Source organism: Phoenix dactylifera, chromosome 7 (genome assembly GCF_051530095.1).
Source record: "Phoenix dactylifera cultivar Ajwa chromosome 7, Ajwa_hap1_PhDact_Kaust_v1.1, whole genome shotgun sequence".
Lineage (NCBI taxonomy): Eukaryota > Viridiplantae > Streptophyta > Magnoliopsida > Arecales > Arecaceae > Phoenix > Phoenix dactylifera.
Genome location: NC_143196.1, coordinates 831,457 through 902,864, shown reverse-complemented (window position 1 = coordinate 902,864; position 71,408 = coordinate 831,457). Strand labels below are relative to the sequence as shown.

Below are 71,408 nucleotides of genomic sequence, written 5' to 3'. Positions count from 1 at the left end.
TAGTATCCCAAAATTTTTTAAATTGCATAATTAATGGCCTTCATGATCCCCTTTTTCATCTTACGTTATTGGCCTTGTCTTAGTCGTCTCCTTGAATTGATGTAGTTGATGTGGGGAACATGATACAGAGTGGAAATCAGCTTAATCAGGGTCACAGAAAGTAAGATGGATTAATTGGAAAGCTGCCAGCCCTGCAATCTCAAAGATTTTCGGCAAATAGAAAATTCACTTAAGGTGACTTCTGGTATCCTGAAAATCTTGAAATTGCATTATTGGGTGCCTCTTGCATCTTGAAATAAGTTGTAAGCTGATCAGACTCAGCTTGTTATATGAATGGTGCAGTCAAGCTCGAGCCAATCTTCATAACAGTTATTGAAGTTTGGCTTATTTGTTTACTAATGACCTTGAATAGGATTGTCATTGATCTGATCCCTAGCTTCTATTAACTTTTGCAAGCTTAAAACATTGAATGATGTTTTTGCTTGGCTTCTCCCCCCCCAAAAAAAAATCAAACGAGCTCGTCATTCAGCTGAACATAATATATTCGTGAACAGCTCGTTTCCTTTGCAGCTTAAGCTTAAAACATTGAATGATGTTTTTTGCTTGGCTTTTCCCCCTAAAGAAAACGAGCTCAGTCGAGCTCGTCATTCAGCTGAACACAATCTATACATGAACAGCTTGTTTCTTTGCAGTTCCATGTATAGCGCCTCAGGATTTGTGTTCTACCTATTTCTCACCTTCCCTCACCTTTTTTTTCCGTCACTTTGCACAAGCAACAGGCAGAATAATATATCATAACTGCTCATCTAATTTCTTTATGAATTAATTAAAAAAAAAAAAAAACCTGAGATCTTTGGTTCAGTATTAGCACCCAACACATTTATTCTATTTTTTTTTGTGCTGATAATTTAGAGCATAAGACTCTGCTTTCTTCCAATCCACCTGAAAATTCACTAGATGGTTTCTATAAGTTATTCTAATGGCATCGACTTGTGGCTTTCCTTGAAAACTCTACTTTACAGGACACACTTTCCAATCACAGTTGTTAATGAATGAGGATAGGAATTGAACTCAGGTCTCTTGTATCAACATAGGTTTTACCAGCAAATCCAGTTTGCACCTTCACTTTCCAAACTAGTCTTTTACTCTGTGGTTTTCTTTTTTCCCAAACTAGGCTGTTTAAGAACCTTCCTTTTGTTATCGACCGTGATATTCATTGCTGGTTTTAACCTCTTCTTTTGTTTTTTGGTTAATTGCAGTGTTATTGCTATGTATGTGATGAAGCTGCTCCCTGCAAGTTTTGGAAGGGGCCAAATGTACACTACCATGCATCTGATCGAGGTAAGTCATGGAAAGAAATGAGGAAATTTAACCGACCAATTAAGCCACGCAAGGTCAAAACTCATTTCTAGTTTTCAAGTTTGTAATCAACTTCATTAAGTTGCAGCACAGGAGAAAGGGACATTTTCTTTTTAAATTATGCGGCCATACTTTTGGTTTCAAAGAAATTAATTATACTAAAATATAAAATTATGCATGTCTAACTTTGTTGCAAACATTATAGGATTTTGAAATTAACTAAAATATAAAATATCTTAACTGAAAAAGATACAGCATTGTTTGTAATGATTTTGAAATTAAATAGGAAAGGATGGACAATATCATCCTGTTTTGCAGTCTGGAAAAAGAGAAAGTTAACACCAAATATAAGTCTAACAAGAAGTACCAGAAAAGAAAAAGGGAAAGTAATCAACCACACGCTTGTGTTGTAACAAGGAAATATGAATTAACATCAACCTACGAATTTTCTTTCTAAAAAAAAATCAATCTACAAGGTCAAATAATAACCAAGAAGAAATATATTTCCCTTTACTTAATGTTGGAAAATAAACAAGAACTAGTCGTTTTGCAGTGAAATATATAATAACCAGGAACTAATCTTTTTCCTATTTTTCAGAGAAATAGTATCGAAGAAGATGGTAAGTAAAATAACCTACAGAGTCAAATAATAACCACGAGCCAACATTTACTCTTCTACGCAAAGAAATAACAACCCAACTATAACCAATTTCTTTCCCTCATTGCAATAAAATAATTAGCAAGAACAGTGAAAATAATAATAAAAACTAATCCTCCTTTCCTTCTTTGCATTGAATAACCAAGATTGAAGTTGCGTATATTCGTGTTTGCAGTGAGATAATAACCAAGAACCAAGCGTAAGAAAGAAAAAGTATAACTGACCTTTCTCCCCAAGATGACGTGCTCTCTGGTCTCGACGAGAGCCCTCTCGGCGGCTGCCGAGTCGACGAACCCGACGAAGGCAAAGCCCCTGCTGCGACCGGTGATCTTGTTCTCGACGACATTGGCCCACGCCACCTCGCCGTACTTGGAGAAGTACTCCACCAGCCGGTGCTCCGTCGTTTCCCCCGAAATCCCCCCCACAAAGAGCTTCGCTTCGTTCCAAGAGGATGAGGAAGAAGCAGCAGAAGAAGGAGAATAAGACGTCGACGACTCCATCACACCTCCTACCAGAGAGAAGAACTCAACAACGAACAAAGAGCCAGAGAGATGGATGAAAGAATCGATACGACCTTCCGCTTCTATATATAGAGCGGAAGCGGGCCGGGGGAGTTGGTTTTAGTTTCGGACTTGGAATAGGAGTGAAGTTCAAAATACCAAAAAAAGAAAATTAGGATCAGTTGGCCAGCTCGCATGCGCCAAAGCAATCTTAGTGCAACGGCCGAGGGAGTTGGTTTTGGTTTCGGTCTTGGAATACGAGTAGAGTTCTAAGTACCAAAAAAAAAAAAATTAGGATCAGTTGGCCAGTGCAATCTTAGTGCAACGGTTTGGATTCGGATTATCTGATGTGGAGCTGTGGACAGCCAGGGCTCATGGACAAGCTTAAGGACTGCAAGCCTCCATACCCCATTGCACCGACAAGACTAGACCGTACGCCCCCTTCCTCACCCAATCCATCGTTGCAAGTACCATACTGCCCGGCTACCCAGTTTCTCAAGCTTGGAATTCCATCATCGGCCATTGGTTCTTCCTCCAATGAACCCTGAAAAATCTCATGGCCTGTTAGCCCAGAGCACAAGCCTTCTTGCAGCGGCTGGAAGTATGGATGCTGCTGCTGGTGCCGGTGCACTTGGAGGAGGTCTAGAGGATGGCTTCTATTGCCCTCAGGCTGCGAGTTTTGGTGGTAGTATATGCTGTCCAAGCTTAAGGCCATTGCTCCCCTTTCGTTGTTCCCATACTGATGATGGGACCCCATGTTTGGACCACCACCTAAGAAATCTTCCAGTTTTGGGGATGGAGATGGCACCATTCCTTCACCACATTCAACAGGAAGGGAAAAAAAAGAAGGTTGTCAGAATGTTTTTAGAAACAGCAGCTTGTCTGGAAGCTGCAAGAATCTAAAGAAAGAAAATTAAGCAGCAGTCGGGACATACCTTGCTGCTGTGATCTGCTGAGTGCTTCCATGATGCAAAGAGACCCATCAGACTTCGGCGGAGACAGCTCCATAGCAGACAACTCCATAGCAGAGACCCGAGCTGTTAAGCTGAGGTGGAGACAGAAAGAAGCTGCATGGGACTGCAGAGGAGACAGCAGCATGGGTGGGCTGCGCTTGTTAATGATGACTCTGATTATTTGGTTGGTGATGCGGCTCTGAGGACATCTCCATGTTCATTTGAGGGGAGAGAGAGAAGCCCAACCAGCTGTTGCTGCTGTTGCTGTTGTTCATTGACTTCGTCTTCCTCTTTCAGCCTGCTCTCCACTAGGCCTGATGCAAATTAAGAAGCTGAAAGATTTGGAGAACTAAGCCCTCTCGGCTTCTCTCAGAGAAACACCTTTGGAGGACATCTTTGTTCCTAGCGCAACCCTCCTGCATTCCGTAGGGATTTGTGTTCCGAGAAAGACAAAATAGCCCATTGTTCTGGCGTTTCCTTCCCTCCCCACTCCCTACTTTTTTAAAGGCGCTTAAACCCTTGCACCCCAAGTCAAGGTAGCAATGCGGCCACAAAGGGTTCTTGACCTGCCCACTGCCCGGAAGAACTTGGAAGGCCGGGCTATTCATGGGGAGGTGGCACTGGGGACAGTGCTGGGCCCTTTCCTTCTCTACTACCTTACGCTATCTATCAAGCTGGATGCCGGTCAGAGTGGCCAAAACAAGGCTGCTATTTTCACGGTCTCATGGCCGAGATAGATTGATCGACAGGCAGAACAACTGTCCAACCAGTCACTTCACAACAATACTATATAGATTGCAGTGCAGCGCAAGGATCCTAATTAAATCTATTGTGGCCATCCAAATCATTTTCCAATTAAAAAAAAGAATATCAAAATCATAAAAGTAGATGTTGTTTCCGGGGTAGGGGAATTAATTTGAGTTGATAACGATATATCGTCACAGAACCATGGACGAGAGATGGTCCCTGTGGGAATAGGGATGGAGAAGCCTGTTTCACTAAAACTTAGCATGTCCATACGAACTTGCCATGCTTTTTAAGGGTATTGGCTGGAGTCAACAGCTGCTTCCAGACAAAAAGTGGAATTGCGGGTCTCCATGGTAAGCTTGGAGGAATGATGAAGGGAGGGCCCAAAAACATGAAAAACGCCTCCCTCTCGTCCTACCATGCCCTGCTGCATGAGATGTAAAGGTACTGTTTGCTGAAGGAAATCCTGAGTGGAATCCATCAAAGCTAACTATTCTGAGGATCGTCCAATCTTTTTTATTAAAATCCAACAAAATACATTAGAAATATTGAGCCATAATTAGACTATGCTGAGTATGTCTGAGATCCTTCTCATGCTGTATTATGGTAGGGTTACTTTAAAGTCTCTTCAAATTTTCTATGTATAGACTATTACCAATTTGCTTAACTTCTCATTTGGGGACTTTGGATGCCTAGGTGTCAACTAAGTGGTGTTCATAGGCTATTTTAGGTAGATATCTTGTTCTGCATTGTCACGTCCTAGATCCAGAATACAACATGGTCGTGTTATTGAGAGGTATAGCCCACGATAATACGAAGCCAACATTACATTTAGCTTTCAAATTCATCACAAATAAAATAGAATAACTAAAAGTCTAATTTCAATATCCATTAAATAAAACCAATATTAGTTCAGAGCGTCTGCATTCAAACATAAAAATCAAACCCATAATTCTTACTATTCAGAAAATCACTAACTACAAATTTATAATTTAATTAAAGAACTAAAGTTCTACTCTGCTATATCGATCGCCAATCTTGCTAGCGTGAACTCCAAACTTGTGTCATTTTGTGTTCCTATCAACCCTATTCATCAAGAGAGAGAATAGAAAAATAGAGGTATATGAGCGACACAATTTAATAAGTAAATCTTTCGCTAATTTACCGAATCAAGCATATGTTTTTTTATATAAATGCATTATTTAAGAAAAATAATAGATATTACAAAATAAGCATTTCATAATACGATATATTAAAACTAGGTCATTAAGCAAATCATCCATCTTTTATAAACATAGTACCAAGTTTTTTATTGCAAATGAATTCGTAAATCATTTTTCATGTCATGTAATTCTATCATGGATCAAAATATTGCTCATAGATATTCGTGCTATAGTCACTATAACCCATGAGAGAGCCATCTTCGTAATCAACAAGATATTATAATTCATACTTGTTACCAGCTTTAACTTGTTGGCAGAATGCAGTTAGTTAGATGCTAGCTCCAAAGTATCGATTGACCCCTATTTGTAGAGGCAGTCCGAGCAATCTGAGAGCCTTTGAAAACTTATATTTTTTTCTTGAAACATACAGTAAGCGACCCGGGAACCAGAATATGGACTCGATCAAGACCAAGGTTATTTAACATAGTTCATCATTACTGGATTCTATGGACACTTGGCAAAGTCGGGTGATCTGTACAGTAGGCAACCCGGGCACCAGAGTAGTTTAGAAACCTAATTCAGGGGTCAACTCGAGTTCGTAGATCAAGTCGACATGATCCGACTCCAGATTTCTTGAACATTCTAAAGAGAGAAAGGAGAGAGAAAGTACAAAGAGAAAGTGGAGAGAGGAGAGAGAAAGTAGAAAAAAAAAGTGAAGAGGGGAGAGAGAAGAGAGAGAAAATAAGAGAGAGAAAGATGAGAGAGAAAAAAGAGAGAGAAGGCTCTCTCCTTTCTTCTCAAAATCAGGGGAGAGCCCGTCTCTCTTCTTTTCTTCTTTGGAACAGAGAGTTCTAAATCAACGTAGCTGCCCAATGTAAAGACAGAGATAAAAATCAACAAACACGGAAGTTAGTATGCATCAGCTTACAGATGACCTGGTATTTTCTCAACAATGAAAATTAGATATTTCAAATCAAGAACCAACTTATGTGCTAGAATGAAGACGATTACCAACTTGCAAATCATGATTCATCGACTTGGAGAGGATGAGATGATCATTGATCTGTCAATGAACATTTGGTTGAGAAAATGAGCAAATCTGATTAAATGCCCAAAAAAAGAATCAACATGCTCATATGTACCACAATTGGATTTAAGCATAAGCCATGCCTTCATTCGATTTGAAAAAATAGCCTTGAAGGAGAAATTCACCAATGGAAGGAACTTCCCAGGAAAAACCAAGTCATAATGAATTGAAAAAAAGCTCTTGGTAAGCAATCAGGTATTCCTTGGCGAACCTACCACCTGAACCACCCAACTCAAAACCTCGACTTGCACCGACCACTATAATAACAACCTGTAACCAATGAACTCGTATACGAAATTGGATATGGGGCTTGATAAGGATGGCAGTAAGTGAAGATGGAGGAAGAGATGGTGAGTTAAACTTCCAAACAACGAGAGATGAGGTTATCTATACATAAATAATCCAGCAACTCCATTATAGTCACCACAAGAAAAAAGATGCCATTAGAGCACAAGTATACAAGCTCAAATATCCACAGTACGTATGTTCATTAAATTATACTTACTGCTAATTAGTTATAAAACCAGAAGTATGACTTATACCCACTCAGAAAGAATACGCCAGCTAAAACAAATCTTGGCTTTGCCTCTTTCAAGACTCAAGCAATTTTCCAGCTTTAAGATTAACAAAGAAAAGAAAACATAGCCATTTTTTGATTGAAGAAAATTGTGCCTCCTCTACTTCCAATAGCTATTCTCACTAAACAAGGTGAACTACACTTGGAGACTTCAGAAGTTGTTCTCTCACCAGCAAATGCACCCAAAATGCCATGGAAATGCAACCACAGCCATTCCCTAATAAGCACACAATTTAGTTGCAAAAAGAGTAACCAGATGATAAAGGAGAGGAATTCATAAGTAGTTCAAGAACAACAAAGAATTACCCACTTATATCATTTTGAGCATATACTTAAAGAGTCTACCTTATCATTCATAAAATAAAAAAAATAAGCCAGCAGTGCAGGTCATGATTCGATTTTATGATCCCTTTTAAGTACTTACATTAAAAATCTTTCTTTTAGTCATCCTTCACATTCAACTCATGATCGGGGTTATTTCTGGTCCTTTGCATATATACTAAACAATCTCAATGTAATTCTGCATTACTTTATCCCTAGTCCATGCCATAGATTGAAGTGCCTGTTGGCACGGCAAGTATTTCTGAAATGTTTCATAACAGACAAAAAAATCAAAAAACCAACCAAAACATAATCCTTTTCTGCTTATTTCGTATGTGTCATGATTTGTGCCACACTTACAATATAAACTGAACCAAATAATGATACATCCTATCTATCATCGCCAACATACATAATTTCTTAAGTAACATGTGCTTTCTTCAAGCTTCTTTTACTTTTATATGCTTTTGATATTTTCAAATAGCTTGCAGATAATAACTTGACATAACAAAACCATTAGAAAAATTCATATTATACAAACATATACACAGTCAACTTGACCCAAAGTTTGCTATTTCATTTGGGTGACATCAGTCCTTCATGTTTGATACCCCAAATTTCAATTTACAGAATTTGTTGTCTTTATTTATATATATTGACTCATGATTGATCATGCTATATTGTAGATTACATTTATAAAAAAAAAAGTGACAAATAAGTTTAATAAATTGGACAGCAATTAGCACTACTCTTCACCATGGTAATGGCTTAGGATGCTAAATTAATTTAGATGGAGAAAATCATGTAGTGCTCAGAACACGTGTATTTCTTGCTTCAAAGATACTAGAAGTATCTTATGGGGGGAAAAAAATAGTGTGTCAATGCGCTTATTATATCTTTCAACAGCATAACATGTCGTCCTTTGATTTTGGCATATTCTATGTTCTGGCACAATAAATACAGTACATATACAATGTTGATAGCCACTTGCTCAATTGCAACTTATGATAGTTCAGCCTTTATGGCTGATATATGAAGACAGGAAATTATCCATAACTTGTTTTGGCCATATCTAGCCCTTTTATTATGAATTGCAACTTACTTTCTTCTTCTTTCTAGGAAAGTAAGGACTCATTTGGTTCATGGAAAGAGGAGGGGGGAAGTGTGGTCAACAGAAAAATGAAGAAATGCCTCATATTTGCTTGGAGTTTTCAAAGGAGAGAGATAAAAAAGTAAATTTTCTATGGAAATAAGATTTTCATATTTCACAAGAAAGAAAAATCCATATGAGACATAGAAAAGTCCATTTCCCAATGGCTGAAAATTAGAATAATTTTTTTTTCCAAAAATGCTCTTAAGCTTTTAGATAGAATAGGATAAGGTCTCCCCCTATATTAAGAGCATAACAAGTATTTTACATTATTGTTTCAGAAAAGTGGATGCTCAACCAAACATAAACTATTCTAAAATGTGCCACTGTCCTATAGTTAACCAAACATGCATCTAGGCATTAACTTCTTAGAAAAAATATTCTAGTGAGAAAAGTTCTTCCTACGAACCAAAAGAAACTAAGTCTTAAGTTGCACATGAGAAAAGCATTAGAGTACATGTCTTCGACCGACTTTATTTCCAGAATGTCCTCCATAATTAATAATTCACTTGATAACAGTTATTCATAGATGTGGATTACAATATTCTGACTTATTCATGGAATAATGATAAAGTTTCTGTCTTCACTCATGCTAACTTGTCTCATTGGCCCTTCTTCAAACGTTAGATACATGTGTTGAATTCCCAATTCACGTTGTCGTTGAGTAATCAATCCATAACACAGCATTCAAGATCGAATTCCCAATTGCTACGAGAAGAATATCAAAGAAATGAAAGTGGAAAGGGAAAATTATATCCATATATGAGAAGGAAGGGTTGAACCTGGTCCTGATCCAAGGGACCCCTCTCTGAAGAGGACGGGCTCGCCGGTGGACGCGGCCAAGAAGCTGACATCGCCGAGAGCGTTGACAGCGTCCGGGAGGGAAAAGCCCTGGCAGCGGAGGGAGCGGAGCCCATCGCGGCCGTCATCCGGATCGACGGCCAGAGGAGACGGCGGCGACGGAGGAGGAGAGGAGGGTACGATGGACCGAGGCGGAGGAGACAAGGAGAGGGAAAAGAAGAGACAGGACTGAATAGAGGAGAGCGACTCCCGAGGACGAGACGAAGAGTTTCTCCAAGACGGGAAGCACGAGAATGGGTTTGCATTGGAATGGATATGGGCCGGGCTGCATGACTAAATCTAGATTGGATCCTAGCCTTGGCCCAGCCTACATGCAACCATATAATTAATCACACATCGACACTAAGCATTGGATAGATAATAGGTATTTAAACAAGACAAAAAAACTTAAGAAGCCATAGTCTCATCGGGTGAGATTCCAGTTTGGAACAAATGATATGAGACTGAGCTCAACCCATAGCCCATATAATCTGGGAGATATTGCAGCACGAGCTTAGTTGAGTTGACCACGAGTTGGTCATGATTTTTGTAATTGGATTTATGATTCTAGTTTGGAACATATGATATCAGATTGAGCTCGGCCCATAGCCCACATAATCTAGCGGATATTGCAGCATGGGCTTACTTGAGTTGATCACGAGTTGGTCATGATTCTTGTAATTGGATTTGTGAATTTGAATGGAGTTGGATTCTTTAACCCGATGAGCATGATAAGGCTTAAACGAGGAGAATATATGAAAATTTATTTGGGTATGTATTTATCCCCACATTGGCCAGGGCAGAACTCAGGCTCTTATATAGGGCTAAAAAAAACCCCAAAAGGCTATCTTTAGGCTAAAGGTTTGGATTTAAGGTTCATTGATCAGACCTTTTTGGTCCAATTACTTGTTAAAAATGTGATCTAGTTAATCTCCAGCATCTTGGAAGAAATGTGAGCATAAAAATAGTGAGGTACAGAAAGAATATAAAGAGAATTGAGGGTGATTATTTTTCATTCATCTATACCCAGTGGTTGAAGACAACATACAAACTCAAGCTCCCGTGTGAGCTTGCTGCAGCATAAATTAACTTGGACCTCGGATCAAATATTAAACCCTCTTTATCAATATAAAGCATAAAAATATATGGATATATTTGTGATTTTCACAAGATCTTGTTAAGCATGCTTCTACTGCATTCTAGCTTGAATAACAGGTGTCTTGAAGCACCCATGTAGAGTTCATCAAAGCTGGAAAAAGTGGACAGCAAACCCATGAAGTTGCTAATTCACAAAACAAGGACCATTCCACCAAGTGTGTAAGATTTTGGGAGAAAATTATTGGAAGTATTTTGCCTAAAACTACTGTATCTTTATTTTATAAAAGTATTATGAAAGAATAATTTACTAGAATAAAATCAGAAAATTAAAAAGAGCTTACCTAGATAGAGATGTGTGATATAACTGCCTTAAGAACGTAATTCGCCTCCTACATGTAGGTCTGCGACGTTCTCACTTCCAAAAAGATAGAGATGTGTGATATAACTGCCTTAAGAACGTATTCGCCTCCTACATGTAGGTTTGCGACGATCTCACCTCCAAAATACAACAATCCGGCTCAGTCCAATCCTCCTCTAACGAGCATGATCGCTAGATAAGCTTGACCCGACCGACACATTGAGATGCTCGAAAAAAGAATAGAGAAAGAACGAAAGAAAATAAGCTTGACCCGACCGACACCTTCAGATGCCCGAAAAAGATTAGAAAAGAAAAAATAGAGAAAGAACCAAAGAAAAGAAAAGAATTGTATTCTCCATCTCTCTTGAGATGTAGGAAATCAAATGTGAATGTAATGGATTGAGTGATTCGATACACTAGACACATAACCTATTTATAGACTATGTCCGATGATCGAGCAGCATTTTCGAGGTACGCGATATGTTTTGTAAACATCGCATCCCTATGGAAACGAAAGTCTTTTTTCGAAAAGTCACAACTATTCTTAAAGAATCATCCGAACAAGAAGATAAGTATTTTAAAATATTTAAATCATCTAAAATTTAAGAAGTAAGGCTGATTTATTTGTTTTTTGAAATTTAAATTTTTTATTAAGTTTGAAACTCCAACAAAACTTGGAATGTAAGCCAATGGAATAGACCCTCACTAAGGTTATTAAAGAGGCCCAACGGAAGATTCCGTAAAGATTGAAGGCAGGATGAACTCGTTAGCTGACGTAAACTTATCTGCAATCGAATCTATTCCTTTCCCTCCGAAAGAATGTCGACATCTTTGCTGGATCGCATAATCTCTCTTGTGTATTTTTTTCTACTTGCTCTTATTAGATTTGGATCCAGCGTTAATTAAAATTAGAAAATCCATACGGTCCTGCGATATGGTATTCATTTTGCTGGTTAATATTATAATAACTTGCATGACAAATCATTTCCATCTTGCAGGTTTATATATATGGATTGGCCATATATCTAGGTTGTTTATTGCACGAATCCCAACCCCAAGAACATGTAGCAATGCCTTTCATTGTTTAAAATTCAATATAGCTTGGTCATTAAGCATTTAAGTAATCAAGATTTCGAACCCATTGCATGTGAGCTACCGCATGCATATGACCTTGGTTAACGAGAAACGACCCTTCATAATGCGATATCAAAGTAGGGTGGTAGTTAATTAAAGAGTGATAAGATATAAGATATGGTAGGTTATCCCCTTAGTTTTTCCTAGGCATGATGCGTGGGTGGCATCTTGATGTCTTCCTAGGAATGTGTAAAATATGTAGCGCACCATCCGTTGGGTTTCCCCCAATCTCACTAGCAAGACTTCTCTTTTGTTCCCTTCTTGATGCCCACGCACGCTGATAGCTAAGAGCTACCTATGAATCTTTCATTTGTTTAGTATAATGATTCTTATTATCTATGATAATAAGGAAAGAGTGTCAAGAGTAGCTAGCATTGGTTGGGTAATAAATAACGTAATGAAAAATACCAGCAGTCTATGAATGTGTGGGATTAGGGCTGCAAATGAGTCGGGTCCTGAGTGACCCTGATCCGACCCAGTTTCTTGTTCGGATCCTAATTTTGGACCCAGATCCGATCCGGTTGAACATTGGGTCGGGTCCATGCCTACTAATTTTGATCCGACGGATCATTCAGGTCAGGTCGAGTCCATGTATAACCCAGACCCGACCCAAAAAGCAGGCCCAAATGATGCTGTCACTCTCTAACTTCCGAGGGTCTAAAAAAAAAATCAGATCCAAAAAAAATGAGTCGGGTCGGATCCGAGTCCGAGTCCAGATTGGGTAGACCCAACTCGACCTAAAACATAGAACAGGTCCAAATTTAGGACCCGACCTGGCCCCGCGGATCCTAAAATTCGGATCGGATCACGGGTCGACCCGCCCCATTTGCAGCCCTATGTGGGATGGCCTTTCAGCTATATATTGAATTACAAATCCATGCGATTGGCTTGAAGGACAAGAACAATGCCGTGGGGGTATCTTGAATGGTGCCTCTCCTAGGCAATACAGGCGCAATGGGCATGCCACATTGGTTAAGAAGGGTACTGGCTTGCATGTAATCCATTTTACTAAGAATGTTGCCATGTAGGTTTTGAGAAGACCACAAAATAGTGACTGATCTTGTAGATGCAATTAGCCGTCTCTATTTGATCACTTGTGTACATCCTGCATATGTGAAAGTCAGGACTAATTCAAGGCCTTTTTGAAAGAGAAGAAAAGGAACTCCCTCCTACAAAATACAAGAAAAACAACTTCCAAATTTCAAACGAGGACATAACCTTATTGTGCAGTATTAATCTTCTTAATGGAAGAATTGTTGGATAAAATGTAAGCCAAGGCACATAACAACGTAAGATAAACCATATTTGCGTTACTTATGCAGAAAACTAAAAGATTGGTAAATAAGGACCTATAAATTTAACATAATTAGTCGGTGTAAGACAAACTTGATAATTACTACTTACTATATGCTGATTTAATATTGAGTTTTTGCGTACATATCCTCCTAAGTATTGAAATTTGCATAAATACTCCTCCAAATTAATATTTGAGTGTACACCCTTATAAAATACTTGTTTTGCATGTATACCCTTTATTTTTCTTTTTTCTTACATATATGCCCATACCATCTAACATGGTTAAGAAATTAGTATCTTAAAATTTAAAATTACTAAAATACCCTTAATAGGTAGGTATTGAAATGAAATATTTATGAAGGTATATATGTAAATAATATTTTACGAGGGTATTCATGCAATTTTATATATTTAGGAGGGTTTAAATGCAAAAAAATTAATTTTATTTTTTTTATTTCAACCTATTTTAAACACTTGAATTTGTCTAGTGTCTGTACCTTAATGTTTTCCGTAAAAATATTGCTTAAAAAAAGATTGATTTGACAATTAGATAACAAAAAGTATTATGGAAGTTCTTTTACTAATTATGGAATTATTCTACTTTACTCTTCTTCATTTATAACAACCACAATATCTTATTGCATTGAAATATAGTTTATAATATTTATTGTTATAGTGGCATATATTAGAATATAGAAAACAATTTGAATCTCTTAAAGGTAAATTAAAATGATTAAGCTTCCTTACTACTTTTATGCTCATAGGTAAGAAAACAACATCAAGCATCCCCAAGCAAAATCATTGAAGGTTCGAACCCTTCGGACTTATTAACAACCTTCATGACCATGTTGTAGAAGGCCACCCCTTATGTTGTATGCCTTAAGCTACTTTTCTTTAGAGTTTTAATTTTCTAAAAAAAAGATCTAGTGTATGGGGCCCATCTTGTCACAATAATTTTAAATTAGCCACCATCTTGCACGTGAGAAATTTTTCAACTCTAAAAGATAAACATCGCAACTCTCGTACACTAAAAGATAAATATATAAATCTCTCACAATACTTTTTTTTTAAAATAATTCATAAAGCTAAAAGCTGGACCTAACTATGTTCATATAAACAATGATACAATGAAGGGTTGTCTACGGTGGAGAAAGGAGTCGAAGGAATGGTTTTGATTCCAGACGGAGAAGTGAAAGAAAGGGTCAAGAGAGATAAAAAAAATTTCAAAGAAGGTAGAGATATCAGTTTTCAGTGAAATCTGTTAGCCAGTTACTTGCTTCAGGAATAAAAAGATACTTTCATAATTTTAATTAATTTTTAATTTAAAAAAATGTGATTTTGGCTAATCACATTAGTTGAATTGCTATGTCAAAAGTATTCATACAAAATAGTGTTTTATGAGGACATGCACGTAAATATTAATTTAGAGGGCATTCATGCAAATTCCAATATTTAGAAGGGTATTTATGCAAAAATCTAAGAATTGTTTTGCGTATGTACCCTCTTATATATAAGAAAATGTATTGTTACCCTCCAAAATTATTATTTGTATGTGTATCTTTATAAACATTTTCTTTTGCATGTTTACTCATTAATGCTATTTTCATAATTTCAATTTTATACCACTAACTTATTAACAGTATTAGATGGCATGAGTACATATGCCAGAAAAAAGAGTATGTATACAAAACAAGTATTGGATGATGATATACTTGCAAATATCAATTTGGGAAGGGTATTCATACAAATTTCAATATTTAGGAGGGTATGTATGAAAAAAAAAACCTTTAATGTTTAGGAGGTTTTAATCGAGAATATATATATATATATATATATATATATATATATATATATATATATATATATATATATATATATATATATATATATATATATATATATATATATATATATGTGAGGCAAATACAGGGCAGTTATAGATCTATAGTAGCAAAGATTCAAACCCGGCACACTAATCAATTGATTTCAAATATCAAAATTATGAGATTGAGATAGCCCACTTGAGCAAATGAACTAGAAATCATCTTGAATCTATGTTTGTTGATCCATAAACTAATAAACCTTCGGCTCTTGCGATGCTGACCACAATATGATACTTTGGAGTTCATCAAGTGGACCAGGGATCTACATAATAAAAACAGGGAGATAGGCCTCCAATGGTAGATCAAGATAAAAGATAATGTGCAAAAATGGGCACAAGTGCATCATTTAAAAAAAAAAAATAAACAAAAAAAAAAAAACTTTGGCTTTAGATTAATGAAGCGGTCCCAAGACCTCTCCCCCTAGCACACATGCAAACATACATCGAATTCTACCCAAGCAAGTGGGCAGAGACAGACTCTCCACACGCCAACTTGGGAAGCAAAGACTCAAAAGGCAAACATGTGCATGGGGTTTTGTGGGGTCGGCGTTTGGAATGATGAATACCTTAGGATCGAGTACTTGGAACCGCCGCCACATCACAAACCAAGAAGCTGTAGAGCAACAACACACACAAGATAAAAAAAAGGGCACACATAAAATAGTTGCACCCAACAATTCAAACATGGAGGGCAAACATGGCAAGCAATTTTCTTTAATCAATTCTCTAATAAGATTGATCAATGCAGCTCCACTGCATCCAAATCTCGCTATACTTGTGTTTAATGGTTACCGCAAAAAAATTTAGCAGGCTTGGGCACCAATGATTGCCATGGATGACAGTGAAGTTAGGGCAACTTTGCGGTATAATGACCCATAAATTATCGATAGAAAATTTATATGGTGACTAAGAAGAAGATTAGACATGTAAACTGAGATCCACAAAAACAAAATACCAAAAATTACTAATAAAGTATCTTACCATATGTAATCTCATCTTGCTTGGTTGAACCACTCTTTTTAGAGCTTGCTCTTGATGGGGTCCAGGGTTGAAATCCTGGTATCTTGAGGAGTTTTGGAGAGCATGATACTTTTGTTTTTTTCTTAGTATTGCATGTGCACATATTTTTTGGTGTGATAGACAGTATCACTAATACCAAATTATGATCATGCGGAGTTGGCCAGCCTTCTTTATTTTTATATGCATGCATAAGAATTTTTCCACAAAATATATCTAGCAAATAAAAGATATATATGTATCTATATGTGCGTGTGTGTTACCAAGATAAAAGTGTAGCCCATAAAAATGGGGACCAGTACTTTGAATATATTATCTTAATTCATAATAGTGTGCAGATCTAATGAGTAAAGTTCGAGCTCATACCTAACAAGGACCAGCTATCGGTACAAACAACCATCTAAGATGTTGTTCTGCAAGGAAGTGGGTCCAGGCTCATCAGACATTGGACACATATGGCTAAGACCGGTTCCCTCATACACATAGATAAATGGAAAAGAAAGTTATACTGTTATCTGTCTATGGAACCACAGATCTACCTATAGATATGTAAATTAATATTCTGACCAAGAAAAGGACAACGGACACCATGTACATGCCCTAAGGAATCACCTTGGAACTGGGCCTCGCCAGCTTGAATTTGTGTGCTTGTAGAACCCTAGAAAAACACAGGGTTTTGTTTTCATGCCCCCCAACCCCATGGCTCGCCTCCCCACAATTTCTCCTTGGGTCCCTCAATTTCTTTCTTTAATCATTGAGCCGCAAGCCAAGCACTTGGCACATGAACCGCCCTAACAAACTAAGGGGTTATTTTTATCAGATGTGTCTCCCAAGCCATCCACTTCCCAAAAGCACCAAAGGCTTGCGCGTATTGGACTCAGCACCCTTCTTCCTCCAATACTTGTCAACTTAAATTTATAAGAGAGTGGCCTAATAAGCTTAGTCATAATATTTCCAGGATAATTGGAGTATTCTTATTCCTTATGTTTTCGGTAAATTTATTCTTTGTTTTTTCTGGGACCAAATGACTGTTCAAATTTTTTTTTCAAGCAATGAATGAATCAATAACCATCCAACTATTTGCAAATTCTATGATCAAATCAGTCTGAAAGAGTCAAATTAATCAATGAGTATTCAGCTTCTCGTAAATTAATTTTATGATGTATTCACAAATTATTTATGATTTTTCGAAAAAAGAGGTGTGCATTGTACGTTTTTGATGCTAAAATCTCTATTAGTGGTGGCAGTGGCGGTGGCAGTGATATATAAGCTTTGTTTATAATTATTGCCCTTAAACCATGTTTACATAATTTTTTTTTGATTTTTGGCAAGTAACTACATTTTACCATGTTACTAGATGTCAAAATTCTGTGACTGTAACACATGGCAATATAACCGATAAAGATGTAAGATTTAGGATTAAGACGGAGACTAAATATAGTTAGATAAAAAATGGCCTTGGATTTTCTTTTCCTGGAGGGGTTTATGATAGTCTTTGAGGATATATCGTACAATTACATAGCATGAGTCATACTAAGACTTTGGTACATTGGCCTAGCTCGCATAACTTGTGCTCTTTAGCTCGAAAATGGAATTAAAATTAGAACAACCTTGAATCGCCTACTAATTAACATGACGATAAACAACTCAAAATTAGTAACATCTAAGAAATTTTTTTAAAAAATACGTGACCCAGCGCACAAATAATCAATCCATGACTCAAATACTGATATTATATTTGCATGGAAAGTAATATCCTACTCTATAAAATTCCACATGCCTTCAATCCATACTTCACCTGTCTTGCAGAAACTCTTTCATGGATATATGGCCCTCCAAATAGGACTCTTATCCTGTTTATATATTTATTCTTTAATTCACAAAAATTTTTGTGGTGTTATATACCATTTTTTTCCATTGATTTTTCTTTGTTTTCCACATATGCCCATAATTTATTTTGCGGTCACCATATGCACATAATTAATTTCACGATCACCATGTGCTATTCATAATTCGGTGTTGCATGCTTGTAGATGGCAGGTTAATAGCATCAAGATTGGTATAGGTTTAAACTTAATCTCCTTTATCAGTTTTACTATTTTTTAAAAATTTTGATTATCATAAATTGCTAATTTTCCAAATGTGGAATTGTGGATTCCTGCTGTACTTACAAAAATATATATCCATATAGTAAAAAAGCAAAAAGACTTGAAGATGTACTGCTCCTATTTTGTTTTTAAAAATCCTGTAAAAAAGTTGGTTTAGATCGAGCAACTACATATCATTAAGTCTTTTATTTCTTCAATTCTTTATATAACCATACAAGTTTTTGGCAACATAGATTTATTACTTAAAAAATATGCAAATAAAAAAACAAGAAATGGAAGAATTTTTCCATCTCAAACATCAAGCTTCATATTTCACCAATTTATAGAAAAATAAAAGTACAAAAACAACATCTATGGCTGCCAGCCAAAAGAAGTTACCAAATCATCGCTTTCCATTTTTGTTTGTTAGGTTGAATTAAAAAAATCTAAAACTAATGTTATGCTTACCTGGAATCTAAATTTTCCGGATTGTCCTGTGGTTCACGAAGGAGGCAGGGTCATGGAAGGAACACGTGGACCATACCCGTAGTTGACACGTCCCTGTCGTGCCTCGGTGTTGGATTTCCCGTGAGAGGACATTATGGCGATGCCTCTGCTCTCGCTCGCTTCCTCTGGGGTCCACTCAGGAAGGGCGGGGCGAAGGAGATTATTAGCCGTATGATTCGTGGACCCCTTCGGGCGAGGCATCAAAAAGAAGACACCGGGACGATTATGTATGGCTTCCCGATTGTTTGATCAGAATGCCATGATTGGATTGCTTTGAAAGGTGGATGGGCACGTCATCAATCATTTATGGCCGTGGAAATGAGTGATTCCCGGATCCACTACATAGACTGGGCCCACTTTAGGCACTTAATTCCTGTACAATGCCAAGATGGGTGGCTCGAAACAGGAATTGATCTCTCAGTTTATTTTTCGTAATTTGTTAAGACCAAAATGATCATCAGTCGTTTATTTTTAAGAAAGAAAATGTGATCAAGATAAATGAGGTATCTGAGATTAGAAGACTTGTCATAGCCCATACTTGGTGCAATGAAGCGTTCCGTGCTTTTTTTGTAAATGTTTGGTTGCTCGGCATGTGAATAACATCATGTTTGTCCGACGAGATTAATATCTTACCATGACATCTCTCAAGCGAACAGTAATTGCTTATCTTTTCTTTTCCAGAGAAAATGCGATACAATTTAGGAATGATAACTAACCCTGCTACTTGCTGAGTTTTTTTGAGGCATATTCTATTGGAAAAGAACAAGACGGCATACTAGGTCGCCTCCTAAGACTAGGTCACCTCCTATGCTACCCAGCACACTGGAGAGGCTCTTTGAACACGGAAATTCGAATCCTTCAACATTGAATAGTTTTCTTTCTTTTGATGGTGCTGACCACACTTATACAAGACTTGTGTAAGCAGCCGATGTATCAAAAAAAAAAAAAAAATTCTTACAAAGAAAAACAATTACGCCCAACCGTTTGACTTAACCTACTATAAAAGCATGCCCCTCCCCTTTACCTACCCTACCCACCATCCTCCAAGAAGTCATCTCTCTCTCTCTCTCTGTCTCTGTGTGTGTGTGTGTGTGTGTGTGATAAGTCCACCATGGGTCACAAGCATGTCTCTCCTTGTGCATGCCACACCACATGGTGTGTTTAGAATTTCCAACATTCTCAAAAATGCACAAGCGGGACCGCACCTAACCATCTATAATTTGCAATAGCATCCGCAGTCCCCCCACTCATATCCACTGCTCTAATACATATGACCTCCTTCTCCCTCTTGAATGGCACCTATTGACCTTGACCATTTACACCTCTCACTTAATGAAATTAAAATAAAAGACCATCTGGAGATTGATGGGCAACAAAAGCAAAGCCATGTTCACTATCGTTCGGTGAAACCTTAAAATTCTATGAGCAAGTAGTTTTCCGACCTACGACTCTCAAATGGGAAAAGAATCAGGGCCTAAGTAGCCATTGTTGGGTGTGGGCTGCGAACATTGAAGCCACAATCTTTCAAGTGTTCATCGTTGGACGACAATTAAGGAGCAGACACAAGAATTACAAACTCAAAACGATACTTTGATGATCAATGACTTATCCAATTATCATCGTTGCTCTATATATTAGATAAAAATTGAGCGTCAAGTCCTCAGTAATTGTAACAACCTAGACCTTATCCAAAAAAAAAAAAAGCTAACCAAAAAGTATGATTTAGATTTTTTGGTTATCCGGTGCATAGTCAATATGGAATTAAATATATGCCCGCAAAAATTCTCACTATAGTCATACTTGCCAAGCTTGTGACCACTTTCAAAATGGTACACACATGGTAGATTGTTATATAATTTAGCTTAAATAAGAGTTCCAAAATTACAATGCCTATAACACTTGCTCATGCCCGGTGGTGGCAAAGAATCATAAATGGTCTAGGGTACGGGAGAGACATGAGACCTTACAAGAAGATTTAAAAGTAATCTTAAGTTTTGTCAAACTCTATTGATGGAAAGCTATTAACTCCTTGGAGATTCTATTTTTGATAAAAAATAATTAACTATGTCATTATAGATTGTAGATCATGCACTTGTCCAACCAAATAAATCACTCAAGTATTCATGCTGCCAGATCCATAGATGCACTGCCCCTAGTGCAAATCTTAATTGAACACTAAAGTTGTTCCATATTGGAGATGTGGAATAATAGCATAATTTTAGAAGTCTTCAACACATGTTAGAAAAATGGGGATGGGTTGTTGGTCCTCATCCACCAGGTATCAAGGGAGACTTGGTGGTGATCTATGTGTCTAAGTAAGTATTTTGATATCATGATCCCAAAGAACTTTCAAACTTAATGTGAACCACTTTAGTCACTACGAAGAGGGCTAGACGAGTTATATGAGCAACATCCACTACATTTGGGAGCCAAATCATGCTTTAAATTTTTAGAGACTCTGACTTACATGGATGACATTCAATTGAGACATCTTGTCTTTTAAATCATTTAGCTTTTTGAGCTTTATGATGTGGCAGAACCAAATTTCATGATTTATACCTTAAAAAAGATTAATCCTCGCAAAAACTTTTTTTTCAAAAAATATCCTAATTAGGTATTCTTTTTTTTAAATTCAGGAAGAATTAGACGAAGTGCTAAAAAAAGTCAATATAAAAGTCGAGATCTAGTTCTTATAAATTTTTTAAATTTTTTTAGTAATTATTTCAACTAGTAGTGTTATTTCAGAAATGCTGTAATTTTTTTTAACTATAAAATAAATCTGATTCGAATTATGCACGAACAGAGCATACTAATATATATAAAAAAGCTTGTAACCTAATTTTATTATTTATCTATAAAATAATAGACGATCAAGACTTCACTTTTATCATTTTTTATATACAAAATCAATTTTAATAAATTGAAAAAATTTCTTGCTTTTTCTCATTAGCTAAATTATAGGTTGGCTTCAAGTACCTAACCTGCTTCTACATTGTCGATATGTTTGCATATATTAATTTTGGAACAAAAGATATCAAAATCTCCGATAGGTCCTCTATAGTAAAGCTACTTTACCACAATTCTATTGTAAATCTCGGAGAATTTCACTTCTCGACAAGCTAATCTATCTTGTTTATGATGCCAAAGGTTGATCTTCGACATAAAAATGCCAATGAGGCAAACGTATCTTAACCCCACATCACCTCACTAGGTGAATGGAGTGGATCATCGCATGTACCAAATCATAATTACTTGGTGGATTTTTAGTATCAAACCTCTTTTATACATGTACATATATTTGGTAGAAACCCTATATGCTGTTAACTGTTCGTATAAAAGGAAAGGGTGCAGAATAAGTCATTGTGCCGGTGCACACGAGAGAAAGAGAGAGAATCTGGTGGGGGACAGAAGGCATGCATGGAAATAAAGTAGTGGGAAAAGAGAGGACGGTGGCACCCACGGACGTCAAAATTTTTTGTTCGGGGGAACCTTTCCCCACATTAGGATAAATCCTCCCATTAGTATCTAATATTAGTTTGAGCAAGGTATCCTAAAAAGGAGCTCAAAGACAAAGCTCAAGTAAGCTCGAATCAAAAGAAAAGAATACCAAATGGGCGTAGAGGGCACGTGTGGAGATGGGCTGGAGTCTCCAATGGCTAATAAAGAAATGGGACTGTTGACTAAAAATTGGCTGCTCGTCCACATGACCTACTCGTGGTGGGACCGCTTATTCTAGCACCGTGGGTGCCATTGGGTTTGCTATCTTAGGGCATGGATATTAGAGTTCACGCCTGCTTACTACGTGAAGGACTGAATCTATATAGCGGGTGGCTTCTTTTTTTCTTTTTTTTTTAAAAAATTAAAAGAACATACTTTTTAATTTGATGCCAGTCTCACTTATATTCCCTCTATTTAAGAAGATCAAAACTAGCTTTTTTAAGTTTTCGAAATATTTTGAAGTGATCCGGCTTTCCAAGCAATGGACAACGTTAGCCTCCCGTTTTGATGGATGAAAATGCTCCTTGCTTATTTAGATCGTTTGAAACAGGTTTCAACTACCCTCCTTTCAATTTTAAGAGTTATTTTGTTCGAATCTCCTCCTTCAACCCTCCATTTTTTTATGATTTTCCAATGAGCACCAACAATGCTACCATTCGCTCGAGTCCAGCTATCCCCACTTCCTCGCACACCACCATAGAAAGGATGATCGAACCCGAGGGAAAGGTAGGTTATGTCTGTGCTCATCGAAAAATCATCAGAGAATGAAGAAGAGCAAGATATTCGAATGAAATAATTCTCGGAATTAGACGAAGGTAATAAAATCTATTTCAAATCGTCCAAATGCAAGAGGAATATTTTCGTCTATTGAAATAATAGGGTAACACCGTCCGCTGATTGGAGAGTTGTAGGATTATTTTGAAATATTTTGAAAATATGAAGGACTAGTTTGATACTTTTCAAAATAAAGGAGGTGTAAGCAGTAAGCTAGTGAGATTGGTCTAAATTGGAGGGGTGTTCTTGTATTTTTTTTTTTTTAATAAAGAGCGGCGGTTTTTGAAGAGATTCTGAGTTCATGCTAGCTGTTGGTTTGGTACGGAGCTTGAGAGGATGCGTGAGATGACTGAATAATATTAATAATAAAATATTTTCAAAGAATTAAATAATACAGTACAATTTGTTTTATCCATCAATAAAAACTTCAACCATCTCCTCAACGACATGAAAGGGAAGAACTTCACAAAACTTCGATTACAATATATATATATATATATATATATATATATATATATAGAGAGAGAGAGAGAGAGAGAGAGAGAGAGAGAGTGAGAGAGTGGAGGGGGAGGATGAGGAGGAAATGATAGCTCAATGTCATATTATAATAAATAAAATTAAGTATAATTCTTTCCCAAATATTTATGTTTTAAGCATTTTCATGCTTTCACTCCTCGAGCATTCACATATATATATATATATATATATATATATATATATATATATATATATATATATATATATATATATATATATATATATATATATATATATATATATATATATATATATATATATATATACATACATACACATCACCACCTTTGTTTCTTTGGTTAGCATATTTGTTCATAACTGCCAATGGAAGGAATGACATGGAATTGTGCTTTTGAATTAGATTTAGAAAGATGGTGCTCTAACAATATCTTTTGTTCTAAAAAAAATAATATTCATGCATAACTAGATAGCTTTTAGTCTTGCTTTGGCATGTCACGTCTTTTCCATTATCGTCATCTGCTCTTCTATGTGCATGGTCTACTCCTATCTTGGATAATTAAAGCATAATTTGTGACCTAAATGGTAGTTGTAAACGTCTCCAGTCTCTAAACTAATGTGGGTGTGTCACAAGGTCATGCCAAAATTGCATATGCGGGACCTCTTGCAACTTGATCTTCTTGACCCAAAAGCCACTCTCGAATCAATCATGCCCACACTTATGATTCTACGCTATCATAATTTCTTCTCATCAATCCTTGTGTGCAAGGTTTAAAGTTGCTATCCAACGGTCGATCAATATTTTGAATCTAAAGATTGATGGTTTATAAAATGAAGTAGCTGATGCGACTTTAGCGAAAATTTTTATTTTCATTGTGCTCTCGTGTACTTCACGGTATATTTAGAAATTTGTGACATAGATATAGAAGTATTTTCTATAACATGGAGACCAACACTAAGTCTGCACCGGTTGACTTGCATGATCTAAAAATGGAGCCATACTGCGAATTTTCTGCCCAATAAATCTAAATCACAACATTAAGAAAGAGGTTGAAAAAAAAAAAAGGTTTTTAGCTGGATGGCAGATCATGGGATGGGAAGGTCAATTTGGACATGATGCGGGGGAGGTACGAGAGGGCTTGCAAGAGGACGAGAGAGTGCGACTTTTCTTTGCGCAATTGGGCATTGATATATGTGCGTTGCTGGTGAAACTGTGAAAGAAATGGATCAAGTATGTGCTCCTCTCATGGGGAGACTAGAAAGTGGGGCTACAGAGTAGGCTCTAGTAGGGCCTAAGATTTGGTGTGTGCCATCACGTGGCAACGCACCTTTGTTCGTGCACACCCACTCAAACTTTTATAAATTTATGAGGGGAAGAGAGAGAGAGAGAGAGAGAGAGAGAGATGGAAATAAATAAAAATAACGAGGGGAGTTTGCAAGGGGGAGTTTGCAAGGGGGTAAATAGCAAGTGGCCCAACGCTGCTCTCCTCAGCAATAAAAAGAAAAGAAAGAAAGAAAAAAAAGCTACCGAGGGGAGAAAACTATGACCTCTGCATAACCACCTAATCAATACCTCCCGCTAGCTTCCAACAGACCCTCAAAAAGCCTTTCCAGCTAAATACCTCCTGCTAGCTTCCAAGAGACCCACAAAAAGCCTTTCCAGCTTTTCTCCGAGCCAAGAAATACACCCAAACTGGTCTGGAATCGCATCTCAGATGCACCCACACTTAAGTAACATGGAAGATCAGCTCGTAAATATTAATTTTTGTTAGCTTGCAATGCCTCGTACTGTATAACTTGAAACTAATTTGTCTTATCAAATTATTTGAGGTAACGTATCATGTAACTAGCACGTTTTTCGTTGCAGCATGTTCGCATAACAAAAAGATAAAGTACGTGTCCGAAAACTGCAAGCGTTTTCAAAATAAATCGCCATTTTTTTTTCTTGGTTAGTTTGTCCAAAATGGAGAGAGAGCATTTAGTATTATTCTATGCAACCCCCTCCTCTCTCTCTCTCTCTCTCTACCCCTATCCATCCCCACCAATTATTTACTCCCAAGCCTCAATACCCCCTTGTAAAAGAAAACCAGTCTGGTTTTCTGAGCTAGAGCCCAAACCAAAACCTCTCTCCTCTCACCCACCTTAAAAATGCTCCTCCTTTCACTGCTACTCTTCTCCTCCTCCCCCTGCCTCCACTTCACCTCTCATGAGCACACCTCTCCACCCCTTTCTTCTCCTTCCACAGAGTAGAGCGAGGTAGCGGAGGAAATGGACTTGGGTGGGGTGGCGGGCATGGAAGGACTGGTGGGGGGCGCCTCTTCCGAGGGTGGGAGTCTCTTCTCCTCTTCACTGGCTTTCTCTGACTCTGAAATCAAGCAAGCGGGGGTCTTTGGCTCTAGTTTCCTCAAGCATGCGAGGCCTGGAGGTTCTGAGGAGAATGACTGGAGGTTCCCCAAGATGGCCAGGACTGAGGCAATGGCGGTACCGACGAACATCACCAGGGGAGCTGCCTCCCTCTATAGATCCAACTCCCACTCCCTCTTCCCTGAGGGGGAGCAAATGCTCAGCTTCTCATCAACGCCTTCCTCCAAGCCGGATGCCATGGTGCTTAGCAGTGATGGGACCTTACCTTACTACCATCACCCATCAGCATCTTCGTCGGCACCTTATTTCAGGAATGCAGGTATGATAACACTGCCTCTGTGCTCGTCTGGGGCAATGTTGGATCTCTGGGTCTTTGGAGGGTGCGTTTATGGTGCTGGTCTTGGGGTTGGTATGGAAACTTTAAGCGTGGGATGAGGTGGTTATGGGGTGGTCTGTTTGATTCCAGGATTGATTGGATGGGGATCTTTTCATGGCATTTTTTTTGCTATTTGGTTTTGGGTCTTGTCGAGAAGAAAAGTTGGATTCTTTACCTTTCTTTTGGCCTCTTGGTTGGGCCTTGTCTTCAAAGATGTGATTTTGGGGCGATGGGTTAGAGAAAAAGGGGACATAAAGATTAGTGGGAAGGAGGAGCAGATGCAATAATGCACGAAGACCTATTGATTTTCTTGTCTTCTCTTCTCTTGTAGTTAGTCGTTGTTTGAAGGAAAAGTAAGGCAAAGGGGCTCTTTTATTTTTGTTTTTTTAGATATTTATGCCGTCTGAGATGATGCTTCTTTTTTTTTTTTTTTGGTACAAATCTGAGGTGCTTGTTTAATATTGCAGGCAAGTCATGGGGTTGTGACCCTCTATGCCAGGCCTTCTTTGAGGGCTCTGTCGTTGTTTTGTTCCAAAACTTTTTTTCATGTTTTTCTCCCCATATCTTTCCTTTACTTTATTGTCTCTTCTCTGTCTCCTTTGTTGTGGCTTGAATCCTGTCTTGTCTTTTGCTTATCTCTCTTCTTCTCTTGCTTTAGGTGTTTCAGGCTCAAATGCAAACATGAATGGGGTTTTGGCAAGGTTGAGGGGGCCCTTTACTCCATCCCAGTGGATGGAGCTGGAGCACCAGGCATTGATCTACAAGTTCATTGATGCAAATGTGCCCATACCACCCAGCTTGCTTATCTCAATCAGAAGAAGCCTCAGCCCATCTGGGTATCCTCCCATCTCAGCTGGATCATTTGGTTCCAGTGCACGTAAGGCTCTCTCCCTTTCCTAGAACAAAAGGTGGAATGTAGGTATAAACAGTAGATTTGTGGGCATCTGCTCCTTTAATATTTCAAAGTAGGTTTCTTTTTTTGATTAAAACTAGAACTTCATTCGTTTATCCAATATCCTTAGCTGGTAAAGAAGTAATGGTATATATCCTCCTTTCTTCTCTTACTCCAGTCTTTTTCTCTAAAAAAGATTTAATTTCCTTCCAAAAGAGTTTGCTGGCATCTGCATTTTTGTCGTTCACTTCGTGATTCCCTGTTGATTCGGGTATACAAAGATTCAATTTTGTGTCTGAAATATGATAGTTTGCATTTTTTTGCCTTGTTGCTGTTAGTAATATTGTTACTGATTTCTCTAGTATATATTCTGATTATTGCAGTGGGATGGGGACCATTTCATCTGGGATATTCTGGGAATGCTGATCCAGAGCCTGGTAGATGCCGTCGAACCGACGGGAAAAAATGGCGGTGCTCGAGGGATGCAGTTGCTGACCAGAAATACTGCGAACGACACATGAACCGGGGCCGCCATCGTTCAAGAAAGCATGTGGAAGGCCACGCTGGCCATGCCGCTAAAGCGATGCCCATCATCACTCCTTCACAATCTGCTTCAGCTGTTTCTGGCAGTGGATCATCTAGCAGCCTCACCGTAGCACAGCAGCAGACGAAAAGCTTGCAGCCAAATGCAGCCGATCCTTGCCCTGCACCGCTCAACAGGTATAACCAAATCAATGCCTACCATTTCGTTTTCCTTACAAGCTGCATTGTTTAACTTCTAAAAGCATTCGTGTTTCCTCTAATTTCCTTTGCTATTGCAAGCAATTTACTGTTTTACCTTTTGGAATGCTTGAGGAAGACTAGATTGAATGATTTTAATAAACATTATAACAGCACATGTCAACCACAATAAACTGTTAGAATATACAAATGGTTGCGAATTGCCAAATGCATTTTCCTTCTTATGTTAGAAGCTCGATGATTGTTCATGATTATAGCCAATGTTTCATGCAAGGAGAAATCTATCTAAAAGATGGTTAGTTAATACAATTTTTTCATTGTATGTATTAGCGTAATTTTAGGGATCACGAAACAACCTGTATTAGCCCATAATATTTTTTTTTATTAGTGTGGTCCTTTATCGGTCAGTATTATTTTTCTTTGGTAGCTTGAATTTGTTAGAGTGATTTTAGTGATCACATAATAATTGTATCAATGAGTAATATTTTTCTTTGTTAGTATGATAATATATCAGCCTATATTATTTTTCTTATATAGAGTATGTACACGAGTATATATAACCCCTGAGATGTACCGAATGTGACGGAACAAAGAAATAAAATTACTTTTCTCTCTCTCTTTTTCTCTTGTTTGCCTCTTCTTCTGCAAATATTTTAACAGCATGGGTTTAATGCTCCTCTAAGAATCAAGTTATTATTTGTTATAGCAGTCAAATTGTAGGCAATATGCAAAAGATGCTTTCCAAAATTGCAGGCATTTGTAATGTCGTCGATGATGATAATTATTGCCATCACGTAGATCCTCGAGCCTTAATTTCCAAAAGATAATTAGTCAGCATGTTTAAGCAACTGCTTGGCTTTACTACTTTTTGGAAGCAGAAGATAGTCCATTGTCGTTATCATAAACTTTAAAATGGCAGTTATAAACTGCCAAAAGATTATTTCGTTAACCCTTAAGAATTTAAGTGATGCTAATGTATACCAGCTGATACTTGGCTAAGAGAGAGAATGTCTCCTGTCAAGTTACTCTGGGAGTTGAAAAGCTGTTGCATGTGTGGAGCTGTCAAAAGGTGTATGACGTGTATAGGAATTGATTTGAATTGGCCTAGTTCCTGAAGATTGCATGGCTGTGCCCCAAGATACACTAGGAGCCTTTGTATCAAACGTTGAAGGTCCAATAAAGCCCAGCCCAGAAGGAAAGAAGAATTATTGCTACATTTGGATATACGCATTTATCTGGTCGGTCGATTTTAATGGCAACTTGACATGTATCCGAGTCTAAAATGTCAAGTGCCAACACTATTATTCCATAGCATGGCTATTCTAGCTCCTTGGAAAATAGTATTTGACTGTTGTTATTGTTCAAAAAGCTAGCACAATGGAAGTTTTAAATTCTATAAGTTAGTTGTTTGTTTTTGATACATCAAAGGTTTAACATAATGTTGTTTTTGTCCATTAGTCGCATTGTTCTAATTTGATCTTCGCTTATGTGAAAGATGACAAGGTTGATTGACTACTTGGTTTCAGTAGACCCATAGGTTGATGCAATTTTGATGTTGTGTGACTTTACTACTCCCCTGCTATTTCTTTAAGAACTGATAGAGGTAAATGGTTGCTAAAATGCCATAACTACTTTGCTTTGATTGTTTAGGAATTTAGCAATGATGTTGTTATTGCTATAACTGGTGTTACATTGACATTCATTTGCATCCAGAACCTGACCACTCCACTGTGGATATAGTAATCCTGTAAAATGTATAGAGAATCATATTTGTTATCCCTATAAATATTATAATAGGTCAGCAGTTGAGGACCAAGTATTTATGCTGCTTGTTGTTTCTTATAGGAATCCAAAGAAGATTGCTGTTTATGGTGATAACCAGTGTTACCGTGTTTACATGGCAGTTGCACGCAAAGAAGAAAAGAAAATATAATTTTTAACTGACTGATATATGGAGTTATCACTATGAGATAATTGTTCATTTTCTAGATAATATACATCAGCGTATTGAGGAAAAAAAAACTGCTTGAGCAAGAACTCTCAATTCCCTTTGTCTCTTCTTGCCAAATTTGGCTGGCTGATGTTCTGACATAAAAACTCGTATATTCCTCCTTGCAACACCAGATTAAGGCTAAAGGTGGTTGTTAAATGTGATAACTATTATAGTATAAAGCTGTCATTTAACAATGATATTGCAGATTAAAGATTCAAAAGAAGAAGTAGAAGTGATTGATGTTACGTATATGTGTCCTAAATTAAAATCTGCAAGACACTTCAAAAATGTAAATATGCATTGAATTAATCTATGTATTATGGATAACAGAGTTCTGTAAAAAGAATTAGATAACATATAGTTTTCAGCTATATAATAATGTAGGGAAAATTGAGGAAAGAGAAACTGCCATAGTCCTTTCCTATATAAAGATGCCAGGATCATGAAAGTGAAATAAGGTTATAAGCTGCTGTTTGAAGAGCACATATACTTCCAATTGCTAGTCGTAGTGACCTAGACAGTGGAGTTGTCTATAAATGGTTGAGCCGTTGAGGTGGATCTATAGAAAGCTTAATCATATCATTTGCAGACTTCAGCTGATTCTGAAACCAAATTTAGTGTAAGCTTCAATTTGCTTAGAGAGATTATGGTTCGGAGTCATTACATGCTTAAGATAATTTAGAAAGCCTTATGATGATTTTCGAGATGACAATTTTTTTTCTTTAACATAGTATTCATAATGCCAATTAAGGAAGAAAAAGAAAAGGGGTGCTTATGACACTATTTATTCATGTTTGCAATATAATGATTTATCAGTTCCCAATGTCCTAACATAGCTAATTTTTCAATTAGCACTGTAACCAACATTGGCATATTGCAACTATTTATGTCATGCCCCAATTCGGGATATAACATAGCCATGCTACCGTAGGTCTGCCCACGATCACACTAATCTAACAATCATAATCTATATACAAATCCCCCTCAAATAAAATATTACAAAATGATCCAACTCCATCATCCATTTAATAAATAAATAAGAGTTTGTGTAGAGCATCTAAATCCAAATTTAAATACCAAAATTTATAACCTCAAAATTTATAAAGTCATCAACTATTAATTGAACTAAAATTCTGTTACAAAATTGCCAAGCTTGCTTAGCATGAACTCCAAGCCTAGACTATTTTTCATTCTTAATAACCCTATTCATCTGAAAAAGAAAAGAAAAATAAAAAGTAATGTGCTTGTTTAGAGCATCTAAATCCAAATTTAAATACCAAAATTTATAACCTCAAAATTTTATAAAGTCATCAATTACAAATTTATAGTCAAATGAAGAACTAAAATTCTGCTACAAAATCGCCAAGTTTGCTTAGCACGAACTCCAAATCCGGACCATTTTTCATTCCTAGTAACCCTATTCATTTGAAAAAAGAAAAAAAATAAAGAGTAATGTGAGCTACACATCTCGGTAAGGAAAACTTACACTTTTTTACCGAATTAAGCATTAGTTTTATATGAACAATGCATCATTTAGAGGAAATAATAATATTGCAAAAATAAAGCATTTCATAGTACAACATAATAAAACAAGTCATAAAGCCAATCATGCATGCATAAATCATCAATATTGCATAAACATGATTCCAAGTTTATATTGCAAATAGATTCATAAATCATTCTTTGCCATTTAGTCATAACATAGTTCAAAGCATTGCTCATAGATATTTGTGCTAAGGTTACTTTATAATCCTAATAGACTCTGTGTTCATAATCGATAAAAATTCATGTTTGTATGCCAATTTTATACCCATTGGCATGGCCTGTGTTCATGTGAAACTAGTTACAGATATCAATCTTTCCTAATTCTAGAGGTCATACATGGCTATCTCAGAGTTTTTAAAATATTTATATCTTTTTTTTAAACATACACATCAGTAGGTGGAAAAACACTAAATGGCATGATAATTCATATTTCATAAACAATATATATTCATTAAAAATATTCACAAAACGACTTTTTGCAACAACACATAATTTTCATAATACATATGTCGGTCCTTTGTTTTAAGAAAATCATCAATGACAAATCATATGCATGGAAAACATGTGATAGTTTGAAAATTAATAAGAACTGTAAGATTTACTTACATCTTCCGTCTTAAACCATTGAACTTCACTAGGTGAATCTGCTAAACCTATTTAAAACACTAAAGCAGAATTAATTCTGATGTGATAACTTTAATAATATTAAAATAGCAAGAAAAAAGGGATAATTGGCTGGGCAACGGCATTTGGCGGCCCCGGATGGGTCAGATTTAAGCGGCTCGATCAAGGCCAAGATCATTTGATAGGATTCATCAATAGTGGGTTTCAAAGATGCTCAACAAGGGTGGGGATGATCGGTCTGACAGGCTGCTCGGGGATCAACTTAGGTCCATATGACAGTGAGATGGGACTTTGCACTGAGATCCATGGATCTTCCTAGAGAGGGAGAAGAAAGAAGAACAAAGAAAAACAAGAGAGTGAGTCTTCATCTCTCCTAGAAGAAGAAGGAGAGGCCGAGATTGCTGGGAATTGTGCCAGAGGGCATGGTTGGTAGTCGGAGGAGGTGGACAGTCAGCGGTAGTGATTGGTCGGCGAGAAATCAAAGAAAAAAGGTCGATAAAATAGGGAAACGAAGGCTTTTTCATTGTTTTGGGTGTTGGCCATTCATCGGTGGCCATGGATTTGCTTGGAAGGTTAGTAGGGAGGCTGAGGGACTCAACCAGGGGTTCGGTGACGAGAGGCAGTGACGCTGGTGGTTGGAAAAAAAGGAAAAAGTGGTGAAACAAGGGTTTTTCTTTTTTGGTTGATTTCTGGTGAAATCAAGGCCGACAGTGGTGATTTAGGGCCATGGACAGGAGAAAGCAAAAGGGAGGAAGGCCGAAGCTTTACGTTAGCTCTAACGGTGTTCTCTGGTCTCAATGTCCGGCAGCCATAGTGAAAAGGAATCGGCCAAAATAGGGAGAAAGAGGGAGAAAGAGAGTGGAGGCATGGTGCTCGTCGATGGAGGGCTATTGGGGAGAGGGGGGTCCTATTTATAGAGAGTCCCAAGGTCTTGGCGAGCCTAGGACTTCCTCTTCTTCCTGGAGATGTTGGTGGGAGTCTTCTGCTGCCCAACTACGCGGCCCAGCTTAGCTGGGCTGCATATGGGTCTGGCCAATCAAGTGGACCGAGCCATCATAGTTTAACTATTTCCATGAAGCTGTCTCATTGCTATCATGCCTGTACTCAACTTAGAATGATGTTATGTTTCTATATGACAGCCATAATTTTACCTATATAATTTCTATATTCTATCCATTATCGTATTTATGTCATTGTAGCTTCGCTAACTCAAAATAAATAATGCTTTCTAAAAATAATTTTTTTCGGCTATTGCTGGATTCTAGGTATTCGTGTCTGTTGATTAGAACTAAAAAAAAAGGAATCCTAGTTTCAGTAGATTGTCCTTGAAGGATTCCTTTGTCAATCCGGAAATTTAAGCCACAACTATTTGAGACGTTCTATTTGGCCATGTAAAATGAATTTGTTTTCCCACTAAATTGAACTATTGTATAAAATCTGTTTTAGGTTGTTCGAGTTCTTTTTTCTTCAAGGAAATACACTTATCCACAGTCTTGATCACCTCACTGACTTGTTCTCCTTTTGAGAGAAAAATGATAATATGCTATTACATTTCCGAGTCTTTAAAGATTGTGAACGTCTCGGTTACCTTTTGTAAAATCCAAGAGCGATGAACCAAATGATATTATGTATTTGTTTTATGTAGGATCTAAGCACATTTGTGAAACATACCTGTCAGATAGTGATGATATTGTAGTGAAAAACTGACTCTTTGAGTTGTATTGCATGAGTAATTAAATTCTCCTGAAAAACTGAATCTTTGAGTTGTATTGCATGATCACCCTTTAATTTACTTATTGATCATCATTGATCTTCTGCAGGATGCTAGTGAGCAAAGAGAATGTAAATGATCATGTGCAGGAGTCACAGGGCCTCTCCACACTAAATTCTATTAACCCAAAACCTGTGAACACCTTATTTCCCTTCTCTAAGCAGCATGATCCTTTTGATGTAGCCTCATCCCAAGCAGGCTTTGGACACATTTCCACTGAAATCGTTCTCGATCCTTCAAGAAGCTCCTCAGAGAAGTTCAGCTTCATACCTACTCCAAAACTGAATGAGCAACCACCCCAACCCCATCCTCTTCGACATTTCATTGATGACTGGCCTAAAAACCAGTCTGCCCGCTCAACCATCACCTGGCCTGATGTCGAGGAAATGCAATCTGACCGAACCCAACTCTCCATTTCAATCCCCATGGCTTCGTCAGACATCTCATCATCATCCTCTTCTCCTAACCAGGAAAAGCTTACACTTTCACCCCTTAAGTTATCCCAGGATTTTGATCCCACTCATATGGGTCTAGGAGTAGGAGGTGTTCTGAATGAGGTGAGCCAACGACAGGCAAGTTGGATACCTATCTCCTGGGAGGCCTCCATTGCTGGACCATTAGGAGAGGTCTTGACCAACACCTCCAGCACTCCAAAGGACCAAAGCAAGAACTGCTCCTCATCATCTCTAAACCTCTTGACAGATGGCTGGGATTCAAGTCCTACATTCGAGTCATCCCCCACAGGTGTCCTGCAGAAGACCACCTTTGGCTCGGTGTCGAGCAGCACTGGGAGTAGCCCCCTGGCAGAGAGCCACAAGGCCCATGATAGCACTGGCAGCTTGTGCAATGATCTCCTCGGCTCAAACATTGTGGATCCCCCAACAACCATCCCCTCACTGTAGAGTCTTCTGACCGAGACACAAGTACAAGAAGACAGCATCAAAAAGAAACTACTCAAAAGAGCAGCATAGAGAAGGCACTGAAGAAGGCATGCAACCTGGGTTGTGGAAAGTAGGTTATAGTTTTAAGTATGCAACTCAAGAACATGGAACCTTTTTGTTTTGAGTTTGTTTATTTTATCCTCTATGTTCTTTATTTTTTTCTCTCATCTTTGTGCTCTGTTCAACAGTCCGCTGTCCGCATACTTTATGGATGGTTTGTGTGAAGAATCGTCGTTGTTGTGCTGGAAAGTGTCCTTCTGGCCTGTGTTTCTGCAGCTTTGTTTATGAGTGCAGGTTAAATTTGGTATGTTCACTGGGCTTGAAATCTCTCATTAGTCACAGCACCGTCAAATTGTTTATACTTCGAGGTTATTTGTGAGGATCCGTTTGGGCATGTGTTTAGTCGTACATCGGTTATTTGTCAAGAAGATCTTGAAATATCTATACAGGACAAAGGAATTTAAAAAAATACTTTTCGACTAGTTATGATAAATGTATTAAAGCGTACTCGATACATAACTTATGTGAATTATGAGGCACTGTAGCACGAGTTTATGGAGGTCGATCGTGATGCTTGTGATTAGATTTGAATGAATTTGAATTTTTAGTCTGATGAAGATGTCGGAGCTTAAACTGGAAGAGTATGTGAAGATTCGTGCGGACGTGTGTTTAGTTTTACGTCGGTTATTCAGAAACCCAGAAATGGGTTGTAACATGATGCACCAGTGCTTTTATTAGCATTCGTCCTAGGGAGATGCACTTTGATTAAACATTAAATTATAATAAAATTGGAGTGGATCTTTTTAGTTCTCTTGGATGCTATTTATTACAGTCTGGTACGAACTTGCATGAATTTTAGTTATCAATTTTGCTTTTATCTTTGCAACTTTTTTTGAGGGATCTAATTTGTTATCCATTTATTTATTTTATTTTAGATAACAATTGTAGGAGCAACTTTAACTATTGTGGAAGGATTACTCATATCAGATATTTGGCGAAGCACGAATCATATTGCCATTTAACCTAAATTATGGCAAGGGCATGGCAGGAAAGCCATCACCGAAAATAAATCATAAGAAATTCAACCTCTCCAACGCAAACAATTGCAGAGATGATAAATTTCAAATTGTCCACAGACACTAACAATGGACCAATTCCAAGAACTTTCCCAACCATGTAGAGTGCTGAATTATGGAAAACATATGGGGAAATAGTCATTTCTAGGGAAAAAAAAAAGACATAGTAATCAAAATTATAACAATTTTTAGGAACCATACCCCAAGAGATTACTGATAGACTGTGAGTGGAACGTTAGTATAGAACTAACGTTCTATACTAAAATTCAGTGTAGCCTCCTAGTTTTCCCATGCGCTCGACTGACCTTCTTCCTCACTTGTACAAAGTTTAGCTACGTTTCTAAAAGGCGCATTCCAAGTAGTCTTAGCAATCTTGCAAGCAGGCAATTCTGACAGTGATGTTATTAGAAAAGGATATATACCATATCTTTAGCCACGACACGCCATCCGCATGGTTTTTAGTCACAGATCGTATGAGCGACTACGGATGCTGCCATCCTACAAACACTGCTAGGAGAAGGACCATGTTGGTGACGGTATCAAGCAGAATTTCATGGTTAAAAGGCTTTTTCTCAATCACCACGTTGTTTGATTGGATAGGAGTTGAATTAGGCTAATTTAGACCATCCTATTTGCTGAGGAAATAGCTGGATAAGGATGAAAGATATATGCTTGGTAGGCATAGGATTTTTATGTTTCAGATGATGACTTTGATTTGTCATCTGGGCAATCAGCAGCACGTTTATTTTTAAATTTATTTTTTATACCATCCAGACAGACATTGAGACTGAGCTTTACAATGGTCATAAGAAGCCATATAATACCGGTGTGTCGAAGGTTTATATGGTTAGACTAAGACACCTGAATATACGCGGGATAGTAGAGGACGGAGTTTACTTCATGCAGCGGAGATTATTAGCACTACTGTTGCAACGTTGCTTGGGTCGGCCAGGGGCATCTGTGACTCCCACTTAGCCAATATAGCGCCCAGAACTATTCTAGTCTTCTGAGAGCTCCCACCCCGTAGCTTCCTCAAGATCAATTTTGATGGTAGTATTGCTGACAATGGAGATAGACGTGGGGTGGGTTTTGTGACTATGGATCATGAGTCTAGGCTCATTACGGCGGGGGGCGGCGCGTCTTCAACAAGTAGTCAATGGTGTGGAGTGAGAGCTGTTTAGGAGTGCAATATCTTTACCATATTGATCCTAGGGGCGATCTGTATTTAGTTTGAGGGCCATGCAGCCATGGTGATTCAGGAGCGTGCTGACAGGCACATGCGTCTGGAGCTCCTGTGGGATATATGTAAGATTGGAGGTGGGCTTGTGACATTTCGGGCTACCCATGTCTATCGGAAGGCGAATAGTGCGGCCGACTGGGTTGCTTTCTACTCCTATATGGCGCACCACTTAGAAGGATTTCATTGGAAGAGCATGGAGTCCCCCCCCCCCCACCGCGCGCGCGCGCGCCCCACTACTAAGAATTGTTTCGGATGATATTAGTTTATATTCAAAAAAGAAATCAGCTGCTGTTTTCTATAAGAAAATGAAGTAAAAGAAAGCAGGAAGGAGAAGTCATTCTCTTCCACACACAAGAAACATCCACAATAAGCACACAAACGTTACCTCCCCTACCAGCGCTTCTCTGTTTTTTTCGTCCAGATATTTTTCTTTTCTCCACCTAACCAATTCCTCTACGTCTCTCTTGACTTGCAGAAAAACCCCCGTGACCATCGCATAAAAACCAAGCAATCTTGTAGGCCCACAAGAAGTCTGGTCCTTCTTCCCCTCTCCCTGTGGAAAATCCCGGTTCCCAACAACGCACCCTCCTCTTCCCTCCACGCCTTGTTACCCTTTTCCTCAAGAAATATGACGAGCCCTTGGAGAACATAGGGTGCATGAGAATTCTATAAATCTCCCTCCTTTTCCCCCGAAGCCAAGCAACTGGGAAGAGATGAGTAGTGAGCATAGCCCCACGGATGCACCATCAAGCCCACGGACTCCGAGGCTGCCGCCACCGCCGTACTGGTCGGGGAGCCCCAAGGCGTCGCCGCATGGGCTCTACGTTCCCCTGCCCCCTTGCCCGTTCCAGCCGCTGGCGATGAGCTCTCTGAGGAGGAGGTTCAGAAGGGAAGAGGACCCCTTCCTCGCTGCCTACTTGGAGTGCACCAAGAGTGGTAGGCGTCAAGGCAAGGCAGCCGCGGAGAGCAAGAGAGGTGGCGGCCTTGGCTCTGGGTTTGGGTTCTCTTGCAAACACGTGTGCGGTGTCGAAGAGCATGGCATTGTGAGGCTGACACAGCTTCCTCCTCTTCCCACTCGTGAGAGGTTTCTGGAGAGGAGGTGGAGGCAGAGAAATTCATACGGTCATGGATCTTTATATCAGTAGTCTCGTTTTGCTTTCTTTTATTCAATGAGCCATCCGAGGCTAGAAAGCATGAAGTTGTGCTTCCATGAATTCTGGTTTGGTATTTTCTCTTTTCGTTGAGGTCTTTGTGGTTTCGTGTTGTCATATATATGAAGCAAGCTTTATCGTTTGCATATGCAGCTCTTTTATAAGCAGCAAAAGCTGAGTGGTTCTTTAAATATTTGAGGAAATCAATCAATGGAACGTTTCTCAGATATGGAAAGCTTAAACATACCCGAAAAATAATAAGTATTGACGAGGGAGATTACACTCATCATCGCACTTGTTGAGAGAGATGGCATGACCCTTTTTCTATTGGAGGATTTCGTTTTAGATGACATAATTTGGGTTTGATATTAACAAAAATTCAACGGACAGGATAATAAGCTCCCCTAAAATAAAGGGCTCTCTGTCATTGCGAGGGGCGGCCCATCTCAGGACCACAAATCCAGAAGTGAGCAGATCCTCCCCCACAACTTAACGAAAAGAGCTAGAGTGTGTTTCAGAGAATTAATTTTATAACAATTTCGAATCTTATGCAAAGAAATTAGTTAAAAAATATTATTTAGATTTTTTGATTTTATATAAGTATTAAAGATCTATCTAGTTCATAGCTAATATAAGGCTAAAAACATAGGACCTCACATGACTAGCTCAAATCGAACATGAATAGTTATCGATTATCTTAACCTAGTCTATTATCTTTTTAGAAGATTTGAACTAGTCCCTGCAACGCTTTCGACGATAGGACTGGAATTGAGTTGGGCTGGCCAGGCCACCCCCATCTCCGAGTCCAGCCCAAAGAGCTTTCATATCCGAGCCCGACCCGAAATGCAATGCATCCAACATGAATTAGCATGCTGGGGCCAAAAAATTGGGCCGGCCCTTAGGAAGGATATGTTGGGCCAGTTTCAAGGCTGTGATCAGAGAGGGGCCACCGGAAGGTGCCAGGTCCAATCCATCGTGACCGTCGAACCCACCATCTTATTTGGATTAAGATTTAGGGATGGCCCAGATGAGCATAGCACGAGCAATTTGGATTAAACTTGTGCTAAACACGGTCTGAGCTTGTGTATGTCAGGTTACACCTGCACCTCAGGCAAATCTGTAACCCCTTAGTAGCCGATTAAGTTATCGAAGCATGCAACGTAACCTAAGCTTTTTAATCCTTTTTTTTTTATATGTCAACTTTTAATCTTTCATTTTGAAACAAAAAACTGAGAGTAATTTTCAGGGCCGTACAGGCTTTACATGGATCGCATAACCTGACCAGACAAAAAGGGTTGCAAAAAGTTTAATAGGGGAACTTTATGCAGCATCAGTATCTAGCAGGCCGGGGCCCGGGGGCTCCCTGTGGGCACTGTTCGAACTAGATCCGGCATTTTGTGTGCCGGAACTGGCTCAAGTTTAACGGCACTAATATCTATGTAATACTGGCTTGAACTGGGGGCTCATATTTGAACAAGTTCCTGCAGGCCAGTTGCAGAGGCTAGCTGAACTTTGTCAGATTCTTTCAACTGTAATAATATTGATGTTATTTAGTGGGTATTTGCAACGTTCTCATGCAGGTATGAGAGGTTAAATTAAACTTAGTGACATTTTTTGCAGATAGGCCCTCATAGAGATAAAATATGATAAACAGTTTCCTAAAATTCTTTAGTTTAGTCCCCCTGCCGAGTGGATTCCATGGAATGTAGGTAATGTGGGGAGGAAGAGGACTCTCCTTCTGAGGTAAATGATCCCCCTTCCTTATGTCGAGTTCCTCTGAGCTATACAACTCGAGCTCAAAAGTTTCTTTCTTTTTCTAATTTGATGATGGAGTGGAATTTTAAGCTCAGATATTAGAATGTACGAGGAAAAGTGGATTAATCTTGCCTATAAGACAGCATAGGCTTGGGAGAGCTGCGGATGGGAATAATAATAACTACGGACAAGGCCTTTTGCTAAGATGCAGTAAACTGATGTCGGCAAGAAGCAAGAGAAGCACTTCTAAACAACACAGTATCCAATTCTGACAGTAGAATTATAGCTGAAAAATGGATTCAATAAATTAGTGAAGTCCCAACCTTCAGTGATGCAAGCAGGCAAAGTTTCGGTGGTCATCTGTACCATTACATAAGTAGTTTTTTCTTTTTTCTTCTTTTTTTTTCCCCTCACCTTATCATTGCTGGCTCGTTTGAAACCATTCATGTTCTTGTAATCGCCAGTTTCCTATCATTGAATGGATATCTACCTCCAAGGTTGTCTGTCTCCAAGGACTTTTACATCAATCATGCACTAATAAAGTACTAGTTCGTAGAGGAAATTGGTTTGGCCCTGCGTTATGAGGTTTCTAATGTCAGCTTCACTCAACAAATAATAATAGGTTGGTGGCTAGTTTTGTCCTTCTGAAGATAGACAATCCAAAGCCCATGATGCTTATTTTACTGCCATGCACATGCTGCCCATGAACATGATGCGACAAATGCTCTAATTCCATCCAACATCTCTCAAGGACTTCATTATTCATGAGCCTCTACGTCTCATTCAATGCAAGGAGACTCAAAAGCAGGTGATCCATAAATAACTAGAGATGATGCATTAAAATAGAAGAGCATGGGTGGTTCCATAGGTAAACCCCTACCAAAGTATCTCTTCCAACTGAATTTTATGCCCTGCTGCGGCCTTTTCAAAGTTACATTGAAGTTGATGAAATCGAGCCTACTTTCCTTCTTCCTTGGCTGTATATCATCTTATCAACTTGGTGGATTTAAGCTGGTTGCCTCTCTCTCTGCAACCCTTTCCCCTCATATTTTTTTTGAAAAAACCGAAAAAGAAATCCAGGTAACTGCTTACTGTAGCTCTTCTGCACACTATGCATCAGTCTAAGTGCTCAGGGAGTGCGTGAAGCAGCTTGTCAGTGTAGTTCCATCCTCCAATGCCAAGCTACGTGACAAGGTTCTACCCGAGTTTTCTGCGTGCAGGACTCCCACACGCGATTTCCAGCCATATGGAAAGCACATCGAGCAAATCCATGTGTGACCCATGAGATACATAGAACTTTCACTATTGAATGCGAAGAAAGACATAAAAAGATTTTAAATTAAGTTTCTCGCAAACAACCAAGGAGAACATAAGAGACAGCAAATAAAGTATATATGCTCTCCTCTTTATGGGGATGGGGCTAACATAAATCAAACCTTTATCTTCTCATCTATCATATGTAATTAATCTGCACATGCTTTCATAGAGCATCAGATAGAGACATCTATAGATCGGTGTCTCACCTACCCACTAAGAACATATAATGAATTGGCCCTGGCTTTCCTGACAAAAATCGGTATTGTCATGGTAGCGAGATATATGATCCATTCTCTAAACTAATATTTCACAGTGAGTGCTCGTCATGATTGTTTCCTCTGTAAAACTGGAAAATAGTAATTTTTTTGAGCAATATAAATAATCTTACAAAAAAAACGGAGAAATGAATGCTTTATGAACATGGTTTATAAACAAACAAGTCTGAATCCATGCCTGGTGCTGCTTGCTGAACTGCAACACATTTGACTGTCGTTTCTCTGCTGTATCTTCTTTTATGTCATTAATTCAGTGTATCAGTTGGGTGTACTCCCTCCCTTTTAATCGAGCATAAAAAAGTTACAAGTCTGCATCCAGCACAGGAGGGGCTGTGAGATTACATTGGAGACGTATATGGATGTGTCAACAACCTAGTCCGTATTAATGTTTTATAATGTTGATGATTAAAATACTTCCATTTCAAGAGAAGCTAATAAGAATCAACCAAAATTTAATCATGAACCCTTTGGGATCTTTTATCTCGTAGGCAATGTTAAACTCTGTTGGTTTGATTTGAAAAAGATACGATGCACTCTCACCACTGCAATAAAGGAAGCATCAACACACGATCTTAGTTGGTACATTGTTGTTACTTTCCATACCTACGGTTGTTGAGTCATTGAATGGGGGTAGAGCCATTATGCTAAGAACCATTTCGCATTAACATGCAATTGACCTCAAGCAACCTGAAATTAATATATAGGATGATGTTGTAGCTTCCTGAGAAATTTAAGAGCGTTTTTTTTAAAAAAAAATTTGGTCAAGAACCTATGTCAAAAAAGAACAAGGAGCCCACTGAAACTAGCGAACTTAAGAATTCCTCCTTTTTTTTTGTTGCTGCTGAAAAATAATTCTATTTTATATATAGAATCAAAACTTTTCATATGTACAAGGGAAGTCCAGCAAATTCAAGACAAAGCCTTCCGTGATTTCTTCAAAAATGGCAGCTTCTATTTCAATAACAATCTCTCTCATCTGAGACCGAAAGCGATTCCACTCCCTCATCGAGTTGGACACATCTGAAAATATCAAGTTGCTTATCCTCATCAAATCTCCTTTTTGCATCTCCCATGAAAGGATCTCCTCATTGATGATTTTTCGGGTCATTTCAGGGCTCAAAGACTCATGGGAAGCACAGATCTTTTCTTCCACCTCCCTCACACAATCCAGCAGCAGCTGCTCTGGCTGATGCAACACTTTGTTTGATTTAGCAAACTGATTGAAGGAAGGAGAACAAGCAGCTTCGAGAAGCTCTTTGATCATGTCTAAAGCTTCTGCTGTCGAATCGAGACTAGATGTCGATTTGTTCTCTTCTTTATCTGTCAAGCAACAAAAAAGAAGAAAGAGAAAAAAAACCGAAGAAATGAATCCTTGCGATTCATAAAGAAAGGAGGAAATAGAAACATCCAGACAAGCAGCAAAGCCAACTTACTGCGACTGTGAGCGGGGGAGCCTTCACAAGAACGCAGCTCTAGCACTGAAACAGGACTGTGCTGCTCCAAGTCCTCCTCCACCTCCATGCATTTCCACTGACCATCTCCATCCAATTCTCTGGCACTGCCACTGCCTCTGGGACATGAGAAGCTGCCGCCAGGTTCTACATCATGGTTCTTGCGTTCCATTTCTGTGAAGCAATCGAAGAAACTCGATCTCCCATTCTCAGGCGCCTTGCGGTCCCAATCCAAGGCCTTCTTGGCAGCCTTCCCATACAAAACCTTGGTGAGGATGCACCTAAGGAACCCACATCTCCTCTTGAGACCATGACTGCTAAGCCTCTGCAGCCTCTGGAATGCACCACCAGGCCAACACATGCTTGCAGCCTGCGACTTCAGGACCCTATTAGAATACCCATTCTCTAGAAGGTAAACTTCGAGCAGAAAAGGCTCCTGCTGCTCTTCCAGCAGCTCAAACAGCCGCCTTCCTTGGGCTGAAGGTGATTTGGAAAGACAGGCCATTGGACCTCCAGCTCTGGAAAGAAAATGGATGACAGAAACTCAAGGAGAAGGGGGGATAATGTGAGGTGTGGGAGTGGTTTAAATGAAGGAGGGAGAGGAAGATAGAAGAACTTAAATAAACATCCCTAACGATTCAAATCACCCCAGAGCTAGAACATACAAACGCTATTAATGGGTGACGGAAGAAATAGCAACGGAGAATCTAGCAGCCAGCTGAGAATTTTGTTTGCTCCTCAGTGGAGGAGGATGGGGCCCTCCCCATGGTACATGCACCCTTTTTAGCAAGCACCAAGTTACATCAAATCATCAGGTGAAAATCCAATGTACCAGTCTGATTAAAGGTTGAATGATGTACTGAAGCAATGGGGTATCATAACCCTTTTCTGAGACCGAAAGGCTATCTCACTGGTTATGGGAACACTTAACTGGAGCAGGCGTGTTGCACCAGCAGGGGGAAAAGAAATGAACCCCTTTGGCTTGGCCTGCACTGTCTCCATTTTACAGGCTTTGGCTCACCATGTTACAGTGCCTGGTTTGAATGCTTCTCAGAGTTTCAACTCCGCACCGATAGTAACCCCAAACAGCTCTCTTTTGAACTGTGCCCGACGAATGCCACAGCTTCTGTCGTGTAGTGGAGGAACCCATGTGTCCGAGACCAGGAGGATTGGGCTGTGGACAAGATTGAGCTGATTTATTGATGGGATTTGGGGAGTCGGTGGTTTGGCTGCTGCTCCCCAGTGTCCCCTCCCTCCCTCCCTCCCTCCCTTCAACTCTAAACCCAGTGCATGTGTTCGCCACCAGGAATCCCTCTGCTCCTCTTACGGCAGACATCCAAACCTAAATCTCTCTTTTTAGATCTTCCTCTCTTTGACGCTAAAGAAAACGATCGCCCGTATGCTCGCGGGCTTTTGGAATGCGTCCACACATGTGGGTCCCATAGCTCTGATGGCCCGATCAGGAGCACGTCCACTTGACCGGCCCGACCAGGCGTCGGCCCACCCAAGCCTTCAAAAACAAAAAAAAAAAAAAAAAAAAAGCTTTGGCTTAGCGTTACCACCACTGACATGGGTTGTGATTAAGGCCTATGTTGATCCTCATCAACTTGGAAGTTTAACAAGATGACAGGTTTCTGTTCCCTTATTTGAAGTCGCATGCCACCAAAGAGATTACAGACGCATTATACGTTGAATTATATGCATGCCATGAGTAGCATTTGAGTAAATGGAGTATAAAAATACATTGTCTTTAATTGGCGTTATAGTGAATTAAAAGCACTGGGTGATCAATTCACGAAGTAAAATGTCCTGAGAAAGAAAGGAAAATAACTTAAATTTTAAACGATGCAAGTGTGGAAGTAAAGACATGGTGTGATCAATAGATCAACATAGGCAATACAAGGAAAGCACTCTTAACAGGCCAGGACCTCTTACTAACTGCATTAGTATATGATTCAATAAATAAAGAGGCAGCATATTCAGCTTTAACAATCGTATAGTTCAGGCGTGGGAACCTGAGAGGCTTTTAGGTTTTCCACCATCGCCTTGGATTTGGAGTAGAGGGATGTGAGTAATCCCTCCCGTTGGGAAAATGCTAAACTGAACACATGGATCTCCTCCTTAAGATCCTTCATTTTTTGTCTTTCAATGTTCAGCTCCTTCAGTAATTCTTCTTTTTCGGCAGTAAGGAGCTCTACGTCTTGTTTGGACATGGAGAGACCGTGCATGAGAGAAGCATTTTCCCCTCTCAAAAGGTTGCATTCCCTTTCTAGGGCAGCACATTGCTCCTTCGAAGCCTCAAGTTGCTTGTTGAAGCCACATTCAGTTTCCAAGCTGTGACATCTTCCCTTGTTACTAATCTCTTCCTCCAAAGCTAGTCCCTTCAGACAAGCAGCAACTGATACTCAGGAAAGAGAAAAATAAAGGATCCCTCACCTCCTTAACGTTTGGAAAGGAAATAAGGATCACATCATCAGAAATTGAACCATGAAGAAACTCGACGGTAGCTGAAAAATGGAGATTTTAGAATTTCAAATAAATGGCAACTCTGCCAGGCAACCTTTTAATGCAGATCTGCATTCATTGTCCTTGGCACATGCTCATGTTCAAAATGGAAAGCTAGCAAACAAACAATAATTGCAGTAAACGAGGCAGGCAAGCATGGTAATGTATCGAAATGACAGATCATATATTTCACATATTGCTCAAGATGGTGAGATCTTAACAAGAATAGCGCTCCAATCAATTGAAAAACGTTGTTCTTTGATCCTGCTATCACAGAATTTTTCGGCAGCAAAGTACACTTGACTGGAAAAGGTGATGAATTGCTGTGGGGCTTCGCAGACAGGTTTACTTCACAACAGGGAATATCTATTGGTATTCTCGCTCTAGCCAAAAAAAAAAGAAAATCTATTGGTATCTATAGGCCTCTGGCTAATAGGTGGTGAGAAGTCCTGAAATTTCCCATGCCCTAAGGTGCTCATATTGCTGCATGTGCTAATTTTCTTGCTACATCTAGCAAAGATCAGTGTGACAGCGAAATTTCATTGCCCAACATAAGAAATATTTTTGAAGAGGTCAACAAGTGTAGATTGAGGTTGAATTTGTTCAATTATTACCAATGAATGTGAATAAAGATGATAGCAGAAGACCAAAATGTAGTACAGTATGCCGTCTGTGGTCTGGTATCTTCAGAAGATACTGAAAATAATAATGCTTGATATAGCACTGGGCAAGCAGAAAAATAAATTTTGATTTCAGATAACTTGGGCAAGGAAGTCTTGCTCTTGTATAAGTTTCTTAACAGCGGATGAAGGATTCGAGACAGAGGTGTGTTTGTTTGATGACAGAAGCCAATTTAAAGCAGATTTGGTTGAACATAAAGGATCATTGCAAAACTGCCCCACATATTTGTCTAAGCGAACGGTCAAGTGCTTCATTCTAGGAATGGTGGGGAATTATGATAGCTAAGGGTCAAGAGCAAAAAGCATGGGAAATCAGGAAAAGTGAGAACTGAGAGCAGAAAGTATTAAAAATATCCTGCATGTTCATGTGACAGTCGAACTGGAGTGGATCTTTCAGGCAAAGACAGAATGCTGCTGAATTATCTTTCTGCTTAAATTATGTAATGCATAATATAAGTAACACAGGAGTTTACCTAGGAACCACGAACACAGGTATGGGACACAGATACGACACGATACAAATATTCCAATATGGCAAAGCTTGAAAAAATAAGATATAATATGGCTAGGATATATCAATAAATAAGTAAATGTATTTTATACACATAAATGCACATAGACGTGTGCATACATATACATATGCACACACGTATATAGAGAGAGAGAAAGGAGGGGGCTAGGATGCATCCAAGTACATTTGGCCCCAAATGCTTTCTAGTGGAAATCAATGATGTATCTCTCAGAATAAAAATCGAAACCAGTGATCATGAACTATAGTGTATAAAATGCCTAGAGACTAAAAAATAATTTATTTTAGAAATCTCTTGCCTATGCATCAAGCGAGAATAAGATGAGTGGTAGTAGTATAGTTAGTGAGCTAAAGTATGCTTTACACTAAATAATTTGCAATTCTAAACCATTGACCTTGATCTAGATACTTCAAAACATATAAATATTAAATTTCAACTGATTTGGATGCTTCTCAACTATAGATCAAATGAAGACATAGCATCATACAGTTAAACTGTTCATTTTCAACAATTCGATGCATGAGCGAAGGCTCTCGAAACTATGTGACTTTTACTGTTTTTAGAAATTTTATGCAACATACATCAAGTTCAACAGTGTTGATTTTCATTTTGAAAGGTCCACCATTGATTTTCACTAGGAAGCAATTGGGCCAAATTCACTTGAGTGCATCCTAGCCTTTCTCTATATACATACTGCAAGCATATATATGTAAAAAATTATGCACAAATCTTAGTATGCTGTCAAGAATAATACAGTCCCCACTTTAGCTGACATCATCAGCTTTTATAAGCTCATTGTTTGATCATTCAAACCTATCAACCTCAATCCATACTTCATAGTTCAATATTTAAGTCATAGACTGCAAAACCATTCACCATTATAAGGTCAACATTAAACAAAGAAAAGCAAACTCCCTCACCCTTATATTTAAAGGTATTAAGAAAGTATCCCATTATCCAGAAAGTATCTAGAGCATCTTTTAAACTTTAAAAAATAGGATAATTTAAACAAATATTGGACATGCATCAGAGAAATGTCCAGCAAATACTGACAACAGATATGAACATGACATGCGATTTTTATCCATGCTTCCTAAGATTTTACTATGGTTTTAACATATTATCTTTATATTGCAAGATGCTTTTAGGATCGTGTTCAAACTTGGTTTATTGGTTATTACCATGCTTTGAATAATGTGGCTATAGGCAAAAATTTCAATTGGAAGATAAGTAGAGAATTTGTCAATAAAAAAGAGCATGGATATTTTGAAAGAGAGAAGCTAAAAAATTAAGATGTAAGAATTATTTAGATACAGATTCATGCGAAAACTAGCATTGGTGAGGCACCTCCCTGCCTCTAATCTGCTTTAGTATTAAGCTATGGTTCTTGTCATACATATGCATATTATTAACTTTAAATCACCGACTCTCATTGTCAGTGTTATTTGTGTTATAAAGACTACTTTTAGCCTCCTAACCATCTCACCTCACATCTCTAGCTAAGCCTGCTTTGTACTATAGGAAAGCAAACACTTATCTCACATGATTGTGTTTTCCGAGGGCGCAATCTACTATGCAAAAGGTTCCAGTTATAAAACTCTTTTATGCAAGAACACGTATGTCTTCAGTCATGTAACCACCTCTTATGCATCTGTTAAACATGTTTTTTCCTTCTATCTATTCCAATCAATTTTCCATAGTAGTGCCTCAATTAAGTGTTGGAAAGCTTAATTAATGACTCGGGCCAACTACCCAAATTATGTTTCTGTCTTAGATCCAATTGCTAATGTAACTAATCAAAGCCTTCTGACTGTTGGGGTTCTAATTTTAAGCAACAGTACGAGCATGATGTAGAATGCCTAGATTAAAGCTGGCATCCTTACTGACATACAACACGACCTCTTTCAGGCTTCCTACGTGCTCCGCTACTTTGCACAGCTTTTTGTTGCTATATACGGTCAAATCAAACCCCTTGGTTTGATATTCTGGCAGCTAAATATTGACAGTCTAAACTATCATCTTGCTGCATTTTTTCAGTTCATGGTCACAACACTCATCTACTTGACGACCTCAAACGTTTTAATCTTATTAATTAAAAAGAGGGAAAATGAAGCACAGAGTTAAAGATGTTATTTTATGGTTCATAGGGTTGCTTCGGTCACTGCAGGTATATGTTCTCTCAAACAAAAAAAATAAAGAAAAGGAAAAAACAATTCTCTCTATATTTATCACTCAAATAAACAGCAGGATGACTTCTGTCATTTTATTTTAATCTTAAGCCAGATAGTAGGGAGCAAGCCTACCCTATTAGGTACCATCATTATTAGTGATTTAACTCAAATCATCTCCCATCCAAATATTACCTCCACCTTGCACATGGTAGGGCAACCCATCTCAATTCATGGCCTTTTTGAGATGCTTATGTCTAACCTAAAAGGATGTAGAAGAAAACTAGAGTGACCCTTCTATTCTAGAAATGAGAATTCCTTGTTACAAAAAACATGTTTGCTTTTACTAGAAACAAGTACCTTCTATATAAGAAAAATCTTCTATTATAATTATTAATTAAGATATTTATTTGGGAACATTCACAAAACATTAGAAAATAGTTTCAGAAATATTTTGTAAGTATATGTAATATTGGTAAAATAGGTTCATTGGTAATCATGATCCAAAACGCATAGCAATCTCACTATTTAACCTTGTTTAATAGGCGACAATGACACAACACCAACCATGCAATTTCACTTCCCCCACCAAGTTAGAATTCTATATAAAGCATTCTCCCTAGGATCCACCTTTCTTATAAACCAATGTCAAACTTCCATGCCATACATGCAAATTTGACATGAGATTTTAGAACTTATTTTTAAATGCTCATGATTTTGTTTGTTATTATTTATAGTTTCTCTAGGCTCATCAATTAACACCATGTCAACATACAACATGCACCAAGAGTCCTTTGGAAAACAAGTAGAAATTTACATGGAAGACACCACAAGGATTGTGGGTCTAGGCCTCATGATATGTACAAGTTTTTAGCTAGTCTCTGTTGTATGAATAATTATTAAATAACATTTTGGCAATAATATTGAGAAGCATGAAAAATAAAAAGAACTTTCACTAGTCAATCTGTCCTATAAGTTTTATCAGTGCCAAATAAGGGAGTGATTTGGTAAGTTATGAACCAACCCTGACTCTAAGTTTGTGAATGGTCGCAGTTCTAGACTCGCATATACTTCAACCACCCTGTAACATAATGTACTCGAGAGTGCATCCAACTTAAACTAGCAAATATGAGACATTCTTTTAGTATTTTGTTAATGAAATTTCAGGATTTTAATGTACAATCACCAAAGCTGGGATAACTTGCAGATTGTTAACCCCTCGAAACAAGATAAAGCAACCATGTCACCTTGCAAGAAGTGTTTGCCATGGATCTCTACCCGGACTCATCTGAAGACTCTGCAATAATTTGTTGTTTCCTTGACTTCCATGATATAGTTGATGAAACCCAATAATATGCAATAGTCTGTCACCAGATGTCGAGTATCATACCGACTTGCCCAATCAGAATCACAGTTTATGATTTGTTAATCAGTTGTCAACAAGACCCTTAACTTTTCCTCCACTACCATGTATTTCTGAAAATTTCAATTCAAGTATCATCCAACTCTCTTTTCTTCAACCATTTCACAATGCTTAAAATGGCTTTTTAAAGGAGTATCATCACTGTTCCATTGGCATGAGAATCCTCGAATACTAATATAACTTAGTAGGAAAGTACTTATTTCCCCATCTGATTACAATATGGAGTGAATCCACAAGTTATAAGCAAAAATGTGCAATAACCAATATCTAATAAACAGACAATCTGGGTTTTCGAAGCCTAAAATGGTACGATCAAATTCTATTATACAATATGGTTGTATAGAAGTGATTATTATGTTTATCACATGAAAAAAGGAAAAACAGAAGTTTTGATCTCACTTCAAAGCATCTATTGAATCGAAATGAAAAATCATATAAACAAGAGTATGAGAGAAAAATAATCATGAAGGATTGGTAACTTACAACTGAAATATCACTTGATAAGTAGGATTGACATTTCATATCAGGCGTCATTTGAAGCATATCAAGATCAGTGGTGCAACCTTTGTTCAAACGCATCCACAAGTCTTCATCAGCTATGTTTGCAAAATTATCAGGGGGCGGACTAGACTCAAGGTCCCTTGAACAGTTTGATCTTTTCACAACAAAATCATTTGGCTTTTCTTTGAAATTAGGTGTTTTAAAGACATCTTCCTGTGACATGATTACTTCATCAGATGTGTTTCTCAAGTCCGCCATCTGCTGCAAAAGTTATGTAACATATTATTTGCGGCTATTGATTTGAGATGTTGGCTTTCACTCAATGAAGTAATTTCTACAAGACTTTGTAGTGTTATACTAGCTCATAATGAGCATATCCTACAATTGGTTCTAGAAATATTCCCTATTTACCTTGGCTGAACTTCTAGTTTGACTGGAAGAATTAGCAAGACTAGTAAGATTGTCTATCTTCTTCTGTTGTTCCTTTATGCAATGCTCTAATGCTTCACGAGATTTTCTTTCTTCCTCAAGCTCCATTGCAAGCCTTTCACGGTCTAATTCAGACTGATGCAGAATAAATATAAATAAATAAAGAGTAGAAAGCATGTTAGTCGCTAAAGGTAATGACACAAGTTTTATAATTGCAAACCATATGGGAACTTCTGATAAGGTAGAAATATCTACCTTGTGCATGTCATTTCGTTGCTTTAAGATCATTTGTTCTAGTACCTCAGAATGAGATCCCTGGAAAAGAAGAAAGTAGAAAGATCTCAGTAATACACTTGAAGATATGAACAGGCAAGTCTGAGATATACTAAAAAAATCACCTGAAGTTTTCTGCGGAGCTCTTCAATCTCTAGTTTTTGTCGCTTCAGCAGTGCAGCATCAGTCAGAATCTATTACGTAACCAGCAATAATTAGAACAAACCAAGTGGCAGGCATGGAGTAGCAAAAGTTCTTGCCTTTGTATAATCAATAAAGCATCAACAACAACAATAAAATACAAATTTATTTCTTTACGCTGCATTTGGTTTGGGAATAAGAAAAATAGGAATAGAAAAAATTATACCCATTGGAATAGTTATGACATGAGTTATGCTAGTTTTTATTTGGTGACACTTTTGAACAGCAAAAGAGATCTTTTGGAATAAGTTTTAGTTATGAACTTTTGTACATAACAAAGTGAAAAAGTAGGTATCAGGTGCCTTTATGCCAAGGAAGAGTTTACAACAACTCCTCCTTGGAATAGTTATGCTTGTGTAAAGCAAGTTTAATCAGCATAACTATGTCTTGGTTATGCCTCCTTCCCAAATGTTGTTTGGTAAGCATAACACTTATTCCAAACCCAATGCCTACTTCATGCCTAAACCAAATGCTGCCTTATGTAATAAAGAAGCTCTTGGCCAGAAGAGAGGCTAATAGTAAACAAGACATCCACATTCATTTGCATCTGAGAGTTTGAAGATAAACACTGACTCTAATGGATGCACAAGCACACATAGATACAAAGACAATGATTTCTTATCTATTGCAATTATTACCCAATAAAATGTAAGAAACAAAAGTTTGCCAATATCAAAATTAGGTGCCAAATAATAACTAAAAGCCCTGATTTCAAGCCTCCTGCTAACTGTTGCACAAGTCATGAATTACGGAGTGAAAGGGATCACAGAACCAACCTCATTTACTTGAGCACAATTCGTAATGCGTTTAGCTCCGCTTGCAAACTGGAGGGTTCCTCTACTTTCCTCTATGTGAACCTATAAATTGAACTTGTAAATGACAGAAGGCAGACAACCATAATTCAGTAAAAGAAACAGATGATTATGCTAGAGGTCTACCTCCTCTGGTGCAACCGTACAGATTATAGAAGTTTTGGCATTACCACCAAGAGAAGGTTGGAGAATGCGAGTCAGCTTGCTATCACGATATGGGATATGCCCCCTACATCAGCATTGTTCTCATCTTAGAAAACTAGGTTTCTAATATGATCTAATATAGTCTAAAATTTCATGATATTTCATAAGTAAAGGCACTATTTCAGGAGAATTCCAAGTATGGTGATATCCAAGTCCATTTGACAATGCTTGATAGAATAGAAAATATTTCAACATAATTAAGTTGTGGGGAAATTTAAAACTTGGAATCATTTACAGACAATCATTTGCAACCTAGATATAGTTAACATACAATAAAATAGTTTCTTCTGCTTAAATGATATATATAAATGTTCAAGTAAAATTTAGTAACTAAGTTGCGGGAACTTAAATGCGGAATTAGATAAAGTTGGAATAGAGAGATTGATCAAACTGATCACATGATAATTGGGTACCTTTGCTTTCCATTTTCACTCAGCTTATTGATCACATTACCAAGAATCATTAAACTCTTGTTAATGTGCTTCCCTTCCTTCAAACGTACTCCTCCAGCCCCTGTCTTAGCTATCCGCTCTGATCCAGCTAAATCTACCAAGTTCTACAACATAAGAAAATAACAAACTTATTTGTGACACTGCTCTATAAGCAGTCTAGGTAATAAAGTTGATTTGATGCTGAAGTTACAGACCAAGACAGATACACGGATTGCATCTGCATTAGAAACATCACCAGAAGAAATGGGATCTTTCACACTGCTCTCAATTACCTAAAATTATTAGAAAATATATTATTGATTTTGAAATAAAATTGTAAAGAATAGCATGAAAGAAGAAAGTTAAAAGGAAAAACAAAACAGGATTTAGAGCGATATACCATCCTAAATATGGTATGTGATCTACTGCTTCTCACATTCATGTTGGTTTCCCCAAAATGCCGATTTGCTATATCCAAAAAAAGGTAGCATTTCTCATTACTTATTTCAGAAAAAAAAGGACTTAGGGTAGAATTCAAAAACATGACTAGTTAGACCTTCTCCTAGTTTGATAAGCTCAAATACTTGCTCCGCACTGTTCACAATCTCCTCGCGGAGACCCGCTACAAAAATCCCACGCTACATTTACAACAAAATTAGACAAATTTACAATAACAAACCCGTAAACCTCTCCAAATTCTCCTCTTCTTTTAAATGGAAAAAAAAAAACCTCTCTGAAATCTTGGTATTAATATCATCTTACCTCCAAGCTCTCATGAATCGGAAGCTTCTGGTTCCCCAGCGTCAAGAGATCATTGATCTCCTCATTGTAGATCTCCATGTACGAGACCCTAATCAAGAACTCCCGATCCGTGGTCTGCTTCCAATGTTCACGCCAAAAAGGTAAAACTCATACACACAACCAAAAATCCAAGCTAATTAGAAAAACCAAAGTCAATCATATACCATCTGGGCGGTGTGGAAGATGTCTTTGACGGCGAGAGGGATTATTCCGGGGTCATCTTCGGAGCCGTTCATGGTGAACGTCTTGCCGCTGCTGGTCTGCCCGTAGGCAAAAGCAGTGCCTTCGGGATAACAAGTAGCAGGACAGGATTAGTCAGAAACCAATCGAGCTTATATCTTGGGGATAAAGAGGAACTGGAGCACTTTTACCGTTGAATCCATTGACAGCGGCGTGGATGATGGATTTGATGAGGAGATCGTAGACGGTGGCGTTGGTGGAGCTCTGATCGAAGACGTGATCTAAGAGGAGAAGGAGATCGGGATTAGGGTTAGGGTTAGGAGGAGGGAGATTGGCGGGCGGGAAGAAGAAGTACCGAAGGCGAAGGAGACGCCGGAGATGGGGGTGCCGTCGAGGAGGTGGAGGGAGATGCGGTTGTCCTCGACTCGCCATTTCCGGTCTTCGGGGAGATCGAGGGCGGTCGACGGCCGGAAGCGGACGGCGACGGAGATCTTCTCCATGGACGGTGGGGGGGGGGGGGGGGGGGGGGGTGGGGGGGGCGTCGAGGGACGAGAGAGGCGGGATTTTTGAGTTTGGTTTTTGGGTCGGGAAACCGCTGGTAGAGTGGTGAATGAAGTAGTGGTGCGAAAGGTTTAAAAAGCTGCCAACGGGTTGGGCTGGACGGGAGCACGCTGGATCCTAGCTGAAAATCGAATCCAACTTATTAGCTGATCAAGTCAAATTTGATTGAATCCAAGAAAAAAAAAATCCGACAGACTATTTATGTCAGAGCAGGGACTATTATTATCACGATCTGTGCGGACGTGTATTTAGTCCCATATTGATTATTCGATGGATAGATCTTGGATACTTATACAAGATCAAGTAACTCAAATAATACTTTTCGGCTAGCCATTTTGGATGAAGTCCTCGATTGTTACAAATGGTATCAGAGCCAACCCGACCCATAACCTATGTGGACTAGGGGACATAGCTGCGCGGATCTATTGGGACTGACCACGAGCTGATCTTGGTATTTGTGATTAGATTTGAATGAATTTGAACTTTTAATCAAACGAGGATGTCAGAGCTTGAACGGAAAAGTATACGAGGACCCATACGGACATGTATTTAGTTCCACATTGATTATTTGCTAGGTAGATTTTGGGTACTTGTACAGGATAAAGAAATCCAAATAATACCTTCCGGCTAGCCATGTTGGGTGAGGTCTTCGGTTGTTATAATTATTATACAAACCCAAACAGAAATGTTCGAGTTCAGTTGGGATCGGATAAGGTTGTGCAAGTTGAGTCAAACATTTAGCTACTTTTTCATAGCCAAAATATAATAATAGATAATTAATTAAAATTATAAAAAACAAATAAAATTAAAAAGAAGCGGCTTAAATTTGAATTTTCATTCAAAAAATTTTAATTTTATTTAGGTCATTGATTATTTTTTAGTTTACAAACTATAATTTTTTATACATTGATGTGCTTGAGGGTATTATAAATAATAATCCATCAAAACAAATAATAAGAAATTGGAAATAGATGAGAGAAGATGTAGTTGTTGAGGAAAAAAAAAAGACTTTGTTTAGATGGGAGTTTATTAAATAAATTGGAAAAGATATTTAGAGAATTCAAGCGAATGTGAAAGAACTTATATTATCCAGATTTTTTGGATCGGGATGAATTGGAACAAAATAGGTTGAAAAATACAAGACCTAATCTAAAATTAAGATTGGGTCGGGACTAAGTCAAGTCATGGGATGACCAATCCAATTACAACCCTAAAAAGGTTAGCGGAGGAGGGATTATGATAGGACAGTGTCTGCACCGGGGATTATTCAAGCCAGGGCCCAATAAATCATCCAGTTAAAATGTTGGAAAAGATTGTATTTGCAGGCATAGATGGTTTGACTGGGCAGGGAAGAGAGGTTTGGAGGGGTACAAAAATATCTTGCTTGAATTTCAATGTCTAGCTTAAATTTTACATATAATTGTAGAAATTTTATAAATGCATCTTCTGTAAACCAACATAAAGCCAAACTGATCTATAAAAGCTATCATTTTTTTTTTCTTTTTTGACTGTTCGGGGCGTACTCGCACTGTAAGTGAGACGCCGATTCCCCAAAAAAAAAAAAAAAAGCTATCGTTTTTCCTCTCTCGAGTCATTGGCTTTGCTTTTCTCAACTGTTTGAATAATATGATGTGTTACAAACAAGGCCTTAGCCACAATTTCTTGGCTAGAAGATTAGCAATTATCTTCTCAGCATAAAAATATTTCATAGAAATAGTGGGAAAAAATTCATACCAAAAAATGGAGAATCATGTCGAGTAGCATGAGCAGAACCTCTTCCTAAAATTATATGGTTGCAAGCATTAACCTGTGTATAACCCTATTTGTGTTTTTTTTCGGTGAGAAATTTATGAATAAATGCCTTCATGGTTGGAATTAGTGGCCAGCAATGATTGTTTCTAGTGCTTCCGACCAGGAGCCTGGGGCTCTTTCTTTGGAAGGTGGCCTGGGGCTGCCTTCCGACCAGGAGCGTTTTGGTTAGGCGGGGGATGAGATTGGATCTACAGTGCGAGAGGTGCCTGGATGCTGAGGAGACTATTAGCCATGTACTGCTTCGATGCCCTATCGCCCTGCAGTGTTGGAGACGTACATCTGCGCTGCTTCCTCCGCTGTGGGAGACGTTGGAGGATATGCTTGGGTACCTGCGTGAGTCTACGCGGAGACCGAGCTCTACTGAGATAGGTACTATAGTGGCTTACTTAGCCTATCATATTTGGTTGGATAGGAACGATCATGTGTTCGAGGGCGGGCGATCCTCTCCTCGAGTTGTGATTGAGAGAGCTCTACGGCAGGCGGCGGAGGCATCTATGATGGCCTCATCGTATCCACCTGAGAGGGCCAGGGACATCTGGGGTACCTGTATTGCTGTCTCAGCGTCCAGGTTTCGATGTTTTTCTTGGGTACCCCCACCCCCTGGTTATCTTAAGGTGAATTTCGATGGTGGCATGGCAGAGGATGGCGCCTCCGGGGGCGTGGGCTTTGTGATCAGGGATCATGTAGGCAGTCTTGTAGCTGCTGGAGGACGGAGTACACCGGGCACGACTGTCGTGGGAGCGGAGATGCGGGCAGCCTGGGAGGGCATTTTGTACGCGAGACGGGTGTTGGGGGCCGATTGCCTCTGCCTCGAGGGTGATTCATCCACGGTGATTGATTGGATACGAGGTATTGATACATATGGGGATGGCCACCCCCTGATACGGGACACGCGTAGATTGGTGCGGGAGCTGACCTTCTGTCAGATTTCTCATGTATATCGGGAGGCGAACAGTGCAGCAGACTGGGTCGCCTCCTATGTCGCTCGGCACTCGGGGGAGTCTCTCTGGACTAGCTTAGAGTGCATCCCACACTCCTTATTTTGTTTAGTTTCCTTTGATATGGCAGGTTGTATTCACGTTAGAGGTACTTGAAATGAAATACCGTTTTGACCAAAAAAAAAAAAAAAAAAATGATTGTTTCTAGTGCTTCGTTACTCAAAAACAAATGTGCAGTTAAAAAATTTAACATTGCGAATTTTTTCATTTTCCTTATCATCTAATACACCTAACACAATCTTATTTAAAGTCTTAATCACCTCATGTCTTAATAAACTGATGATGGTATGGATAGCGAATGAACACAAAGAACACTCAAGATGAAGGCATCTATCACAATTCACAAACAAGTGAAATCTAAGAGGTTGAGAGGATCTTTGGTAGATGTTGGTAATTGAGCAATTAAATCAAACTTTGTGTCAAGTGTGTTTGTCTATATTTTTCAGTTTTCGTTGGACTACCAAACAGTTAATTAAGCACTCTTTCTAAAAGTTCATGTGTCTTTACCAAAAGAGAGAGGAAAAAAAAAAAAACAAGAGCATGTGTAAATTTTTTAACAGATAAAATGGTGAAATTATATGAAGATGATAGGAGGATGTCATCCGAGAGCAAGACTATAACATCTATATAGTTTATAATCAGATGTAGATTATCATCATATGGTTAATATGATATAAACTTGATGGGTCTCATGGGCATGGCTGGTCAGATCTCATTTTTGTTCTTTGTTCTTTGTTCTTTCATTAAATCTATGCTCCTTACTTTTTGATAACGAAAAGATTAGAATACTCAGACCACATGATGTAACTCAGACCACATTCTTAGATCTCAAGTCTCAATAAAGTTTTCGAGTCGTATTCCTTAGATCATAAGAATCTGATGAGGGGCATAGCAACCCTTCCATCCAGTAGTCATCTCCATGGATATTGGGACACAGATACCATTTAGATTTCTTACATAGACAAAACCTTTACTCGCTACCTCTCCTAGATCCCATCCTACCTAATTTCAAATATGAAAGGCGTACGTCACTCTTTTGTTTAGATTCTTTTACTGGCATACATAAAGACAGGGATTGAAAAAAAAGAATGAGGGCGTCACCGAATCTAATGTGGAGATTTAAAGCAGGCACCCATTATCATTGGAAACACCAGTTAGAGACCAGATTAGTTCAACCAAGCTGTCTAATATGCCAAGAGTTTCCATTTGTTGCCCTTAATTGCATCCAAGACTCCACCCATTAAAAGAACTGTCCTTCATGGTTTATTTAAGCACCGCTTTTTTAGCCGAAAAGGCCAATCAAATCACCGTCCCAAGGGCTTAAACATTTGCACCCACATCTATGTTCCATTCGTAGTTTTAAATGATGCGATTATGACTGGCGGTGCCTCCTCTCCATAGCACATCGACATGACTGTTTTATATGCCTTATATGAAAGCTAAAACGGCACTAATTCACGAAAATAATGTTGGTGCAAGAAACAAATTTAAAAGTATCTTCTTAAGTGGATGGTGGATTATGTTAGGTTCCATTGATTAATTTCTGAGGCTTAATTATGAGTCTGTTAATCATATGCAAAAGAAGGGGAAAAAAAATATAGGCAAGCTCCATTGGTCAGCAAGAATAAAGGGTGCGAGTGGTATATGCTTCTTTTTTTTTTTTTTGGTGGTTGGCAAACTACATATGCAATCTTTGTTGCTTTGAGTTTTACGCATGCTATATATAAGCTATAAAGTGAGAGTAATGGACATATAAGACGGAAAACATGAATACAAAAGCGCTATAATGCCCACTTTGACTAATGGAAAGCCTCAATTTCAGCCCATGTCATGTATGAATGTTACCTCGTGCTCATTTTTTTAATAGACTGACCACATTTGATGTAAATATCTTTCTATTTTCCAATATTCCAATTTTGTTCCAAGCCTGCCAACTAATTATAGATAGATTATGTTCATCTCGGGAGGAGGGAGTAGTAACCTCTCTCTACTCCAAAATTAAAGATAGGAAATTCAAATCGAAGATCTACACCATTGATCATAATTTGTATATCTAAAAATACCTAAAAATAAAAAAAATAATATACTTTGATGGTCTCTAAAATATACATCATGTGGGTGCAACTATGAATGATTAAAATTATATATAAACTATATTTTGCGATGATCTAAGCACAAGAAGCTATTGAATCTATTTAGATTTTAATATATGTAAATCATGATCAATAAGATGAATTCTTAATTTAAATGCTTTATCAAGTATTTTAGCGCATTAGTATAATGAAAACTATCAATTTTATGTTCGCATGATGCACAAGAAAGATACCAACAAAATATATGTTTTTTGTTTCTATCATAATCATGTTCAAAAGATGTATAAGCAAGTTATTTTTCTTTCATGAGACTATACCTAGATGTTCTCTTTGTTGAAATTGAAGAATTAGAAAAGAGAATTGTATTTCTGCATGTCTGTTACAATGTACAGGAGTAGCCTTTATATAGATTAGGAGGCTGACGAAATTTGGTAAAGCCAACTAAGTTTGGCACAATCAATCATAAATCAATCAAGATGAAATTTAGTGAGGCCAACTAAGTTTGGCATAATCAATCATGATCTTAATCAATCATATGATTTTAACACTCTTGATAAAACCAAAATAAAAAAAGGAAAACAAAATATAACAGCCATCGGAATCTTGTTGCAAATATATCAAGGCAAGGCCAAGGCGGAGCTTATATTTTCCTATCACTGTTCTGATGCCATCAAAGCCATATGTTACCTCTTAAGCTGCAAACCCTGGCCGATTTGCTTTCATGATGGTATTGTTTTCAGCCATGACAGAACATAAGCATGGAGATATGAAGAAGAGATGTCATCCTATTTTTAGGTGCCTAGTTATTTGAATGTTCTCGGATTATATTACAAACAAATACTTAGTTTGAGATTTCAGAGAACGTGTATGGCCTACAAACCATGCACAAAAAAAAAGGTTGCCTCCCTGTAGTCTACATGAACACTTCTGGTGCAGTAGATATGTCACTGAGCACAAGGCTGTGTGCTGTAGATTGTTATAACTTCCATTTCCATGCAGCTCCAGACCTACTTTCTCGTTGCCTAGTCAAGCACATCCCATCATCACCTTCATCTCCGCCATGATTCTCTGCACAAGTGCCCGGGATGGGTCGACAAGAAGACAGCAACATGATAAACTAATTGGCCTACTCAGAAATTTCTTTGCAATTCTACCAACTTTATGGCACAACAGCTCAACGAAAGCAGTAACATCCTGACCAAAGACATGGAACCTAATTATGACAACAAAGGGCCAAACCACCGTGGCACATAACAGCAGAAGTGGGGCCCATATGCACTAAGGCATCATGTATGATTTTTTTTTTTTTTTTTTATAACGGATGTTCACACTGCCCTAGAATAAGTGCAACCAATAAAGTTGATGAAAAGTATATGGCGTAGGAGTGAGAGGCAGCTATAAAACACGTCCAAAGAACTGGTGATACGTCCTTCATGTCGTCCAAAACTAAGAGTCAGTAATTTAATTTCAGTGGACCCAAAAGTAGCCCACCATCTCCCCCAAGACCCCAAGTTCCAGGTAAATGCACCTCCACTAGTTCAATTTTCCAGGATGACGATGTCATTCTCGTCGTGTTTTTCTTCGAGAAGGTTGTGGATGCCAAAAGGGCGTTTTTAGAACACATTGGAACAAAACGTCTGAGCGAATAAAACAGCCCAATGGTACCCAAGCTTTATACACAGACCGATTTTAACCAAAAAAAAAGAGTGAAAAAAATAAAAAGACCCAAAAAAAAAGGAAAAACGGAAAGCAGACGATACTTTTCCGACGTTAAATGACCAAAACCAGAACACTAGCGGTTTTATATGTCTCCAGTCCAGCAGTCCGGTTTGGCCGTTTCCTCGTTAACGAATTCCTTTCCCGATTTTTTTTTAGCGTTTTATACGATTAGCGACGCAACGGTCTGGTCGGTTTCCGGGGCGAAGCCGCCGCAGACGGCGGCGGAGGCAGGCGACGACAGGCGGTGGAGCTGCCGGCGGAGGAGCAGGATACGGTGGAGCCCCGATATCCGGCGGTGGAGCGCGGCCGACTCGGACTGGAGCCGCTCATTGTCGCGGCGGAAGAGAAGGCAGCAGCGGACGAGCGCGCCAAGCCGGTTCTCGAGGGCCCGGTTCTCCGACTGGAGCTGGTTCACCTCGGCCCGGAGCTCCTCCAGGTAGCGCTGCTTCCGCATCCGGGACCTCCGGGCCGACTCCCGGTTCGAGATCATCCGCCGGCGGCGTCTTTCCTCTGCCAGGGACAGAGGCCGGTCCGGTTCGTCCGGTCCGGGTTTAGGGCCGGTCTGGGCAGACGTTTCCTGAGCCGGGGTCGGCTGGGTTTCCCACGGGGTGAACCCCAAATCACCGTCGAGGACTTGTTCGAGGAGCGGGAAGTCGAGGGCTTCTTCGAGGGCGAACATGGTGACGGACCGGACGGTACCGAAAAGAACCGTACCGAGCCGATAAAATGGACCGGCGTTGAAGCAAATAGAGGAGGGAGGGAGCGGGGGGAAAGGGAAGAATAGCGGTGGAGGGGAGATGTATTTATGGACGGAGTTCGGTGTAGGGCGGGGCCCACATAGCAGCAGCACAGGATATCCACGTGTCATCAAGGGGAGCCCCGATGCCCTTATCCTGCGGGTCCCGCTTGAGTCAGTGTGCACTAGCAACTAGGTGGAAGCTGAACCGCTGTTTGCTTCCAAACAGCATAGCAACCGTTTCGCCTATCGTAGCCCTCTGTAAGTGAGAACTTCTGGAACATGAACGGCTGAGATAAAATTAACGTTGTCCCGGCTGTTCTTAGAGAAATACTGTATCCGAGGAATACAATAGAAAATCTTTTTCGACTCTCGTCTTCTTTTGAGGGTTCGTGTGACCCAGCACGAGAATATTAGCTTCGTGGCTAAGAAAAAGAGCCAAAGGGCGTGGTGTTTTCCAGTTTATTTATTTTTTTTTCATTTAAAGGATTCGATCTTCTCCTTTAGGCTGCGTATGTTGTCTATTTTTCAAAAAAGAATATGAAAATAAGAATCTTATTTCTAATTTTTTAAATAGAGATTTTATTTCTATTTTTTTAAATTTTTGGTAACAGTATATATATTTGGTTTATTTTTTTTATTTATGGCAGGAGCGATAATATGGGTGAGGGGAAGGAAGGGATGATAGGGCTAAAGATGTGGTCAAAAATAAAGAAAAGCCCAATACCAGGCGAAGAGACAGTCAAAAGAAAGATAGATAAAAAAAAAAAAAAAAAGAGAAGTCGAATGTGAGAGATAGCTTGACATCGGATCAAGAGATGGCCGGCGAGACTTGAGGAATCGATGTAGTTGGAAGAGAGCAATAGGGCTAAATTAGGTGTGGAAGAAGAGGGGCTGGAGGGAGAAGAGTGGAATTCATTTTTTTAAAAAAAATGAAAGTAAAAATTTTTTATTTTTACTTTTTGCATAAATAATGGAAGTTGTTTTAAAAAAATAAAAATAGAAATAGGACAACTAAACATGGTTTTTTAATTGAAGTGTGTATTTCTATTTTTTTCAACAGAAAAAAAAATGAGCTTTTAATTTTAAAATATTTTATTTCTCTGGCTTCACCGATGTACCTGTATGTGAATAATTTAATTCATCAGTTTTACCTGTCAAAAAAAAAAAAAAAAAAAAAAAACCCATAGAGAAGTGATGTTTCAGCACGTCACTCGTTGGTTGGTCAATCTAGAGTCGCCATGTGAGTTAGGCCATCTTGAGAATAATAATATTGGGCCATTTGCGGACACTTAAATCATTTTATTTAGCAACCCTAAGATTAGAGTAAAACTAGCAAAATATGATCCAATCTATATTTAAGCTACAATAGGTGGGTTTGGGTTTGAGCCAAATAAGTTCAGGTTGTAAATAAATTGACCCATTTAAACTCTTAAATAATTGAATCAGGTTCAAGTTCTAGCCTCCTGACCCATATAAGATGTTTAATCCGTTTAATAACTAAATTTGACCGGGTTAAGCAAGTTACATGTTTATTAAACAAGTTAATAGGTCAACACATCAATAGATTATAAAGGTTATACAAGCTAAGAGGTTATACAGATTAATAGATTAGGCAGGTTATTTGTTTATTAAACAAGTTAAATAAATTATGCTGGATTGCCTGTTTATTAAAATAGTAAGTTCAGGTTTCAAATTCTAACCTATCTAATAAATAGGTTCGGTTCAGATTTGGAACTTTTTGATCCAACTTGCATTTAACTCGATCCATATATAATCCGATCTGACTTGATTGCTACCCTTAGGTCAGAATTTATTTAAGTCAACTATTTTTTGAGGATCTGAATATGTCTGTTTTATGATAGATCGACCCAATGTGAAGGTTGGGCCCACATAACTACAGTGAGGCATGAATATTGTGCCCCATATAACATGGTCAAATGAAGTGAATCCCATGTTTGGTTGGTGCTATGATAATGGATCATGCATCATAGACCTTGCCAAGGCTAATGCTCCCCTCGCTTAGTCTATTGGAATGTAATAATATTAAAAGAATCATGGAGGCATTATATTATTATTATTATTAAAGTAAGGCCGTTCATTTTGATAAATTGGATGCATTAATTAAAGTAAATGCTAACAGATACATTCATGAGAATCTGCAGCTAAAATATTTAAACTGAACAGAAAAATCAACCGAAGAAACTCACAGTGTTGTTTCTTATGGTTAGTTTATAGTTGCGTAAGATACTATCTAATGAAAAGCACGATTAGCCTCTCTATAAATATGAGAGACATCAATAGTGAGTAATGAGCGCATTATTCTCTAACAAATATGTAATTATGGATCAAACTACCATCGGCAAGAGATAGATCACAAAGCCATCTAATAACCATTATAAAGTCACTCTCTCAACAATTTTATGAAGCCCTCAATATATATATATATATATATATATATATATATAGCATAATTTAGTCCTTTCTACGCAACATTCAATTTTGCCATTAAAACTATGGTATTAAAAATTCTAACACCATCTGCTGTAATGAATATGCCACTATCATTTCTGAAAACAAAGCGATATATTATGATATGCATCCATAAAAAAAAAAAATTCACCGATAGAAAAGACCAAATGATTTTTTGAGAAAACTAGACCAAATATGTCTCAGATTTGGTTGGCAAGCTGGCATCCCAGCAACATCATGCTATTAGAAATTATTGTTCCTCCACTGCAGCTCATCGTATCAAACTCTGATATCTAACATGCGAAAATAAAACCTTTTTTTGGGTAAAGGCAAATTACTCTTGCTTCAAAATCAAGCAACCTTCTCCTTCTGTCACTCTGTTACACAAATTTTCATCACTTCTTCAACAATTTTAGAGGGAGACAGGCACACGGTAAGCATATTTATTCAGAAAAGGAAGTGTACTTGCCCATCTCATTTTGCAATATTTTTCCTTTGGGATGGAATGCATGGGGGCACCATTTGTGAACAACATTACAGCAAGGGCCCTCGTAGACCAAACTCTCTCTCTCTCTCTCTCTCTCTCTCTCTATATATATATATATATATGCATGCATGTATGTATATATCCACACGTAATATATCACTACAAAACACGGGAATGACATGGTCTTATTTTAAGTTAGTGCCGAAGCACTCGTCTGACAGCTCCCAAGTTAACCCAATCTCACTCTGATGGGGACCATATATGGCAAGCTACCGTGAAGTTCTGAAGGGCCTCTCATATTTTGATCCATCAAGTACATTATTCCATGGATGCTTGATGGCGAGGTATTAATTAATACCGTGCCATTTGGAAAAAATGAGGGAAGGAGTGGGACGGAAACGGGTGGTTGGCACGAGATCCATATGAAAAGATTTAGTCGGGCCTCAGAAGCTAGTCACTTTTTTTCCAATGGCCTCACCTTTCTCTCCTAGGTCTTTGAAGACTTGCAGTGGTCGGGAAAACATTGGAGGAGGTGGGTCGGCCTGCTTTAAAATGCTAAGACTGCTGCTTTTGCCTTCCCTTTCTCTCTCAAATACATGTTAGCCACCTGGAGATCCACCTGTCCCGCTCTTGCCAAGCGTCTAATTCTAGGCTAAAGATACGTTCTTAGTTGGAGCTTGTCCTTGGTCGATATCCGATGAACTAAAGAATGGCCAAGTATCATCCTCAGCCCTAACAAAAGTTCTCACAAAAGCTTTTAGACCACCTCCAAAGAGTGGGAATCATGTTTCAAAGAAATGGCTTGTTCCCACCAGCTTTATGGGCTTTATGGCTTTCAGGATTTTACGGGAATCTAAGGGAAAATGGCTTCCTGGGTAAAAAAGGATGGCCCACGTGTATATGGGTCCAAAAGAGAGCCTACCTCAACAAAGGGCAGAAAACACATGGTGTGTTCGGATACCAAGGATAAAGCCCGTTGTTTTGGAGTTGGGAAAGGGAAAGTGGTCACTTCTGTTTGAAATCGAGGGGATATAAAAGCATGGGTTTCTTAGTGTAGGATTCCTTTTGGTGAGGTTGGGAGGTTGTTTTGGTCCAGCGTCGTCAATGCTAGCTTTAACTAGGAGGTAGGGATTTCCTGTTCCTTCCCCGTAGAAAGACTGGCGGTCGGTTTGGTTCAGTTGGTGCAAGGAAGTAGGGATTTCTTGTTCTTTCCCCGTAGATAGACCGGCGGTTTGGTTCAGTTTGGTGTAAAGAGGTAGGGATTTCCCGTTCCTTCCCTGTAGAAATACCGGCAGTTTGTTGTTTTTTTTATTCGCCGACGACTCATACCAGATGAGCATGAGTACACCTAGAACAATCTGAAAAAAGAAGTTGACGCAAAGTGAGATGAATGGCCTCAATGCTCTCTCAAAGGAAACTTTCCGAGTGATGCGCGGCAAAGGACGTAACTCAGTCAACGGCTCTATTCGCTTTTTAGAAGACATGCGTGGCCCGAAAAGCGTCGAGCTCCTTCGAAGTTCTGCATATGTCCCGAAGCAGCAGGTGTTGCCCATCAACACTGTGACAGCCCTAAATCCATTCGATTACTGTGGCTGAGTCATCTTCCACTCCCTAAATCCATTCGATTACTGTGGCTGAGTCATCTTTCACTGACAGTTTGGTTCGGTTTGGTGTAGCAGTAGATTACATGGACTGGAGCTGCTAGCTGGCCTACAGGTTCTTGCAGTACCACCTGAAGGAGGATTTTGAATTTATAAATGGGACTTCACAATTAAACAATAACGAATTTATGGTTCCAACCGTTGCTCGGAGACTCCCATAATGAATCATGTAATAAGCGATGGTGTGTCTCGCAACTGTTAGATACAAACTGGGGCACTCGCTCCAATTGCAAGAAGAATCGTGCTCATTTGAAAAGTCAAAATCAGATGTAACCGCTTTGGCAACAAGCCATGTCATAATATGACGTCCTGAAGTGTTTATATATTCTCTAAACAAGAAATAATCCAGCATGAGAAATTATTTAGCAGATTCAGGCATTAATGGAATCTCGGATGGGTTATCATGCGGAAGATTTCGAATAGTTACCAACTTTTGAGTCCCATCAACTATGAGATTCTATATCAATCAACATTAGGAGGCTGCCAACCTGCCACATGGGGATGTCAACCTAAACAATTGCTGCTTAAAGATGCTGCAACATTCACGTCAATCTTGCCCAGCCATTTACAAGTCCTTCCATGACAAAAGTTCTCTTCTAATTGGTATACACAGTCATGTCCTTTCACTTTTTTTTATATTTTATTTCATCAAAACATCCAGAGCTCGAAGCAATCCATTGAAATGCATGAACCTAAAGCAAGATTCACAAGCTTGATTGCTGCACTTACACAGTTCATGACCGCCTACTAGACCATGAACTTTTCTGAGCTTTCTTGTGGGACCAAAGATCAATAATCGATGATCAAAACCATATACTATAAGAAAAAACTTTTCATCATCACAAAGATTGAAAGCAAAGGTACACAAAAGAGATCAACAAAGAGGCCTTTCTGCATTCTTTTCTTGAGTGAAAACTATACCCCAGATCTGCATAATCTGCCTTTTGGTCGCTACATTCAGGATAAGTGAGTAGTGAAAAACTGCATATGATCTGCTGTTTTCCAAAGCATTCATGTAAGAGAAGGTAAACGCCCTTAAGGCTATTATTGACTGAAGCTGTTTCAATAAATAAAGCAAATGGAAATCAAGACAAAGGGCACAGAAGTGAGTTGGTATACATAAATTGTATTGTTGTTTTTATAGCACCGGTATCTTCCTGAAGTCATGGGTTATTGGCAACTTGCTGCTCCTGCTTGGCTGCTATCAGAACACCAAGATTCCAGCAACAATAGTGAAGACCATCAGAGACTCACCGGAGGGCTTGCCTGAGAAGAAAAGCAACTAGCAAATTTACCATACAGCCTCTGAAATAAAACCTAACACTAAAAGTTATCTAACACAGTCTTTCTGACAGTTGTATTAAGATGAGATTGATGTAATGCAAAACCTATCACAGCAAAATGTTGATCAACAGATGGCATCTGCTAGTCACTCGATTGTGAGAATGACATGGATTCATGCATAGTCATATTTCCACAAATACTTGCATAAATAAAAAATGCACTTCAGAAAACTGAAATTTCTATGCTCCCGTACAGGCCAGAGCAACCTCATCTGTTCAAGTAGCAACCGATATAACTGGTTAAACAGCTTTGCTAGTTGCATGCATCATATACGGAGGCTAAAACAAAAGGCCAAAAACTGGCCAAAAGTTGCAAACAAAAGCCATCCACAATACAATGCTTGACCCAGTGAAGTGGCACCTGAGAACACTGATTATTTGGGAAACTGGGTCAAGCAGGGAAACTTTGTATGTATAGCCACAAATATATTAGGAAAAGAAAGGCCATGACAATTGGAAGGATAAAGGAATACAGGAAGTATGATAAATTTATGTGAGAAATGTTTAGACACTGATAAAGGAGCGAAAAGCAGACATCCCTCATATGAAAATAAGGAATCCATCTGGTGGGTGATGCCATGCACCCCAGCAAAAAAGGGCGTACACACTACTGAGCCACTTTTGGTGTAACACCCTCACAGCTCAGGTCCATGAAATCATGCTCCAGCTGGACTCCTTATTTTGGATGAGATTTCTGGTTCTTTTGTGAGTGTCCAAAGCATTGCTCTTAGGTTACTCCCAGAGTACGAAATAGTTTTCCATTATTATGCTGAAAGCCAAACCAAAAATCAGGCAGGAAGTAGACGATGCTATCCCCCTACCTGTAAGAGCTTATAGGGGGTTATTTAGATAATTATAGGCTCATCATATTGAATCTGGAAATTATCGCCATCATCTTTAAACAACCTATACTTGTGGATACATTTGTATCAGAATGGTATGCTGGCAATCTATGCTTCATACTGCAATGTCCTAATTTATAAGGAGAAAATAAAATTACTGTAATTAATCACCCAAGCTAGCACAGAGTAGCATACTGACACCAGCAAATCACTTCTTGACATTCACCATGATAGGTCTCAGTTATATGTATCAACACCGGAGAACTCACCTTGAACAAAAGGTCGTGTGCAATAACTTCCCAAGGTAAAGAGATGGACATCAAGCAGCACTTGAGGGGCAAAAGTTCTAAATCAGAATTCCTGTTGGTACCGCCATAAGCATGCTTGGCCAACTCAGAAGCAGCAGAAGCTGCTCTATGCACAATAGTCCCCAGGCCGATGCTCAAACCTCTCTTCGATAACTGAAGTGGTGAAGGAGGACCTGCATACTGGTGACTTTGATCTACAATGCAACAAAAGCATCATTTTAGATGTGATTAATGTCATCTGAGTTGTCATTTTAACAGGCAGGTAAATCCATCCCATCACTAAAAACAAGTTTAGAGAGAGATGCTGTTCCCAGAACCATATTGAATTATAAATATATTACCTTTCATATCAAATATTTGTAAAATCTAACCTGCCAAAAAACATAGCTCCAATGCTACCAAGAAAGAAGGCCATGATTAACATACATAGCTCCAATGCTACCAAGAAAGAAAGCCGTGCTTAACTCTTAGTGTTCCAGACCATACAAAAAGAGTGAAACTCTCACAGTTTATCAAGTTTTCTGTAAGATACTAGCAAAACAGGAATATGAGCACCTGTTGCTAGGAACACATCAAATCTTAGACATTAAATTTAAGGGCTTTGCAAGCTGGGTGTGATGTGTACAACATGTTGGCATGTTTGTATAGGCAACAACAACCTGCTAGTAGGCTATGCAGCTTTAACTCATAACCCCTAATGTTAGCATATTAAGGCTGACCTGATCACATATTGCCATCCTGACAATATTTATTTTTTCCCTTCTCATGCTGCAAATATGATGGTTGAAAGGTAGGTCAGTCACCTTGTTGAACATCTGAGTACAGTCCATGCCAACCAACCAAGTCCCCACACCACTCCCCAAAAATAAGGGTCTAGCAATTGTTAGAAGACATGAAGCATTTTGTGATCTCTTTAGTTGCACATTATTAGAGATACTAGCAACACTGGTCAAGGTTTTGACTTTTGAGTATGTCTGGTTTTAAATTCACATGAGTCATCTTAGCATCATATGTCGCAGACCATCCACTAAACCATTTTTGAAATTCTAGGATAAGATTGGCCATATACCAAAAGCTAACAAATTAATGAGCCAAAGGCTAGCCTATAGGGTCAAAATAAAGAAATGCAAATACCTCTTAGCAAAAGAAGAAAGAATAGAGAGAAAACCATTGCATCTTGTTTACTTAAAAAGAATAAACACCATATAAACTCTCTAATACACAGATCAGTTCTTATAGTTATATACTTCTATTTTAATCCTATTCCAATTTTATATTGAATCTTTTCTGACAAAGCTCATTCGAAAGATACAAACTGTTTCATTTGTCAATTCTTATTTGTAGACTCATGCCGAAGGAGGTGGATGGAGATGGGAATATAATTAAATACTTAATAGTCATCTTTGATATACTTTTCTCAATGAAAATGCTCCAACATAGCCAACAAGCTTACCCCATCTGCCTGGTAATAGGAAATACAGCCAAATGGAAAAAAAAAAAGATTTTCAATATTCTCTGGAAGAGAGAATCTATCAGGACCTGGTCTGCAGTCTACGACAATTGTAGAAACAGAATTAACAAAAAAGATTAATCTAGAAAGCGCCGGACATAAATATTTTGGCCGTTAGCACCATCTTAAAGGTGAACTAAAGAACAATAACACGGAAATGTGCATGGATGTTAGACACAAGTCAAGGTTGCTCACATAACTGACAATAGATTTAATTTATCAAGTATTTGCATTCAACTTCACAAGTACCTACATTCAACTTAACATTTATGCGATATACTAAACGTGAGGTCATAAAATCACTTTTTGAATCTGAAAAATCTTACTCAAATGTCTTTGAGGAAATAAATCAATCAAAAATGTATTGAAAGAAATTTTAGGAACCTGTTATTCCAGAAACAGCAACTTCAACTTCCCCACGCCCTCCAGGACCCCTCATGTAAAGCCTGTCTGTTTTAGCCTGAACATGACCAAGTGATAGAAGACTCCCAAATCTAGATTTTCCAGCTGAAACAGTAAATTAAATACTTCAAACTAGGTATAGATAACTAACCATTCCCAGAAGGGTGCATAACATTTTAAAAAAGTAAACAATATTGAATGATAACTGTTTTGGTCAAAACAAGAAATTGCTTGCATGTTGCTAATGGAATATAAATAGCTAGGCATCCTATAAATAACATTGCAAATAAACCTTACAATTGAATTAGATAAG

The 71,408-nt window shown here is 38.5% G+C and overlaps 6 protein-coding genes across 10 annotated transcripts in view; 1 reads left to right on the top strand and 5 right to left on the bottom strand.

Annotated features, from left to right (window-relative positions):
• LOC120111142 (RNA-binding protein 1-like) overlaps window positions 1-9,605 on the bottom strand; it is a 10,775-nt gene extending 1,170 nt beyond the window's left edge. Inside the window, exons 1-3 of one of the 2 annotated variants that reach the window (XM_089924135.1) lie at window positions 9,298-9,605; window positions 3,453-7,261; window positions 2,242-3,330 (exon numbers count right to left, since the gene is read on the bottom strand). In XM_089924135.1, the coding sequence (XP_089780261.1) occupies window positions 2,242-2,517 (276 nt within the window). In that variant the 5' untranslated portion in view covers window positions 2,518-3,330; window positions 3,453-7,261; window positions 9,298-9,605. The remainder of the gene's footprint in view (window positions 1-2,241; window positions 3,331-3,452; window positions 7,262-9,297) is intronic. The other variant, XM_089924136.1, reaches the window with a different exon arrangement.
• Window positions 2,858-3,540, bottom strand: LOC149753090 (uncharacterized). Its single transcript, XM_089924097.1, has 2 exons — window positions 3,453-3,540; window positions 2,858-3,330 (listed from the first exon to the last, which is right to left on the bottom strand). Exons 1-2 carry the CDS (start codon window positions 3,538-3,540, stop codon window positions 2,858-2,860), a joined length of 561 nt encoding a protein of 186 aa, XP_089780223.1.
• A 15,920-nt stretch (window positions 9,606-25,525) lies between the features above and the next one.
• Window positions 25,526-35,558, top strand: LOC103707535 (growth-regulating factor 6). Its single transcript, XM_008792066.5, has 4 exons — window positions 25,526-26,184; window positions 26,900-27,118; window positions 27,517-27,853; window positions 33,857-35,558. The coding sequence occupies exons 1-4, from the start codon at window positions 25,770-25,772 to the stop codon at window positions 34,707-34,709; spliced, it is 1,824 nt and encodes a 607-aa protein (XP_008790288.4). The 5' UTR covers window positions 25,526-25,769; the 3' UTR covers window positions 34,710-35,558.
• Window positions 35,559-42,359: 6,801 nt separating this feature from the next.
• Window positions 42,360-43,670, bottom strand: LOC120110972 (uncharacterized). Its single transcript, XM_039127006.2, has 2 exons — window positions 42,996-43,670; window positions 42,360-42,882 (listed from the first exon to the last, which is right to left on the bottom strand). The coding sequence occupies exons 1-2, from the start codon at window positions 43,516-43,518 to the stop codon at window positions 42,434-42,436; spliced, it is 972 nt and encodes a 323-aa protein (XP_038982934.1). The 5' UTR covers window positions 43,519-43,670; the 3' UTR covers window positions 42,360-42,433.
• Window positions 43,671-44,745: 1,075 nt separating this feature from the next.
• On the bottom strand, window positions 44,746-54,731 carry ZCF125 (P-loop containing nucleoside triphosphate hydrolases superfamily protein). 4 transcript variants are annotated; one of them, XM_039127672.3, is made up of 15 exons: window positions 54,507-54,731; window positions 54,343-54,432; window positions 54,136-54,254; window positions 53,933-54,046; window positions 53,727-53,808; window positions 53,571-53,638; window positions 53,386-53,463; window positions 53,153-53,295; window positions 52,662-52,764; window positions 52,500-52,580; window positions 51,648-51,716; window positions 51,505-51,564; window positions 51,232-51,384; window positions 50,803-51,081; window positions 44,746-45,452 (listed from the first exon to the last, which is right to left on the bottom strand). In XM_039127672.3, the coding sequence occupies exons 1-15, from the start codon at window positions 54,649-54,651 to the stop codon at window positions 45,369-45,371; spliced, it is 1,668 nt and encodes a 555-aa protein (XP_038983600.1). In that variant the 5' UTR covers window positions 54,652-54,731; the 3' UTR covers window positions 44,746-45,368. The 4 variants fall into 4 exon arrangements, with proteins under 4 accessions (XP_038983600.1, XP_038983599.1, XP_038983598.1 ...); XM_039127671.3 differs by having other exon boundaries at window positions 44,746-45,394; window positions 50,803-51,078; XM_039127670.3 differs by having other exon boundaries at window positions 44,780-45,394.
• Window positions 54,732-67,706: 12,975 nt separating this feature from the next.
• The window catches only part of CW7, an 18,243-nt gene continuing 14,541 nt past the window's right edge, over window positions 67,707-71,408 (bottom strand). The window contains exons 10-12 of the mRNA XM_008792043.6: window positions 71,078-71,200; window positions 69,145-69,377; window positions 67,707-67,956 (exon numbers count right to left, since the gene is read on the bottom strand). Of these exons, the coding sequence (XP_008790265.5) occupies window positions 67,933-67,956; window positions 69,145-69,377; window positions 71,078-71,200 (380 nt within the window). The 3' untranslated portion in view covers window positions 67,707-67,932. The remainder of the gene's footprint in view (window positions 67,957-69,144; window positions 69,378-71,077; window positions 71,201-71,408) is intronic.

What these genes read in the sequence shown, in the direction of transcription:
- LOC149753090 (XM_089924097.1), bottom strand. Translation starts at nt 3,540, where the DNA reads ATGGAGTTGTCTGCTATGGAGCTGTCTCCGCCGAAGTCTGATGGGTCT. An exon ending in CAGCAGATCACAGCAGCAAG is followed by an intron (nt 3,331 to 3,452) that starts GTATGTCCCGAC and finishes AATGTGGTGAAG; the next exon opens with GAATGGTGCCATCTCCATCC.
- LOC103707535 (XM_008792066.5), top strand. Translation starts at nt 25,770, where the DNA reads ATGGACTTGGGTGGGGTGGCGGGCATGGAAGGACTGGTGGGGGGCGCC. An exon ending in ACCTTATTTCAGGAATGCAG is followed by an intron (nt 26,185 to 26,899) that starts GTATGATAACAC and finishes CTCTTGCTTTAG; the next exon opens with GTGTTTCAGGCTCAAATGCA. An exon ending in ATCATTTGGTTCCAGTGCAC is followed by an intron (nt 27,119 to 27,516) that starts GTAAGGCTCTCT and finishes TGATTATTGCAG; the next exon opens with TGGGATGGGGACCATTTCAT.
- LOC120110972 (XM_039127006.2), bottom strand. Translation starts at nt 43,518, where the DNA reads ATGGCCTGTCTTTCCAAATCACCTTCAGCCCAAGGAAGGCGGCTGTTT. An exon ending in CTCCCCCGCTCACAGTCGCA is followed by an intron (nt 42,883 to 42,995) that starts GTAAGTTGGCTT and finishes GTTGCTTGACAG; the next exon opens with ATAAAGAAGAGAACAAATCG.
- ZCF125 (XM_039127670.3), bottom strand. Translation starts at nt 54,651, where the DNA reads ATGGAGAAGATCTCCGTCGCCGTCCGCTTCCGGCCGTCGACCGCCCTC. An exon ending in GCTTATCAAACTAGGAGAAG is followed by an intron (nt 53,639 to 53,726) that starts GTCTAACTAGTC and finishes TTTTGGATATAG; the next exon opens with CAAATCGGCATTTTGGGGAA. An exon ending in AGCTCCGCAGAAAACTTCAG is followed by an intron (nt 51,565 to 51,647) that starts GTGATTTTTTTA and finishes CTTCTTTTCCAG; the next exon opens with GGATCTCATTCTGAGGTACT.